This window comes from Pteronotus mesoamericanus, unplaced genomic scaffold (assembly GCF_021234165.1).
Source record: "Pteronotus mesoamericanus isolate MK-2021 breed Mesoamerican mustached bat unplaced genomic scaffold, CSHL_Meso_final scaffold_137, whole genome shotgun sequence".
NCBI lineage: Eukaryota > Metazoa > Chordata > Mammalia > Chiroptera > Mormoopidae > Pteronotus > Pteronotus mesoamericanus.
This window is the reverse complement of record NW_026555306.1, coordinates 3,711,690-3,780,330: the sequence shown is the minus strand read 5'-3', so window position 1 is coordinate 3,780,330 and position 68,641 is coordinate 3,711,690. Positions and strand designations below refer to the sequence as shown.

The 68,641-nt window shown below is 54.2% G+C and overlaps 3 protein-coding genes and 1 non-coding gene across 6 annotated transcripts; 2 read left to right on the top strand and 2 right to left on the bottom strand.

Annotated features, from left to right (window-relative positions):
* The first annotated feature begins 14,863 nt into the window (after window positions 1–14,863).
* On the top strand, window positions 14,864–27,294 carry SLC1A5 (solute carrier family 1 member 5). Its single transcript, XM_054588643.1, has 8 exons — window positions 14,864–16,087; window positions 18,753–18,795; window positions 19,211–19,261; window positions 20,166–20,332; window positions 23,425–23,658; window positions 24,414–24,608; window positions 24,754–24,885; window positions 26,440–27,294. Exons 1-8 carry the CDS (start codon window positions 15,528–15,530, stop codon window positions 26,672–26,674), a joined length of 1,617 nt encoding a protein of 538 aa, XP_054444618.1. The 5' UTR covers window positions 14,864–15,527; the 3' UTR covers window positions 26,675–27,294.
* On the bottom strand, window positions 21,099–21,205 carry LOC129082996 (U6 spliceosomal RNA). The gene has a single exon (XR_008530459.1). It is a non-coding gene; the product is annotated as a U6 spliceosomal RNA (small nuclear RNA).
* A 4,979-nt stretch (window positions 27,295–32,273) lies between the features above and the next one.
* FKRP (fukutin related protein) lies at window positions 32,274–41,541 on the bottom strand. The gene is made up of 3 exons (XM_054588642.1): window positions 41,509–41,541; window positions 39,876–39,936; window positions 32,274–35,931 (listed from the first exon to the last, which is right to left on the bottom strand). Exon 3 carries the CDS (start codon window positions 35,891–35,893, stop codon window positions 34,406–34,408), a length of 1,488 nt encoding a protein of 495 aa, XP_054444617.1. The 5' UTR covers window positions 35,894–35,931; window positions 39,876–39,936; window positions 41,509–41,541; the 3' UTR covers window positions 32,274–34,405.
* Window positions 41,130–67,590, top strand: STRN4 (striatin 4). 3 transcript variants are annotated; one of them, XM_054588640.1, is made up of 18 exons: window positions 41,130–41,440; window positions 48,879–48,982; window positions 49,515–49,588; window positions 50,723–50,801; window positions 53,053–53,250; window positions 55,440–55,581; window positions 58,939–59,098; window positions 59,695–59,808; window positions 60,153–60,247; window positions 61,731–61,906; window positions 62,005–62,052; window positions 62,437–62,558; window positions 63,632–63,802; window positions 63,914–64,054; window positions 64,495–64,593; window positions 64,756–64,842; window positions 66,199–66,421; window positions 66,655–67,590. In XM_054588640.1, exons 1-17 carry the CDS (start codon window positions 41,159–41,161, stop codon window positions 66,366–66,368), a joined length of 2,262 nt encoding a protein of 753 aa, XP_054444615.1. In that variant the 5' UTR covers window positions 41,130–41,158; the 3' UTR covers window positions 66,369–66,421; window positions 66,655–67,590. The 3 variants fall into 3 exon arrangements, with proteins under 3 accessions (XP_054444615.1, XP_054444614.1, XP_054444616.1); XM_054588639.1 differs by having other exon boundaries at window positions 60,132–60,247; XM_054588641.1 differs by lacking the exon at window positions 41,130–41,440 and adding an exon at window positions 47,645–48,038 and having other exon boundaries at window positions 60,132–60,247.
* Window positions 67,591–68,641: the final 1,051 nt, after the last annotated feature.

Below are 68,641 nucleotides of genomic sequence, written 5' to 3'. Positions count from 1 at the left end.
CAGTCCACTCCCGGGTCACTGCCGAGCCCTACATGTGGCCCAGGCTCACCGTTCTGTGTCCCTGTTCCCCACAGCAGCTGGAGGTGGTACTTTTTATAGAACAGCTCAAAAAGGTTAATAGGTAATTAAGGGCTCCGGGCACAGATTTCTAAAGGTACAGGGGAGGGCACAGCGAATGGCTCCCTTTCTCCCCTCCCCTTGGGGCCCCTCTCGGGAGGCACTGGAGCTGCCACCGTCTTGGGTTTTCTCCCAGAGACAGTCTATTCCGTGTGAGCACAGATGGTGAAGCCCTACTCAAGTTACGGAGATGATTCTGCACCTTATTTTTAAACTTCAGTGTATACAGACATACCTCAGAAATGCAGCAGCTTCAGTTCCAGACCACCACAATAAAACGAATCAAAATCTTTTTGCTGGTGGAGGGCCATTCCTTCAATTTGTAAAAGTTACAACATCCGTGAAGCGCAATAATGCAAAGCTCAATAAGAGGATGTATGCCCGGCCCTGACCGGCATGACTCGCTGGATTGGGCATCGTCCCGCAAAGCAAAGCATCGCTGGTTTGATTCCTGGTCAGGGCACGTGCCTGGGTTGCAGGCCGGGTCCCCAGTTGGGGTTGCATGTGAGAGACGACCAATCAATATTTCTCTTACATCGATGTTTCTCTCCTTCTCTTCTCCCCTCCCTTCTCTTCTCTCTAAAAATTAATAAATAAAATCTAAAAAAATAAAGAAGAGGTACGCCCATATTTATTTAGTCAATACATATTTATTGAGCACACACTCCAGCGGGGCACTGTTCTAGGCACTGGGGATACAGCAGAGGAAAAACAGACAAAACTCCCTGCCTCCTGGAGCTGACGTTCTAGCGGGGGAGACAGACAGAAGAGAAATAAAACAACAGGCACATTTCAACATGAGGTAGAAGGTCAGATGGCACCGTGAGGGCTAGTGATCAAACATAAGCAGGCCGAGAGGCCGGAGTCTTGGGGAGGGCAGGGTTCTATGTTTTTACAGGCTGGTCAGAGACGACCGTGAGGAAGCGGCCCATTTGAGCAAAGTCCTGAGAGCGGTAAGGAGGAGTCATGTGGGAACCTGGGGGTAAAGGAGGGCACAGCAAGGGGAAAAGTCCTGAGGTAGGAGCGAGTCTAATGTATTCCAGACCCAGGACAGAGAGCGTGAGGCTAGAGGGGGTGAGGGAGGGGAGGGTGGGGGTAGACACAACCCTGTGGAGCCTTGTCCAGAAGTCCGCTTTGGCTTTCTCACCTTGGATATGTCCCAATGGTGTTCTGGGGCTGGCTTGTAACAGTCTGTGAGAGCCACTTGTTAAACTTTCTGGAATTTTGCAAGCCAGTTGTCGCACATAGCCATTGGTAAAAATTAAATTATGCAAGCTTACACTAAAATAAATTCTATTAAACAGAACGATAGTATGTGGTCACAGTAAATCACTTCCTCCAGAGGCTATTTATATAATTTCTGTCTACATGGTAGAAATGGTACATAACGGAGGGCTTTTGCCAATCTCTTTCAAACTCTGCATTCAGTGATGTCATGCTGGTAGCCATGGTGGGTCCTGACCGGTGTGGCTCAGTTGGTTGGGCATCGTTCCACAAAGCGAAAGGTTGCCGGTTCAATTCTTGGTCAGGGCACATGCCTGGGTTGCAGGTTTGGTCGCCAGTCAGGGCATGTTCCTGAGGCAACCAACTGATGCTTCTCTCTCATATCGATGTTTCTCTCCCTCTCTTTCTCCTTCTCTTCCCCTCTCTCTAAAAATAAATAAATAAAAATTTTAAAAAAGCAGCCAGGGTGGGAGTATTTACACCACGGGCATTGGCAAACACTATCAATGAACACCATTTCCTCCCCCAGAGAGCCAGTGGTTAAATATTTACCAGCACACCACTGCAATACACAGAGATTTAGCTCATTCTTTTGTAAAGCTGTATAGCATTCCAATGCATGGATGAGCCATAGGATATTTTGCTGGTGTTAAATAGAAGACCATATACCCAAAACAGTGCCTAGTGCTAAAACTCATGGTACCAAACCTAGATTTAATACCTGACCTAATATCTGTTTCAGTCTCTCCCAGAAACATAATCTTAACCAATCTGGAATTTTCTGGTCAATGTGGGCCCTCTCTCCATCTCCTCTCTCCCATAGAAAGAAGAGGCAATTTGTGTGATAAAAGCCCTAATTATTCCCTGCCCCCAAATATGTCCTGGTCTAAAAATAATTCTTTTTTCCCTTTTGGTAATAGTTTCCTTGCCCTGCCCTGCTTCCTATAAAGATCTGCCCTTCTAGTTGCCCAATTTGTGCGTTGCTTAATAAAACCAATCAGATCTTCAAATGCACTCTGTTGAGTTTCATTCTTTAACACCTGTCTCCTCCTGATGAGTGTTTAGCTTGTTTCCAGTCTTTTACCAACACAAACAGTGCTTTGGTGATTTTGTCCTTGTGAATAAACGCCACAAACAGAAGTTCTGTGTCAAAGGACATGGGAGTTCTAACATGAGCGCCTGCCTGTTGCCTCACGCCTCATGCTTTGTCCTGGAGGAGGACCATTTCCACGGCCCCCCAGCCAACGGGTCAGGGTGCAGAGGCCTCCTTGGAAGGCGCAAGCTTGATTGTGTCACTCTGCTGCTTAAACCCTTTCGTGGCCCCTGCTGCTCCCGGACGGACGAAGCCTTTGGATCCTTCCAAAGCTTAAGCCCTGCATAAGGGGGGGCTTGTCCCTTTGTTCTGCAACCAGAAAGCTGCACCATGACCCCCCAGGACCCCTCATGAATTCCACAGTACAGCCACCTCAATAATCTGCTGCGTGTTCCCCACGATGGGCCGTGTTCCCACCTACTCCCACTTGCTCGTGCCGCTTCCCTCTCCGGGAGGGAGCTGACTTCTCAGTGCACTTTTACCAGGTTTATTCCCACTCCACCCCTCCAGCCCCTTTCTGCCTCAAGAGACTGAAAGCCTCACTGTAACTGTCTTCAGAAAAATCAGGAATTGATTGGCTCACCTGAGTGAGAAGTCGCCAAGTTGCCTGGCTTCGGGCGTAGCTGGCTCTAACGGTTTTAAGTAACGCATGCAGCGAGGCTTGGCCTATCAGTGTGTTGTCTTGCACACTGGCCCCCTTTTGCAGCCCCTTCCAGTCAGGGGAAGAATCACGTCCCCTGCACATGAAAGTCACGTGCAAGAATCAACCAATGGCCCTGTCTGGTGGGGCTTAGTTGATTGGACGGTGGTCCATACCCCGAAAAGTTGTCGGTTTGATCCCTGGTCAGGGCACATGCCTAGGTTTCAGGTTCGATTCCCAGTTGGGGCGTGTGTGGGAGGCAACCTTTCGATGTTTCTCACTTACATCAATGTTTCTCTCCCTCTCTCTAAAAAAGAAATAAATAAAAACCTTTTTAAAAATTAACCAAAGACTGCATAAATAAGTCGAACGACAGATTGGTGTCTCTCCCCTACTTCTTCTCTCTCTAAAATCAATGAAAAAATGGTCAACATCATGGGATGCATATTTTACCACAGTAAAATATAAGGAGGCTGAAGATGCTAAAAATAATAATGAAGTAAAATAAAAATAGAAAGAAGAAAGAAAAACACCCTGGCAGGCCAGGTCACCTCTCTGTACCTCTGCTTACAGGAGCGTAAAAAGGATGACAACAGGGCCCCTCACCGTCGCTGAGAGGTTCGCATGGGTTAACGCGTGTATAGAGCTCAGAGCGGCACCCGGAGTACGGTAGCTCTTCAGTAGGCATTTGTTACTGTTATTAAATTAAAAGTATTGAGCGATTGCTAAGTGAAAGATACCAGACGCAAAAAGTCGCTGACCTAGCCCAGTCGGGCTGCTTTAACAAAACACCATAGAATGGGGGCTTGGAAGCAACAGAAATTTACTGCTCGCAGGTCTGGAAACTGGAAGTCGAAGATCAGGCAGAAACCGACGTGGTCAGGCGAGGGTTCTCTTCTGCATCGCAGACTCACATGGCAGAGGGGGTGAGGGATCTTTCCGGAGCTTCTTTCTAAGGGTACAAATCCCATTCAGGAGAGCTTCACCCTCATGACCTAAGCACCTCCCAAAGGTCCCACCTCCGAATAACTTCATCTTAGGGGGTAGGCTTCAACATACGAATTTGGCGGGGGCGGGGGGCAGGCACAAACATTCAGACCATCATTTATAGAAAATGTCCAGAATAGGCAAATCCACGGAGTCAGAAAGCAGATTAGCGGTTACCAGGTCCTGGGGGCAGGGGAGCGGGAGTGACTGCTTAGGGGGTACGCGGGTTCCTTCTGGGGTGAGGAAAATGATTTGGAACCAGGTGACGGTTGCACAACATCATGAATGGACTAAATGCCACTGAACTGTATGCTTTGAAGTGGTTAATTTTTACGTTATGCAGATTGTACCTCAAAATTTATTTAATTGGTACTTAAAAAAAATTTGGAATATATCTTTTTTAATAACATACTTACTGGTGTTTAGTGAGAGAGAGAAACAGCGATTTGTTGTTCCACCTATCTATGCATTCATTGGTCAATTCTTGTATGTGCTGTGACTGAGGATCGAACCCGCAACCTTGGCATAGGGGGATGATGCTCTAACCAGCTGAGGTACCCAGCCAGGGATAGGCGGAATGTATCTTGATGTCCTTGTTGGGCTGTGAAGTCTGTGGCTTTGTTGTTCTGCATGCTTTGTGCCCGTGCCCCTTCCACGTCTGATACCTCAGCGCCGCCCGGGGGCTTAGCTGGTTCCATGCACCGCTTCTCCCCTGGCTCTTTCAATCATTTGCTGTGGGACTTTGGGACTCAGTTTCCTCGTCTGTACTAGAAAGGGATCGGGTCCATTGGCTTCTACCTTGTCCTCATATTTCATGAGCCAGCTTTAGTCGAGTTCAAGGGGCAGCCCCCTCGCCCTACCCTTCCGCCCCGACATGCTCACCCTTCCCCAGTTCTGAAAGGCCTTTACCCGCGGCCTGTTAATCAGCACTCAGTCTGCCCCTCATCTCAGGTTGAAGTGCAAATTCTAACACCTCTCCGGGCCAGACGCCAGCCCCCGCTTCCCTTAAAAAGCAGGCAAGCTGTTCTTTGGACCTTTTGCCTGGGTCCCAGCTGGCTGCACACAGTGAGGAGAATTACCCTGTACTCAAGGACTCCTGTAGCCCCAGGGGGCCGGAGGTAGCAGTGTCCCAGACACATAATGTCCTGGCTCTCCAGGCCATCCGCCCTCAGAGATGACGCCCACGGAGTCCCATGAAGGGGCCGTGTAGCTACCGACTTTTTGAAATTGGCTCCTGGCAGGGCCACGTTCCTTCAGAGCCCCAAGGCAGGCCTGTGTCCCCTCAGATGCCCCAGCATGTGGCCTGGCTCGCCTCTAACCAGGTCTCTTTAAAGGGAGAAGCTACTAATACACTAACAAAAGTCCTCCCCCAATATTCTGATCTTATGAAATCACCCAGGCCTATGCTAAGGACTTTCGCTGTGTGACTTTGTCGAATCCTTCCGCCACCTCAGGAGTGGATTCTACTTTCATCTTGTTTGAGAGGTGAGGACATGGGTCTCAGAGGTGGCACTGTGGCGCAAGGCCAACTAAGAGGCGGGAGGGCCCATCTCTCTGTCCCTACTCACCGTCTCTCCTGCATGCCCTTAACTAGTATCCTATCCTGCCTCCCTGGAAGCACCGAGCATCTTCGATCCAGGTCACCTCGGCCCCGGGACACCTGTGGGGTCCCCGGGCAGGGCCTGGAAATGGCTGCCTTGAACACAATTTCCTTGGCTGGATCTGCAGGGAGAGGGGAGGGCAGTGCCCGACAGCCTGTTCTGGGCCCGCAGGCGCAGAAACCCGAGTTCTGTTGGACCACAAACCGCAGGGCCCTGAGAGCGAGCAGCTGGCGGAGGCGGGGCGGAGCAGGCCAGACGAGCCAGCTCCTAAATAAATAATTGCAAAGGGTGGAAGCGACGCTCCGGGCCTGTCTGCAGTCCCTAGGCTGCAGCTTCCTGGGCAGGCTAGAGCGTGTGAAGCTCCGTTGTCTCTTCATCCTGATGGACCCAAGGGCTCTGCCTCCTTGTTCCCTTCTTTCTTCTAAGAGAGTCACCCCGCATTCCCAGAGTCCCCACTGTATGCCTGACCGGAGCAGCACGATGCGGGGCACACTACGGTGCTCCAGGCTGCCCCGACCCCCAGCTCAATGGAAGGGACAGACCCATCCTCAGTGTCCGCCCAGAGTGAACCGAGCCCAGGGGGTTGGAGGAGTCTGGAGGGACACCTGACCCAGCCTGGGGGTCTGGAGGACTTGGGGGGCCCTGAGATCTTAGTTGAGTGAAGAGAAAAGTGTATGAGGAAAAGCAGGGAGGAGTTAGGCCAGGGAAGGTCAGGACGCGGTAGACCATGTAGTGTTTTTCCAACTGTTTTGAATTTGAGACACTTGATACTCAAGGGAATGTGTATTTTACTTGTAACACATATGTGTATGTATAGGTGTTCAGTAAGTTAAATGAAAACTTCATGAAACAATACTTACTTATAGACTTCCGGCCAAGATGGAGGCGCGGGTAGATACGCTTTGTCTCCTCACACAACCAAAAGAAGGACAACGACAAATTTAAAAACAAAATATAACCAGAAATGCCAGAAAATGAAACTGTGTGGAAGTCCAACAACCAAGGAGCTAAAGGAGAAACATTCATCCAGACCAGCATGAGGGGCAGAGACGGGCAGCCCAGGTGGAGAGGACATGTGGCAAGGCGGAGCTGGAGGACGGGGCGGTCCCACATTTGTGTGCAGATAAACCGGGAGGAACAGCTGGGGAGCGAGGCAGACCACGCAACCCAGGGCTCCAGCGTGGGGGGGGGAAAGTCTCAAAACCTCTGGCTGTAAACACTTGCGGGAGTTGTGTTGGTGGGAGAAAATCCCAGCCTCACAGGAGAGTCTGTTGGAGAGACCCACGGGGTCCTAGGACATATACAAACCCACCCACCTAGGAATCAGCACTAGAAGGGCCCAATTTGCTTGCAGGTACCTGGGGAAGTGATTGGAAGCCCGTGAGAGCCGAGCAAGCAGCATTGTTCCCTCTCAGACCCCTCCCCCACACAGAGCATCACAGCACACTGACCTGGGTTGCCCTGCCCTGGGGAATATGGGAGGCTCCGCCTCTTCAAATGTAACAGGTGCACCGAGATGAAGAAATATGGCCCAAATGAGAGAACAGATCAAAGCTCCAAAAATAGAATTAAGCAATGATGAGAGAGCCAACCTATCAGATGCACAGTTCAAAACACTGGTAATCTGGCTGCTCACAGAAATGGTTGACTATGGTTGCAAAATGGGGGAAAAAGTGAAGGCTCTGCAAAGTGAAATAAAGAAAAATATACAGGGAACCGTCAGTGAAGGGAAAGAAACCAGGACTCAACAATTTGGAGCAGAAGGAGGAGATAAACATTCAACCAGAACAGAATGAAGAAAAAGGAATTCAAAAAAATGAGGAGGGCTTAGGAACCTCTGGGACAACTTTAAACATTCCAACATCTGAATCATAGGGGTGCCAGAAGGAGAAGAGAGAAAGAGCAAGAAATTGAAAACTTATTTGAAAAAATAATGAAGGAGAACTTTTCCAATCTGGCCAAGGAAATAGACTTTCAGGAGATCCAGGAAGCTCAGACTCTCAAAGAAGTTGGACCCAAGGAAGCACACACCGAGGCAAATCATAATTACATTACCTGAGATTAAAGATAAGGAGGGAATCTTAAAAGTAGCAAGAGAAAAAGAGATAGTTGCATAAAAAGAGCTCCCGTAGACTATCAGCTGATTTCTCATGAGAAACTTTACAGGCAAGAAGGGGCTGTCAAGAAATATTCAAAGTCATGAAAGGCAAGGACCGACATCCAAGATCACTCTATCCAGCAAAGCTATCATTTAGAATGAAAGGGCAGATAAAGTGCTTCCCAGACAAGGTCAAGTTAAAGGAGTTCATCATCACCAAGCCCTTATATGAAATGTTAAAGGGACTTATCTAAGAAAAAGAAGATCAAAACCTATGAACAGTAAAATGACAACAAACTCACAACTATCAACAACTGAACCTAAAACAAAACAAAAACAAACTAAGCAAATAACTAGAACAGGAAGAGAATCACAGAAATGGAGATCAGAGGGGAGGGGGAGGGTAAAATGGGGGAAAAGTTATAGGGAATAAGCAGCATAAATGGTAGGTACAAAATAGACAGGGGGAGGTTAAGAAGAGTATAGGACATGGAGAAGCCAAAGATCTTACATGGACGACCCACAGACATGAACTAAGTGGCGGGAATGCTGGTGGGAAGGAGAGTGCAGGGTGGAGGAGGATAAAGGGGAGAAAAAGAACCCGGGACAACGATAATAGCATAAGCAATAAAATATGTATTTTAAAAAATGCTTGCATAATATGCTCTGATATTTCATTTCTAAAAATTAACTGCTTGAGCTTTGCTAATTTGTTTCACGGCCTATGAATTGGCTGACACCTGAGGCTTGGAAATGTAGATGTACAGATGTATAGATAGAACGTATAGATGTATACACCGTCCTAAGAACCCCTGGATGTCAGTCAAAGAATGGAATTCGAGACACAGCAGGCGCCGTCGTCTTTAGGGCTGTTCACCAATGTGCCCATCCTCCTCTCCTTCTGGGTGTGCGGTGGGATTTTACTTCCCTCCTTTTTTTTAAAGATATAATTTATTTATTTTTAGAGAGAAGTGGTAAGAGGGAGAGAAACATTCATGGATTGCCTCTCGCAGGCCCCCACACCGGCCTGCAACCCAAGCATGTGCCCTGACCTGGAATCAAACCAGCGTCCTTTTAACCCGCAGGCTGGGGCTCAATCCACCGAGCCACACCAGCCAGGGAACTTCCCTCCTCTTTGAAGTCAGCCTTTGGAGTTCAGGAATCTGCATTTTAACACCCAAGAGGAGCTATGAGACTTGGGAAGTTGAAGAAAGAGTGACACAGGTGATAAGCTCCATGAGGTAAAATGAGTTAAAAGAATGTTTTTTAAAATTGATTTTTTTAAGAGAGAGAAAGAAACATGCATTTGTTGTTCTAGTTACTGATGCATTCACTGGTTGATTCTTGCACGTGCCCTGGCCTTGGGGCTCTAACCGGGACCTTGGTGTATGGGGACAACATTCTGAACAACTGAGCTGCTCGGCCAGGCCTGAGAATGGTTTTAACTTTAGCCCTTTTATTTGTATCTACCTGATCTGGCTCCAGCCCATTGCTGCAGCCTCATTTCTCAGCAATTTCCATTGCTACCAAATGAAACAATTCTTGGTTTCCTAAATTTCCTCAATTTCTCACCTCTAGGTCTTTGTCCTTGCTGCATCCTCTGCCTGTACCCTTTTCCTTCTCCCTTCACTGGCCAGACCTGACATCCTTCAAAAATTCAGCTCCGTTGCCCCCTCCTCCAGGAAGCCCTCCCTGATCCCACTTCCCTGGCTGAGCATCCCCCTGGGCTCCTCCATCCCAGCCCTGCTCAGTGTCTCCCCCACTGGAGTATGACCCCAGGGGGACTGGAGCTAGGCCCACCTCAGCCGCAGGGCTGGACACCCAGTGGGTGCTCAGAAAGTTTGCTTATCTGAGGGGGCAGGAGAGGCTGTACCCTCTGGAGGTGGCTGAAGCCCTCCCACTGCCAGATACCCGGTCCTCTCAGGAAGACACCGCTTGGAACAACACTCACTTCATAAGTGGCAAACTGAGGCGGGGTAAGCGCCTCACTGCTCTGTGAGACCCAGACTGCCGACTGCTCAGCCCAGCCTCCTCCTGACCTCTCTCACTTTTTCCGTGCAGCCCCCAGCCTCGACGTCCCCCCCGCCCCCTGCCACAAATGATGAAATCTGTATCTGGGTAGGAGGTTTTGCTGAGTGGAAAGAAAGCTGGCCAAGACCAGTTTCAGTATGTTTTCCTCTCCGAGCCTGGGGAGGCCGGGGGTGGGACTCCCCTGGCCAATCCTGGACCAGACCTTCCGATCTTCCCCTCTTGGCCTGGACCCACCCCCACACTCCTGGAAGATTCTGGGATCCTGGGGTTACTGAGTCCTGCAGCCTTCTCCCTCCCTCTTGCCCCCTGTCCGGCGGCCCTGTGCTTGGAGTCACTAGGCTAAGCCTGGCCTACCCGCATGTTGCCTGGCTGGCCTTGATTGCTAGCAGAGCTTCCAGAAGTTTTCCCCACACCCAGGCGGGCCACCTGCTCCTCTGGCACCTGGAGCCCAGCGGCCCGGTCTGGACCCCACCCGGGGGTTCTTAGGCTCCCTTTGCCAAGGGGTTCTCAGGGCCTGAACACTTCTGGGCAGACGCTCTGCTCTGTGAGTCTGTGTCTGAAGCAATGCATGAAAGGGGCCATTAAAAAAAAAAAAAAGATTTTATTTATTTTTATTTTTAGACAGAAGGGAAAGGAGGGAGGAAGGGAAGGAGAGAAACAGCAATGTGTGGTTGCCTCTCACGTGCCCCCTGCTGGGGACCTGGCCTGCAACCCAGGCATGGGCCCTGACTGGGAATCAAACTGGCAACCCTTTGGTTTGCAGGCCGGCACTCAGTCCACTAAGCCATGCCAGCCAGGGCTATTTACTTATTTTAGAGAGAGAGGAAGTGGGGGAGAAAGAGAGGGAAAGAAACATCAATGTGAGAGAGAAACATCAATAGGTTGCCACTCATTCATGTCCCAACCAAAGACTGAACCCACAACCCAGGCACGCACCCTGAGTGGGATTCGAACTGGCGACCTTTCTCTGTGCAGGACAACACCCAACCAACTGACCCACACCAGTCAGGGCTCCCTTTAATATTTCTTGACCACCTGATTTATTACTGTCTCAGTCTATTTGACATCTCTCAGCATTCTGTTTTGTGGATGTGGTTTGGTGAACTATTGAAGGAATGTATTACTGAATTGACAGATGCCTGGTTGAGGAGTTTGGACTTGACCCTGAGGGAACCCAGTGGGGCCACTGGGGGTGGGGGTGGGGTGACTCGGTTAGATTTGTGCTTGGGAAACTTCTGGGCTCTTCTAACTTTGTGGCTTTGCATATACTGTTCCCTTTGTCTGGAATTCTCCTCCCCTATGCTTAGGCCAACTCCTTCCTATCCCATCTGTGATGCCTCCTCCTCCAGGGAGCCCTTCCTGATCTCCTTGCTGGGTCAAGCACCCCTTCTGAGTTGCCCCATCCCACGCTTGCATCATCAATGTCTGGAGATGGGTCTGTGTCCCCCTCCGGACTGTGATTCTTTCAAGGACGGGGCAGGGACTATCTTGTTCATCGCTGGATACTTGGTACCACGCATCACAGGGCCCAACAATGTGCTCAGAATAAATGATGGGCCCTTGAAGGGAATGTCTCTGCTTGGGGGGCAGCCCGGGGCAGGGGTATCAGCCCCTAGGGTGTCCTCTAGGGGCTGAGGGCACAGGCCGGGGTCAGAGATACCTGAGTTCAAATGCCCTGCCCAGAGAGGGGGTTTGGGCCACAAGGAGCCTCATTAATCTATTTGCATCTAAATTAGTGAACCCGGAGAGTGACTTCGGAAGGATTACTGGGGACATGATGAGGGCTGTCCTGTTGCTGCCTCTGGGCTTTGCGCCTGCTCTTCTCTTCCTCCAGCTTGTTCTTCCATATTGTCCTGGTGGGCTCCTTCTTGTCCCTCAGGTGTCATTGCACCTCGCCCATGGTGACCACTCCCTTCTCTGCCTTCAATGCTTTAGCGTCTTCAGCTCCCTCCCCACCTGACATCCAAGTTGATTTCCTTGTCTCTCCTCACTAGAAAGTGGCAAAAAGCTTTGCCTGTTTTTAATTTCTAATTTCTTTCTTGCTGCCGAATCCTCAACACCTTGAACTGCACTTGGCTCTTAGTAAGGGCTCAAGGACTATTTGTCGAATGAATAGAGTGCCCGGGAATTGTCCCCTTGTGTTTTGTATGGAGGGTCTCTGTGTGCACGATCGAATTTATGCTCATGTTGACTCTAGGACAAATGAGGAGACTGCTGCCAGGATTCGCAACCATGGCTGCATAGGTTTAGGGCCCACACTGTCAGCGTCTAGCTCAGAACCGAGCTCACTGGCATTTAATGCAAGTTTGTTGAATGAATACGATGTTAGACTGGAAGGGTGGAATGGGAGACAGGGAAGTACGTGGTGTTGAGGCTGGAAGGATTTGGGAGGGGAGTGCGTCCGAGAGACACAGGAAGGAGGCCCACAAGGCCACATGTGCCTGAGCGGTGGGTCCTTGGGACCCTGGGTAAATCCTCAGCTCGGCCTGGCCCCATTGCTTCACATCCTGCAGGATGTCACCACAGGCTCTCGAAGATTCTTCCCAAGCAGGTCTAAGTCTAGGGACCAGCAGGGAGAGCCTACCACCAGGGCCCAGCAGCGTATGGAGCCAGTCTTGGTCCAAACCATGTTTTTCAAGAATAATGACAATAGCCGTGACTGGTGTGGCTCCATTTGCGTCATCCCGCAAAGCAAATGTCACCTGTTTGATTTCCAGTCAGGGCGCATGCCTAAGTTGTGGGTTCAGTCCCCGGTCTCGTACCAGAGGCAAATCGATGTTTCTCTCTCACATCAATGTTTCTCTCTTTCTCTTTCTCCCTCCCTCCCCTTCCCTCTTCTCTAAAAATAAATAAATTAAAAAATAATGACAACAATAGTAGTGTAAGGCAACTTTATTAAGATTTAACCTGTGCCCTGTCTAAATGTTTTGAACATCGCATTTGATCCTCATAACACCCAAGGAGGTATCCTCTATTATTGTTCTTCCCATTGCACAGATATGGAGACTGAGGCTCATAGAGGTTTTGACTTCCTCCTGTAGCCCCACATCTGCTATGGGAGGAAGCTTTGAGGTTCTAGCTACCGATAGGCTTTGAGCAAGTGTGAAACCCTGAAATGTTACCAGAGGATGGGACGGGTGGGGAAGGAGTCAGGATTTCAGCGCGGCCTGGAGGAGCAGGGAGCCATGGCAGGTTTGGTGGCCTGCCACAATGAAAGCCAAACTTGTGAGGCAGGTACTGTTGCAAAAGGGAAGAGATTTATTCAGGTGCCCCAGGACCTGGATAAAGGGTGGACTCCCATCTCAAAGACCATCCCCCTTCCCGCTCAAGCCTGCAGTTCTTATCAGGATAGGGACGGCAGGGCTTTTTTCCTCTCCAACTATCTTGCTAGCTTTTGGAGCACAGAGGGGCCTATCCATTCATCTTTCTAGCTTCGGGAATTTGCAGTGTAAGAACCTCCCCCAGCCTCCATCTTGGCCAATGGGGAGACTCGCACTGCTCCACTAACTATCTACAGGTAACAGGTTCTCTGGAAATGACCCAAATAACCACCAGGAAGGATTTAGGGATGCGGCAGAGCAGATATCATTAGGGCCTTGGGGGCGGGGGCGGCATTCAGCTCCCAGCCTCCTCATGTGTGGCCTCAAAGCGAGTGACTTCCTCTGGCCACAAACCCCAGCCAGTCTTGCCCATCTGGAGAATGGGTGTAAGTAGGACCAACCTCACCAATGAGTTATGAAGATCCCGGGGAAGTCACACATGTGCATTTTCTGAAAAGCAGTGAATGCCTTAAGACTTGTACATCTTGTTGTATATAAATTTTACCTAAAAAGAAAAAAAAGGACTGCAAGGAAATATTAAACTCTAGCTGAGAAATGCACACTGAGGGGTTTAGAGGGAAAGTGCACTGATATCCACAACTCACTTTGTCAAGTTTAAAAAATGAAAAGGAAGGTGAATGGATGAATGGTTAGAGAGAGATAAATGGTTAGAAATATGATATAGAAGTATGGTAAAATATTGTAGGCCCTGGGTGCTGGGCATATGGGGTTCACTGCAAAATCCTTTAAGCTTTTGTAATTTTGAAAATTTTCATAATAAAATATGGGGGGGGAATATTTGGTGAAAACATTCGTGAAAGCATTAGCATGCACAGTCATGAAATTGAAATATAACTTTTAATGGATGAACTGCAAATTATGTACCTAGGAGAAAATCGATTACAATCCTAATATATAACTGTCATTAATTGATAACTGCGGGGCTCTGAACTTGGAACATTTGTAAAATTATTCACGTTATTAAATAAATAACTCCATCTTATTTAAATCTTACACCACTTGTGTGAGGGATCTGAATTTTACATTCGAGGAATTGAAGTTCAGAGAGGCGACAAAAGACAGTGTTTATAGCGGGGTAGCTCAGCTGGTTAGAGTATTGTCCCGACATGCCAAAGATGTGAGTTCAATCCCCGGGGTCAAGGCACTTATAAGAATCAACCAATGAATACATGGAACTGATGTTTTTCTCTTGCTCTCTCTCTAAAATCCATAAATAAAAAATGTTTAAAAAGGCAGAATTTTGGACGAAGAAGTTGTTTCAGGCAGAGTTGCTTTACAAATGAGCCACAAACGGATCACTTGCACTTAATTTTTTCAATTTATTGGTTTTAGAACGAGAGAGGAAGAGAGGGCGAGAGAAACACCGATTTGTTATTCCTTTTTTTATGCATTCATTGATTCTTGTATGTGTCCTGACCGGAGATTGAACCCGCAACCTTGGCATAGCGGGACAATGTCCTAACTGAATGAACTACCCGGCCAGGGCCTCACCGGTACTTTTTAGAGACCCTCGCCCGCCCCTGGGAACTGCGGAGGCTTAGCTGCCCCAACCCGCAGCCCACTTTCTTCGGCGGGAAAAAGCGTTCGCCCAACGCCACGCCTCTTCAGACCCCGTCCATACCCAGGCCCCACCCCTGGAAGACGCAAAGTTACTCGGCCTTGTTAGGAGACTGGGCTGAACCGTGCCCCGGGCTAGTTCTCCCGAGAGAGACCTTGATTGCACTGCCGCCAATCGGCGCCCTCCGTCGTCTCGTTACGCCTCGCTGCGGGCTCCACCCCGGCAGCTCCCGCCAGCGTGCTTAAGAGTCACTCTGCGCGCAGGGGAAGATACCTCTGGGCTGACAGCTGTTACGTCCTGGGGTCCCGGACCTACGCCTTCCGCGCCCGGTGGTCTGGACCTCCCCTCTCGGACCCAAGAACCTGGTTCCCTTCTTCCTGGAGCTCCGTTTCCGGCCCCCAGACTCAGGCTCCCGAGTTCTCCGTTCCCAGGACCCAGGCGCCTACTCCAGTTCCCAGCCTCCCGGATCCAGGCGTCCGGGATCTGCCCCACCAGGACCTCGCCTCTTGCAGACCGCGGCCGCGTGGGCGACATCAGCCTTCCGGAGCCAGGAACCCCAGGTCCCAGCTTGAGAAAACTCCTGTGTTCCCACTCCCGGGGCCAAGAAACCCAGGGGCTCCGAACTCTCAGCTTTCGGGCGCCGGACACAACCTGGAAGAGCAGAGGAGCCCCGGCGCCCAGCTTACGGATCTCAGACACTCCCGCTTTCAAGAGCAAGGAACCCTCAGAGTTCCAACTTCCAGGCTGTTACTCAACTCTCAGTTCTAGGCAACGTCCTAGGAAGGAGCCCCAAGCGCTTCCAGCTTCCAGGCTCTAAGGAACCCCGGGGCGTTCATCATGGTGGCCGATCCCCCTAAGGGAGACTCCAAGTGGCCGGGGGCGGCGGAGCACACTGCTCACGGTGTCCCGGCACTGGTCCCCACCGAGGACCCAGGCGCGGCAGGACGCAGCTCGTGCAACTCCCCGCAAAAGGTGCGCCGCTGCCTTTGCGCCAACCTGTTGGTGCTGCTGACGGTGGCGGCCGTCGTGGCGGGAGTGGCGTTGGGCCTGGGGATGTCTGGAGCCGGCGGGGCGAAAGCGCTGGGCCACGCGCGTATGGCGGCCTTTGCCTTCCCCGGTGAGCTGCTGCTGCGCATGCTGCGGATGATCATCTTGCCGCTGGTGGTGTGCAGCCTGATTGGCGGCGCCGCCAGCCTGGACCCGAGCGCTCTCGGCCGCCTGGGCGCCTGGGCGATGCTCTTTTTCCTGGTCACCACACTGATAGCGTCCGCGATCGGCGTGGGCTTGGCGCTGGCTTTGCAGCCCGGCGCCGCCATCGAGGCCTCGGTCAGTGTCACCGGCCCGAAGGAAAACGTCCCCAACAAGGAGGTGCTGGATTCTTTCCTGGATCTTGTGAGGTCAGTCCTCCTGCTCGCCGGTGGAGGGAAGTGGGAGAAGAGCGTACTTCAGCCACTCGGGGTGGGGAATGGTGCCAGGAATGGCGGGAGTGGCCACGTGGACAGGAAGCGGGGAATTTGGGTCCTCCAGAACCAGGACATCCCCAGGGCCGCAGGAAGACTCTTGCAGGGCTGTCCAACCCGCGCGGCCCTGGACGGCAATGCGGGCGGCCCAACACAAAATCTTAGATTTACTTAAAGCCTTTTTCTCGCTTGTCAGTTTTCGTTAGTGTTTGTGTATTTATGTGTGGCCCAAGACATTTCTTCTCCCAGTACTTACAGCCCAGAGACGCCAAAAGGTTGGACACGCCCTAGGGGATGGTGAGAGCAGCTCTGGTCCCCCAAGGGTCAGGGTTCAGAGGGTGAGGATAGACTCTGGGGAAGGAGGCTTCTAAGTGTGGGGCCTGGGGACGTCAGGGGGCCCTGCATAAGGGTGATAAGCAAGGAAGTCTTACAGAGTGAGGAGAAAGGAATGTTCGTGGGGTTCCCTCACAGGGACTCTCCTGTCAGGGGAGGGGACCCCAAGGTTTCCCAGGGGGATCTTTTGGTGGCCCAGGGCCCCAGGGTGGGGCTTCAGTTAAAGGTTTGAGTCTAGGGCCTGGAAGGCGGGTTTGCGAGCCGAGTGAACCCCACCAGGCCCTCTTCCAAGTCCCAGGACGCCGCATGCCGTGGGCTGCCTGGGTTTTCTCAGCCTCCCTCCCTCCCACTTCAGTGGGGCCCTGGTGCTTCCCCGCAGGTGTTCCTGTTAAGTCCTCTCAGTTTCAGCCAGTTTCGTTCCATTTCCTCCCTCCGTGCTCCGCCCCGACCAGGCTGCCTAGAAAGGGGGCAGATTCTTTTCCTTCTGGCCTCTGCTTCCCATCCCCCTGCCCCCAAGAAAGGCTCTCCCCTCTTTTAAGGAGGACAGACTGTTGGATCCACGTGGCCTTGCCTTTGGGGCCGGCTGATTCAGTGTTGTAGCGTTGGTTGGGGACTTCCTAGAAGTGGAGGGAAATGATGAGTCACGGAACTGGTTTCCCCCAGCATCTTGGGGCCTCAGTGCTGCCTGAAATGGGAAACCACCCAGAAGTTGCAGTGGGTGGGCACCTTCTGGCGGGGGAAGATTAGCTGGGTCAGATGAGCTGCGTCCCAGCCCAGCCCTGGCTGGCCTGGGCGGGCACAGGCTAACCTGCCGCAGGCTGTTTATGTTTGTGCGGGCTTCCCTCAAGGTGCCAACGCCGATGGAATTCACACGGGGCCGGCCGGCCACTCCCTGACTTAGCTGAAGCATCTCAAGCCACACAAACTTTATAACCAACTGACAGGCACAGACACTCAGCCACGGCTGTGGCATTGCACACTGGCCAATGGGCTGGCACCAACTGTGACACACGCAAACCCACTGGATCCTAACACCCCTTTAGCCCAAACATACATACTCACAGCAAACATACATGACACACAGCAACAGTATCTCACATGTCTGAACACTAACCCTCACTCCAACCAGATAGCAACACGTGACAAACTGGATATAGACCTACAGCAACAGCCTCACACCCTTGTCACTGGGGAGAAGGATGTTAGAACCGTACAGCCAGGTTGGTAGGTTCAAATCCCAGCCCTGCCACTTCTTAGCCAGGCAAGTTTCTTCATCTTTTTGTGCCTCACTTTACAGAAAGTTTCCTTTTCTGTAAAGTCCCCGAGGGCTGTTGTGAGTTGATGTAAAGCGCTTATGACAGCGCCCATAGCTACGTTCCGTATTTTCGTCTCACCCTGAGACAGAAGGTCGATGTCTGGCTCCCCAATACACTCTGTGGGTTTCCCTCACACTGCTGCCCACTGAGTCCCACTTGGACACTATCACAAAAGTAGCCATGTAAACACAGATGCGCATTCAGGACGCACACAGCTGTCTCTCGTCTCCCTCCTTCCCCACCTCTTCCCAACACCCACATCTTCCCCGCCCACCAGCCAGCCCCCAGGGCCAGCATGCCCTTTCTTTACTCAGCCCTCCCTTCCCCACCCACTAAGAGGAAGTGGCTGATGCAAGAAGTCCTGTGTGTGAAGTTTGTTTCTAGGGGTGGAGCTGAGGGCCCAGGTGACCCTGCCCCAGCCTGCCTTGGGAAGCTGGCAGTACTCATCCTCATCTGCAATCTTTTCTTTTCTTTTCTCTAAAGATTTTATTTATTTTTAAGAGAAAGAGGGGAAGTGAAGGAGAAAGAGAGGGAGAGAAACATCGGTGTATGGCTGCCTCTTGCACGCCCCCAATCAGGGGCCCATCCCGCAACCCAGTCATGTGCCCTGACCGGGAATCGAACTGACGACCCTTCTGTTTGCAGGCCAACACTCAATCCACTAAACCACCCCAGCCAGGGCTCATCTGCAATCTTTTCAATCCTTTGGGGCCAGGACGCCAACCCACTGAGGCCCTAGGAGACCAGCTCAGACTCCTCACACCCCGAAAATGTGTGCAGGCCAGTCCAACTCTGCCTGACCAAACCTGGCTGAGGCACGGGTGGGGGCCATATTTGGGTGCAGATGGGGCCTCCAAGGTTCCCCCCACCCCAGGATACCAACCCACATCAGAGACACCCCCTGATCTTTACCTGTGGTGCCTAACAACCACCCTCCATATCTGTCTCTGCAGAAATATCTTCCCCTCCAACCTGGTGTCTGCAACCTTCCGCTCAGTGAGTCCTCAGGGGTATCCCCAGGGGTGGGGGGTGGGCAGAGGGCAAGACGGCCAGTGGCAGCCCCTTGGTGCCTGATTTTGGACACAACTGTCCACATAGTTACAGGCGGCATTGCAGGGTTGTTGGGTAACCTCTGAAACCCATCCCACCTCACCCACAACTGAGAATATGGGTTCCCAGTCACTGCAGGCTTCTAGTTCTAGCTGGGTGATGCTGAGCAACTGCCTTTACCTCTCTGAACCTCGATTTCTGCCTCTGGAAAACAAGGGGTGAATAGCCCTGTCATAGTGGGGTTGGTGGTGGGGTGAATTGGGATTATGTGTACCGGCGCGTTCAGGGCGGCCTTTGAGCACTGTGCGTGCCTGTCTGGGGTGGGCCTACTGACACAGACTCTTCCTAACCCCGCTTGCAGTACACTACCATCTACAAGGAGATGGAGCTTCTCAACGGAACCTGGGTGATGGTGAGAGCGGGAGATGGAGGGGGGACCCCACTTCTTGGCCCACTGTTGTGGTCGTTCCGCTTTGTTCCCGCCCCAGCCTCTGTTTGCCCACTGGGCCTTCTGACGTGTGGTGTGCAACTTGTTTGAAACTCGGTGCGGCCCCTGCCCAATTTCTGTCTCTTTTGCCCTTCTCGAATCTCCATGTTGACCCCTCTTCTCCCTCCCTGCTGCCCACTCTGGTCCAGGCTCCTCTTGGCCCCCTACCCTACGTCGACCTGGCTTCCCCGCTGACCTGCCCCAGGCCTGGCAGCGGGAGCGGTCTTTCCAAAGCACAAACATGACCCTGCTTCGACCCTGCTCGAAGCCCCGACGTGCCCCGTAGTGTGTGTCCTCAGAAGGAAGCCCGGCTCCTTGCCACAGCCCACAGGACCCTGCATGGTTGGACCCCCACCTCACTGCCTCCCAGTCTCATCTTGCGATTCCGCCCCGCTCATCCTCCACCCCCTCAGCCACAGTGGATTTCTTTCTGCTCTTGGAATGCCTACATTGCTCTCAGTTCTAGGCTACTGCAAATTACTTCCTCTCTCTAGAACCTTCTACCACCCCACTTACTTCATTTACCCTTCCTGTTCTCCAGATCTCAGCCCCTTCCTCCAGGAAGCCCTACCTGATTACTCACACCCCTGAGCTGGCACCCCCTCCTCGGTTCCTACACTCCTCTTCAACCCTCCCACTCCAATTTCACCCCTGCTCACCCTGGGTGGTCCCTAGCCATAGGTCTATTTCCCCTGGACTTGGACAGTGAGCCTTGGGAGGGAGGGGCCTGAGTTGATTTGCCACAACGCTGCCCAGGATAGGTCCTCAGTGACTGCACACTGACTGAGCACCAACCGCCCTGCTGTCCCTACCTGTGCCTTGCCCAAAGGTGCCTGTGGAGGGTGAGGTGGAGAGCATGAACATCCTGGGCCTGGTGGTGTTTGCCATCGTCTTTGGCTTGGCCCTGCGGAAGCTGGGGCCAGAGGGAGAGCCGCTCATCCGCTTCTTCAACTCCTTCAACGATGCCACCATGGTGCTGGTCTCCTGGATCATGTGGTAGGTGGGAGGCGGGGGGAGGTTCTGGGGATGTGGGAGGGGGCGACCGTTCATCTGCTTCTTAGAGCCATATGGCCTGGATTCAAATCCAGCATCGACCGTTCCCTGGCTGTGTGACTTTGGGCAAGTGACTCGCCCTCTCTGTGCCTCATTTCCTCATCTCTAAAATGAGGACAGTGCTGCATTCCATGGAAGCTTAGACTGATGCTCGCACCTTTTTTTTTTGGTACCTTCCTGATCTTACTGGAAGGCGACAAAAAGAGCCAGGCTGCAGCCACAGCCTGCTAACACATCGCAGTTTTAGAGATTCGAAAGTAACCAGACGTTCGCCTTTGGATCAATGATCTAAAATTGTACCTGCTTTACAGGGTTATCATGAAGATGAAAGAACGAACTGGGGTAATAAGTAAAGAAAACACTTAAAAAGTGCTTTAAACGCCTGGCATCTTCCGAGCTTAGTTCACTTAATATCAGCTAAGACTATTGCCATTATGAACATGGTGAAGTGACCTTAGTTAATGAGAAAAAACACGTGCAGAGGCCTCTGGCTTCCAAGCTTGTCCCCTGTCCAGTCTCACATTGATTCTCAGGCCCCACCCTGGATCTAGAAGGTCAGAAATCAGGAGTGGGGCCAGGGTTGCTACCTCTTTCACAAACCCCAACACCCTCACCCATCCTGGTTCCAGTGCAGCCTGCAGCTAAGAAGCTGCTGTGTAGGAATCAGATGCATTTTTTAAAAAAATTTTATTTTTTATTTTTATATTTTTAAAATGTGGAACGCTTCACCAATTTGCATGTCATCCTTGTGCACGAGTCATGCTCATCTTCTCTGTATTGTTCCAATTTTAGTACATGTGCTGCCGAAGCGAGCACTAAAGATTTTATTTATGTATTTTTAGAGGAGGGGATGGGAGAGAGAAAGAGAGGGAGAGGAACACCCATGTGAAAGAGAAACATCCATCCGTTGCTTCATACGTGCCCCAACCAGGGACCAAACCGGCAACGCAGGCATGTCGTGCCCTGACCAGGGATCAAACGCATGGCCTTTTGCCCTGCGGGATGACACTCCAACCGAGTCACCTCGGTCAGGGTGGAATCAGGTCCATCTTGACTAATGAACATGCTTTGCTGGAGGGGCAGGTGATACATGGGTAAGAGCAGGCTTGGCAGTTGGGTGACGTGGGTTCCCATCCCGGCACAGCCACTTCCTAGCTTTGCCCTATGACAAGTTACTTAATCCCTCTGTGCCTCAGTTTCCCTATCTGGAAAATGGGGTTGATCAGACCAGGAACAAATGAGGTAACACGTGTAAAGTGTTTGGGAGAGTGCCTGACCTATAGCAGGCTTACAGAAAAAAGTATTAGCTAATATTTATTTTAGTATATCCCACTGGCCAGGACATGGTCATTTGGGCAAACTCAGGGGCACAGGGGGCCAGGAAATGTTGCCTTTCCTACTAAACAGGAAAGGGGTTTCTGCGACAATAGGTCACAATGGTCAAGCAGTTGCAGATGCAGTCTTGGGTGGCCTCCTGGCTGGGAGGCAGAAACACCCTGGGGTCATCGCTCCAGGAGAGGGTGCTAAAGTTTATAGATGAATTATTAAAAAAGCTTTCACCTCATGTCAGTTGGCATCTCATTTCTTCCTCCCAACATCCTTAGGAGGTTGGGAGCATTAATGGCCCCTGCTTTACAGACCTATTACATTTTGTTAATTCAAAATGTAATTCAAAATGTAACACATCGCAGAGGTGGGAGCTCCTTCCACCTCCTTTCTGGGTATTTTACCCATGTCTGCTGACCCTGTTCCCTCAGGACGGGACCCGCCCTGGGGCAGCACCCCTAAGCTGGTGCTCGGGCCAGTAGCTGTAAGAGACTGGAAATAGGAGCTCCCTTGTGATGAAGATTCAATCCCCCTCAGGGGCTCAGCACATCATATATATATTTTTTTAATTTTGAAGTATTTTTAAGGCCTGGCTGCTGTGGCTCAGTGGATTGAGCACCAGTCTGTGAACCAAAGGGTTGCTGGTTCGATTCCCAGTCAGGGCACAGGCCTGGGTTGTGGGCCAGGCCCCCAGCAGAAGGCGTGCAAGAGGCAACCACACATTGATGTTTCCTTCCCTCCTCCCTCCCTTCCCTTTTCTCTAAAAATAAATACAATCTTTAAAAAACAAACAAACCAGTAAACAACAAACCACCTTTAGCCCTGGCTGGCGTGGCTCAGTGGACCGAGTGCTGGCCTGCAAACCAAAGGGTTGCCAGTTTGATTCCCAGTCAGGGCATGTGCCAGGGTTGTGGGCTGGTTCCCCAGTCGGGGGCTTGTGAGAGGCAACCACACATTGATGTTTCTCTCCCTCTCTTTCTCCCTTCCCCCCTCTCTAAAAATAAATAAATAAAATCTTTTTTAAAAAAGAATGTATTATTTAAAAAACCTTTATTAAAAATAATTTTAAAAGGATTTTATTTATTTTTAGAGAAAGGGGAAGGGAAGGGGAGAAAGGGAAGGAAACGCCCATGGGAGAAAGAGACATCCATCTGCTGCCTCTTGCACATGCCCAGCTGGGGCCTGGTCCACAACCCCGGCACATGCCCTGACTGGGAATTGAACTGTGACCTTTTGGTTCACAGGCCGGTGTTCAGCCCACTGAGCCACACCAGTCAGGGCTCAGGACATCATAAATGCGTCATGCCTCAGAGCTATTATTAAGACCTGAGCCATGTCTCTTTATTTTTCCTGATGTGGTGAGAGGATACATTGCTTTAAGTCATCTGCTATAACAAAAGAGCCCAGAAAATGCAAGTGACCCATGCGTGGTGCATGTGTCTTCCTCAGTCCTGTGTTAAGTCCAAATCTGGTTGGTGACTCTACTCCAAGGGGCGCTGGAAGCACCCAGGCTTCTTTTATCTCTGGCTCTACTATCTGCAAGGGGAGAGAGCAGCAGGAGGGCAGAAGAGGTGCCAGATTTCTGCACCCATTGCCCTGGGCGCCTCCTGATTTCGCAGGAAGCTGTGGTCGGGCTGTGTGCAGACCTTACCGCCTGGCCCTGGGTGAGCACGTGGCCAGCGGCTGCCATCTGTCTCCTGGGTAATTAGGTATGCCCCTTTGGGTATCTTGTTCCTGGTGGCTGGCAAGATCATGGAGATGGAGAACGTGGGGACCCTCTTCGCCAGTCTCGGCAAATACATCCTGTGCTGTCTGCTGGGCCACGCCATCCACGGGCTCCTGGTGCTGCCCCTCATCTACTTCCTCATCACTCGCAAGAACCCCTACCGCTTCCTCTGGGGCATCTTGACAGCACTGGTCACCGCCTTCGGGACCTCCTCCAGGTATGACCTGGGGGCAGACCAGGGTGGGGTTTTTAAATTATAAGGGACCTGGCGTGGGCATCCCACGTCTGAAGACCCCTGAACTTTGGGGACATTGGATCTGGGTACAGGGGTCATACTCTCCCAAGTTTCTCATAAGGTCCTGGATCTACCCACCATCCATCATCCAGTCCTCCCTAAAATTAGGGAAACTACTGCCTTGGAGATTGCTTCCTCCCCGCCAAGGCCTGGCCCCGGGGACTCGTGTTCCACACGGGATCCAACCTCTGGGAGCTCCTTCCACCTCCTTTCTGGGTATTTTACCCATCTCTGCTGACCCTGTTCCCTCAGGACGGGACCCGCCCTGGGGCAGCACCCCCAAGAGTTTAGCTGGGGTCTATTACTGGTGGAGATAGCAGGAGGTGTGGGTCGGTGAGCTCTCAGACATTATAGAATTTAGGTATGAATTTTTGTGTGTGTTTTGAGTAGCAGGCTGTCCAGGAGCCTAAGTATTGGAATGATTGCAGTCTGCTGGATCCCTCGTACCTTCTGGCTCGGGGGAGAGAAGGGCATGGATTACTGGGAGGGCTGTGGGTGGAGGCCTGCGGACCAGTGGTGGTGGTGGTGGTGGGGGAGATGGTGTGGTCCGAGCTGGTGCTCCTGCCAGGAAGGCGGGGCTGTGTGGGCAGGGGTGTGGGCGTGGCTTGGCTGGTGGGAGGGTGGGGCCGGGCCTGGGCAGGCTGGGTGAGCTCACTCAGGTCTGTGGTCCCTGGCAGCTCTGCTACATTACCGCTGATGATGAAGTGCGTGGAAGAAAAGAACGGCATCTCTAAGCACATCAGCCGCTTCATCCTGCCCATCGGTGCCACTGTCAACATGGATGGTGCTGCCCTCTTCCAGTGTGTGGCTGCGGTGTTCCTTGCACAGCTCTACAGGGAATCCTTGGACTTCGTGAAGATTATCACGATCCTGTGAGTGCGGGCTGGCTGTGGCTAGGACCCCTGACCCAGCTGACCCTTCCCCTGAGAACGGACACAGGCGGGGGTGGGGGAACAGGGCCGTGTTGTAGCTTCTCCCACGCCGAGGCCTTCCCTGGTCGCCCTTCTCCTCCGCCAGGGTCACGGCCACGGCCTCCAGCATCGGCGCCGCGGGCATCCCTGCTGGAGGTGTCCTCACGCTGGCCATCATTCTCGAGGCCGTCAACCTGCCGGTTGACATCTCCTTGATCCTGGCCGTGGACTGGCTAGTGTGAGTGTGGGTTTGGGGCTTCAGGGGGAGGTGGCTTCGGGGGCACTCCCGGGAACAGCGATGATCCAGAGGGCCACTGAGCGTCCCTGGGCCGAGGAGGAGAGGGAGGCAGGGAGGCGGGGAGGCGGTGGGATGGGACCCCGAGCGTTCCAGGGGACGGGAAGGGAGGGATCTTGGGGCTTCTAAGAAGAACCCTAGAAAGGTCGTGTGCCACAGTGGGTCACAGCAGGCAGGCTGCTGGTGTCCAAACCCCAGGGCACCATTGCTAGCTAGTGTGCCCTTGGGCAAGTATTTCCTCTCTGTCTCAGTGTCTCCATCTGTAAAACAGAGAGAGTAGTGTTTCCTTGACATTAGATGACTTAGTACATGCAACTCCCTTAGAGAAGCCTCTACTAAGTAGTACATGCTGTATACATAACTGTTAGTTATCACGATTAAGTTATTATGAGCATGAAAGATTGGAAACAGATTGGTTTCAAGTGAAATATAGAGTTACCGTATGTCTTAGCAATATCACTCCTAGGTTTATACCCAAGAGAACTGAAAACGTATCCATGAAAACTGGTACACAGATGTTCATAGGATATTATTCTATTAATCACTATTCATAATAGTGGACAGGTAGAAATATCCCGAGTGTCCATCAGCTGATGAGTAGGTAAACAGAATGTCACCTGTCCATACAATGGACTCTAGAGTGAAGCGCTGATAGAGATATGTTACCACGGGGATGCACCTTGAAGACCTGATGCTGCGTGAAGAAGCCAGACACAGAGGACACTGTACTGTGTGATGCCATTTCTATGAAATGCCCAGAGCAGGCAAATCTATATAGGTTCATGGCTGCCTGGGGCTGGGGGCTGGGGGTTCATGGGGGATAGCCGCTCAATGGGTGTGGGGCTCTCCTTTTGGAACGATAAGAATGTTCTGGAATTAACTAGTGCTGATGGTTGCACAACTCTGACTATACTAAAAACCACTGGATTGTATGCTTTTAAAGGGCGAATTTTGTGGTGTGTGAATTGTCGCTTCATTTTCTAAAATGTCACATCTACACACTCACGTACACAGAAAGCTTAAAGCGGAAAGAAGACCCTTAGGAGTCTAGGGAGGAGAAAGGCCTGAGGAGACCTCAGGGTTTCAGGGGGAGGAGGAGCGTTGGACGGTCTTCTGGGGCCCCAAGAAAAGGACGGGGTGAGGTTCCAAAAGGGACAAGTCTTGTGTTATGTTGGGGGAAGGATCACTGGAGTCCAGAGCAGGGGGAGAAGGAAATCTGTGGGGCTCAAAGGCAGAGGAAATATGGTGGGACGTGTCCAGGTTCCAGGGGAAAAAAGGGAGGTAGGGGCCCCTGGGGTTCCAGATGAAGAGACCTTTGAGGCTCTAGGAGGAAGGGATATTGGCATCCTGGGAGGATGGAGGGGCGACCTTCTGGGTTGTAGAACAGGGTTCTGTGCAGGAGGGAGTGATGGGGCTCCTGACTCCAGGGGCAAGGGGGTGGGGTGGGCCTTGACCCCTCCCCTCCTATTCATTTCCCCATCACCTCCCCCGCTACAGGGACCGGTCCTGTACCATCATCAATGTGGAAGGTGACGCCTTCGGGGCGGGACTCCTCCAACATTATGTAGATCGGACAGAGTCTAAGAGCTCAGTGCCTGAGTTGATCCACGTGAAGAGCGAGACGCCCATGGACCCGCGGCCAGTCCCCGCTGAGGAGGGGAACCCCCTCCTCAGACGCTGCCCAGGAGCTGCTGTGAAAGCTGACACCTTCGAGAAGGAATCAGTAATGTAAGCGCCAGGAGGATCTTCACTTTGGACATTAGGATCACAAGGGAGAGCTAAACAGACAAACCCGGGGCTCTGGGGGCCCTGCCCACACACTCCAGGGAGCCACGGGCCCCAGACTCCCTCCCCAGCCCCAGATCTTGGAGGCTTCACTGCTGGGATATATGTGTATGTGGGTGTGAGTGTCCCCAAATCCCTTGCCCCGACTCCGGGCTAGATGGAGAAACAGAAAGATGGAGAAGTAGTACCCTCTATACCTCATCCTGGAAGCCTGCCGGCCTCCCGTTTCAGGGCACAGGGCACAGGTCACCGTGTGGAACCCTGCCCTTTTTGATAGGAAGGATGTTCTGACATGTGCTAGCTCCTTTGCAGGTTATTGGTGGCTGTAGCGTGCGTGTGAGTGTGTGTGTGTGTGTGTGTGTGTGTGTGTGCGCGCGCTGTGACTGCAGTACACCCTCCCCCCGTCCCAGGAACTCTGGGTAGGGGGAGACTGAGAACAAACGCTGCTGTCACTCCAGAGGACATTTTTTAGCGATAAAATTGTCAGGGATATTGAATCAGATGTTTTTAAGAATTTGACTAAAAGCACTAGCCACTCAGAAATAAACCAAAAACAAACAGGATAAATTGCACTGCGTAGAAATGTCTGTTTGTCCCTCAATACCCTGGGCAACCACCACAAGATGCCACTGCCCATGCCTACCAGGATGGTGACAAACAAAAGCAACACCACATGCTGACGGGGATGCGCTGACAGGGATGTGCCGCAGCTGGACAGAGCCCATGCATTTCTGGAGGCGATGAAGCATGGTCTAGTCACTCTTGAAAATGGCTAGGCACGGCCCTGGCTGGGTAGCTCAGTTGATTAGAGCATCCTCCACAGACACCAAGGTTGCTGGTTCAATCCCCAGTCAGGGCATATACAAGAGTCAGCCAATGAGTGTGTAAATAAGTGTAACAACAAAGCGAGGTTCCTTTCTCTCTCTCTCTCTCTCTCTCTCTCTCTCTCTCTCGAATCAAAGAGAATAGCTAGGCAGTCATATCAACCTAAAGTACACACTTTACATACTTACCACACAGCTCAGGAACTCCACTCCTAGGAATTTATCCAAGAGACATGAAAACTGTTCACCCAAAAAGCAGTTCACAACGTTTATAGCTGCTGTCTATACAATTGCCAAAATCCAGAGGTCCCTTGAACAACCTAGTACAATTACTCATGCGATCCAATGCTACTGGGCAAGAAAAAGCAAGTATTAACAGTTGACCCTTGAACCACATGAGTTTGAACTGTGAAGATTCACTTATATGTGGATTTGTTTTTCCAATAAATACCTGCACTGTTTCGATCTGGTTGGGGGCCGCGGGGTGGAGGGCCTGCTGTGCGCACTGAGCTCGGCCGGATTACATAGGGGACCCGAGCGTCTGGGGTTGGAGTAGCGACAGGGCGCCTGGAACCAGTCCACGGCGGCTGCTGAGACACAAACTTAAGTTTGGGGGGAGTCAAAAGTCATATGTAGATTTTTTGACTGGGGGGGTCAGGACCTCTAATCCCCCTACCCTGTGTTATTCAAGGATCAACTGTACTGAACTTGGAGGCATCTCACAGGTAATACTTTGAGTGAAAGAGGCCAGAAACAGTACATACTGTAGAGCTCCATATATAGGAAGGCCTAGGCCAGGCTAAGCAGGTTTATGGTGAGAGAAATCAGAACAGCGGGTAGCCTATTGGGGTGCTTATGTACTGGGAGGGGGCACAGGGGAACTTCTGTTGAGACAGCAAATGTTCCGTGTCTTGATATGGGTGATGCTTACACAGATGCAAACATCTGGAAAAATTAGTTAACCCGTACACTTAAGCTGTGTGCATTTTACCCTACGTATATTCTCTTCCGGTTAAACATGTACAGCTCGTAAGAAACTCCATGGTAGCCGCCGGCAGCAGAATGCAGGTACCCTCGGTATCTGAACTCTCACTGCAAATAGTCCCCATAAGCCCCTGTTCTTTTTTTTCCCTTTTAACCCAAAATTTGCTATTTGAATCAAAAACCTGCTGTGCAACTATTTTAAGTCCCATGCGAGTCTAGGATGTGGATGATACCAGTTGTGGCTTGCGCATTCTAACAGGATCCTGGCTTGCTTGCTACTGGAGCATGTTAGGTGTTGCTGATGTTACCTCCCCAGGTCCCTGTGCAGACTTCTGCCGGGTGCCTGGAGGCTCCTCCAGTCTGGGTGCGATAGGTAGTATCTTGATTACCTTCGGCATCTTTTTTTTTTTTTTTCAGTTAAGTTACCGTCAAGACTGTTGCAGTGTGGAAATATAACTCCTATCTGATTCTGTGCAAACTTGTGTTTTGCATACAAATATAGTCAACTAATGAGTTCATTAAGTGTCGAATAGTTAAGTAATTGCTTTGGTTTTTTCCCCCAATGCTTTCTATTATGACAAAATCCTTGGTGGGTGGTTACAGAGGTGTTTAAGAGTGTCTTAATGATATCTGGGGAAATCGGTGAAGTTTTTGAAGGGAGCTCGGAGTCAATGCATTATTATCCTTGCTTAAAATCATTGTTTACCCCCAAATTTTCTAATTAATGCTTTTTTTTTTGCATATACTATCTTCATATACAGTATGTGTATGTACAAAGAATATGTAACTGGGCCAAGTTCCATCGAACAGTGCTTTAGCCACTTTTTTGTTCCATTTTTTTTACTGAGCACATGCCACTAATTTGCCTAAAATGCTGATCTAGGCCATATAGAACGACTGGAACCATCTCAAGCCTACTGGGTGCGGACAGGCGCTTAGGCGACTCGCAGACCTGGTCGCCCCTGGGATGTGCGTGGCAGGAGGGAGCAGCCTGAGGCCCGTTCACTGCCATAGGCCCAGCGCACAGCATAGAACCTGGCGCATAGTGGGCACTCAATAGATTGGGCTTCAGTTAGAGCTGCCCAGCTATAACAGGCTGGTTCAGATCCCTCTCCTGCTACGTGCCAACTCTGTAACCTGCGGCAAGCACTGCCGAGTTTCACTCGGCTTGGCAATGGCTGTTATGCCCCACCTGAAGGTGAAGGTTACGAAAGAATGAAAAGCACCTGGGCAGCTAGTCCCACGGCCGGGCTGCCACCCGCTCCTTTCCTCCACTGCTCCACCCTCTCACTGTTGGGACAGCCCTCCTGCTCCTTCTACAGAGCCTGGCCTGGGAGAGAGGGCTCAGGCTGGCCCTGGATTGAACTGGGGACCTGGGTTCTAGGCTCAGGGTGCCAGCCTAGGATGGGGGTGGGGGGGTGGGGTCGGCAAGCAAGCACAAGGAAATGACTCAGCCTTGTTGCTCCTGGTGACAATATTTCTAGGCCTGTTGGATTCTCACACCTGCTTTTTGCAAGTCAACCTTATTGAAATATAAACTACACACAGGCCCTGGCTGGTGTGGCTCAGTGGACTGAGTGCTGGCCTGGGAATCAAACAGTCACTGGTTCGATTCCCAGTCAGGGCACATGCCTGGGTTGTGGGCCCAGTAGGGGGGCAGGCGAGAGGCAACCATACATTGATGTTTCTCTCCCTCTCTTTCTCCTTCCCTTCCCCTCTCTCTAAAAATAAATATTTAAAAAAATTAACTATGCACAGTAAACCGAATCCATTAAAACAAACAAGTGGATGAGTTTTGACAGATGCATCATTTGTGAAAATCCACCACCACCAAGACACACGCCGTCCCCACCGCCCCACGTTTCCTCGGGCCCCTTTGCAGGCTTCCCTCCCTCCACCCCCAGGCCCAGGCAACGCTGCTCTGCCGCGGGTCGCTAAGGACTAGGACTTCACATCAGTGGAATCACGGTAGGTAGCTTTTTGCATCTGTTGTCTGTTACTTAGCATGATGCTTTTGGGAGTTAGTTGTTTTTGCATGGGATCCACAGTGCATTCCTCTTTCCCCTCTATTTTAATCACTGAGGCATATTCCGTTGTCTGGATGTACCCACCTGTTAATGGTGGTTTTCAGTTTGGGGCTGTCGAGCATAAAGGTGCACTTGAACACAGGTCTTTGCTGTCCACTTTCCACAGCATATATTTTCTATGGGGCAACATACAACATATATAAAACTTGGTAAGTGCATTGTCCCATCCAGCAGCACCTGGGACATGGGCCCCCTTCCCTCCCATTGTGTCCCGTGTTAATCCTGTGGCTACTAGGTCAAGAGAAGGTCCAGGGGACCCCAGAGAGAGCCAGGAGGGCAATAATAGGGGACTTGTGGCGGTGACCATCTTGCCAATGGATTAATAATCCATAACTTAGTGTTTTTGTGTCTCAACCCCCTGCATTGGCTACACCAGAGCATGTGTTGGCTTGAATGTTGGCTCTGGGAAAGTCCTCTTGGCTCCCCTGAAATAAACTTCACAGGTAATATAACCCAACTGCATGGGATTTTAAAAGCAATTGCTAGCTCTGGCCGGTGTGGCTCAGTGGACTGAGTGCCGGCCTGCAAACCTGAAGGTCGCTGGTTCGATTCCCAGTCGGGGCACATGCCTGTGAAGGCCAGGTCCCCCACTGGGGGCGTATAAGAGACAACCTTCTCTCCCACATTGGTATTTCTCTCCCCATCTTTCTCTCTCCCTTCCCCTCTTTCTAAATAAATAAAACCTTAAAAAAGAAAACAATCATTATATTGTCCTAATTGCAATAAAAAGGAGAAGTAAAAGGACAGTTATTTATAACCTGCATATCACTATGGGAGTGTGTGGGGCCATCTCCCCAGATCTGAGGGAGGCAGCCCATGTTTACACCTGTAATGTAGGTCGCTCCTGGCAAGGCTGCAAACGTGGTATTGGTGTCTAATTACTGAAAGCCAGGTGGAATGTGATTTTCTCAACTTATTGACACTCTTCGGCCAAGTTTAGAACAAAACACGATACAAGCTTCCCTCATTTTACATGGAAGTTGCGCTTCCTGGAAAATTCGTAACTTATTAAAACCTTACAAAAAGGACTTTGTGTTTGCATGAAAAGAGAGTTAGGTTCTGGGCTTGCATAATTCTTAACCAGGTTTTTCCAAGGAAGGCTAAAATTTACTTAGTATGAACGAGTATGGATGTGCTGGTTAAAATATTGAAATACCTCTGTTCTGGCTGACTAATAGTATGAGAACAATTGAGAAAGCAGTGAGATTTAATAATACAAATAGTAATATAAGCTCATTAGTTCAAGCCAGTTGCTGTCATGGGTTTTCTATCCCATCATTACGTAGTTCATAATAAAGATATTGACTATGCAAAACTATCAGATGATATAAGGGTTAGGAAAGTTTTTCTGTTTTTGGTTTTTCAATTTTTTTAATATTTTATTCTCAGGGCTAGAAAAATTTTTAATGTAAGTGCTGTTAGTTCAGAAACAGCAATGAGAGTAAAAAAACACCAAAACACTACAGTTGATACCAAGAAATTCTTTATCTATTGAAATCTTAAGTCACCTAATGATTCAAAATTTTATGGGAAGTTGCTAGAAGCATTTAAAGTGGTTCCCTTATCAAATCACAGCTAAGGCAAAATATATACATATATGTACATATATATATGAAATGTTATCTTATGTATATACATATATAGATGCGTCAATTGAGAAATCACACCAATTTCTAAATGAAATTAAATCATTAAATAATTTAAGAATGAGTTGAGGTTTAACTTATGTTCTTGGCAAATAACTTAAAGAATTATCAATCTATAGATAGATCATTTTCATTATGCTGAGAATTAAAAAGAAACATTAAAAATTTCAGATGCACATATTGATTTATATATTACTTTGTATTGCCACACCAATTGCAAAATATTTTGAACATCATCTGCACTTCACGAATGTCCAGGGGGACATCTGAGGATGGTATGTGACAAGGGACACTACTGTGTGAAATGCCCATGTAAGTAAGACATCCTCCATCCATGGGCCATGCCTTCCAAGAACCAAGAGCACCTCCTAACCACAAGCGATGGCCCAAATCATCACCATGCTTCCAGAAGGCTAGACAGATGGGAACCCAACAACCTCTCTGCAATCTAGTTGTGCTTTAAGAACAGAGGCTGCATTATAAGTCAGGCTTTGGACATCTAAGCCTCAGGAGATTGGGTCAAATTTGTACTTGCCTTTTCTTGCTGGTCCTTCTATAAGGGCTTCACACGTCAATCCCCCCCCACCTAATCTATAGGCTCAGAGGGACAGTGACTTGCCTAAGGTTCCAAAGAAACTAGGTGGCCAAGCCAGAATCCAGCGCAGCCCGTTCACCACCACAGTCCCTCAGAGCACCCCTGTGGGGCGGGCGCGCCCAGTGCCCCCGTTTCCCAGGTGCGAAGCACAAGTACAGAGAGGCAGAGGCGCCAGGGCCTGGCTCATGGGGGCAGAAAGCGGCAGCACTGGGGTGTGAACCCAGGTCTCCCACTTCAGAGCCTGTGGTTTCAAAAACCAGGTGCACACACCCGGAGGGTGTGTGTGACAAGCTGTTGGCATGAGGCAAGTACACAAAACTTCTGTATTGATTTTTAACTTAAAAGTGAAATAATTTAAGCCTTATTACTCATACAGAATGACAGTAGTACCTGTATATAATTGATAAATACACATATTGGGGTAATGCCCAAACAGGATTTATTCTTAGGTGCATGATCACACACACACACACACACACACACAAAGGCAGCCATTGCCTTCTGTGCTCAGTGACAAGAGACCCTCTGGGGCACCAGAGCTGGAGGGGGCACCCGGGGCCTCGTCAGTGTGGGCTCCCGACGGACAGCCTGGGTTCAGTTTCCCCCTCGGCCACTTCCTAAGCTGTCTGGCCTTGGGCAAGTGACTTTACCATTCTGGCCTCATTCTCCTCACCTGTAAATAGAAATAATAGCAGCTCTCATATGGGAGGTGGAGGAGAAGGACAGATCAGCAAATCTGCGTGAAACACTGGGGACAATGCCTGGGACACGGTAAGTGCTCAGTACTTGTCAGCAGCAATTACTGTTGACCCCACTGTGCAAGCAGGGAAACCGGTGCGGAGAGCTAAAATAATGAGGTAACAGTTAAAAGGGAGGGGGCCTGGATCCCGAACCCTGCTCTCAACTACAGCTGCACCTCAGAGCTCTGAGTCTGTTTCCTCCTCCGCAACATGGGGCTAACGGCAGCATGCACCACACAGGGCTCTCCCAGGAGGGAAGGAGGTCGCATTCTGGAAGAGGGAGAGATAGTTATCCTGTCCCGCCAGGCACAGGGGCTTAGAGAGAAGACCAAAGGCTCAAGAGACAAAAAAAAGTTATGGAACAGAAGTCCTGGGCTTCCTGTCCCCTTGGCCCCATTGTAGGGTGAAGGCGCCCTCTAGTGGTAGAAGCAACCCCCGCAGCCAAGGGTCGCAGGGGCTCCTTCTGTGCGGGATACCGAGGGCACTCACTGGATCCCGGTGGGAACCGAGGAATGGAGAAAACAAACCGGGAAGCTCGCTCAGGGCCCTGTAACTAGTTAAATGGTGGAGCCCGGGCTTGAAACGCGACAGTTTGGCCTCAGAGCCTACACTCTTTCTCCTCCTCTTTCCAAAACTCTGTCCCAGCCCAAGGTTCCTGGAAATCTTGGGCAGGGCACGACTTGGCTGTCCCGGTCTGCACTGGGCCCTGCAGGGCAGCTTGGCGTTCCTGGCCCCTTACCAAATGCCAGTGACACCAAAACAAAGGACAGTTCCTCTGACCCCAGGCGCGGGAGTCAGGGCTTCAGCCACTTCCTGTGAAACTCAGGAGGGCCGGGTTGGGGTACTCAGGGTTCTCGATGACCCCGGGGCCAAACTTGAGCTCCAGAAAGCGGCGGTAGTTGTTAGGCGCCAGTGCCATGAAGCCGGCGAAGGGCAGGGGCACGAGGGGCTGAAGGAAATGTTCGGGGAACTCAACATCCTGCCGGTGATCCAGCCACGTGTCCTTGGTCATGACCCCATTACGGGGGTAGAAGGGCCACAGGTCCACGTGCAAGTGGTTGCTCTCACTGTACTGCACGCGGAAGAAATCGCCCTCTATGGCCTTCTCCCACACAAAGCCGCGCTCATCCACCACTGAGCCAGCATCGGCCCCCCGTAGCTGCTCGCAATTGGCCACGTCCTCCAAGTAGATGCCCAGGTCCACGTCGTAGTCCCACGGGATGATATCCCCGTGGCGGGCAGCCCCGAGCAGGGAGCCGCCCTCCAGCCAGTAGCGCACTCCGGCTGCCTCCAGGACGCCCACCACGTAGCGGGCTGTCTCGCGCAGCGCGCGCAGGCAGCATGGGGGTGTCCAGCGCCCCTCATATAGATAGGCAGGTGTGTCGCCCACCACGGTCCCGAAGCAGCGAGGGGTCTCTTTGCTGCAACCAAACCACTCCAGGCGCCCGCCCTCCCTACTCACTAGGCGGATGCCCAGCGCCCGCAGCAGCGCAGCCTGCCGTGTGCGTCCTTCGCGCTCCGCCTTCCAGCGCGCATGGGCGGTGGTCAGTGGGGGCTGGTGCGCCACAGGGAAGGTGAAGTCCAACAGTTGCACTGCCCAGCCACGCAGGGCCGTCTGCAGGAAGAGGCTGGTGCCTACCGGCCGGGCCAGGGGCGCCGAGAGGTTGAAGAGGTCTCTCGCGCGCAGGAGCACCACAGCGTCCCCTTCCAAGGCGTCGCAGCGCTGTGGGGAGAGGGCCGGGCCGTACCGCGCTGTCCACTCCCGCAGGCTGACATTCAGGGCCAGGCACCGGGCAGGGTTGGCTGAGGCAACGGGGGCGGCCACCAGGCGTGCGCCTCCCGCCCGGAGCACTTCTACCATGCGCTCCAGCTGGCCTGGTGCCTCAGCCCGCGCCCCGTCCGGCACCAGGGCCACGTACTCAGTGGCTACATAGGTCTCGGGGCGCGAGGCCGCAGCGGGCTGGTCCAGGGCGGGCTGGAGCAGTGCCAGGCGAACATTGGGGACGCGGGGCAGGGCCAGGGGCGGGTAGGGGAGTACGTCGGCTGCCACCACCACCGGCTGGGCTGGGTCCTGCTGCAAGAAAGAGTCCACCAGCTCGGGCACCGCATTGTCAAAGGCCTCGAACTCCCGCACCAGGACGGTGACATGAGGGCCGGCGGCAGATCCGCGGCGGGGGCCCCGGGCCCGGGCGTTCCTGGGCTGTTGCTGTAGCCACGAGACGTAGAAGAGGACCAGGAGGTTGACGGTAATGGCGGCTGCCAGGGCCGCCTGGCAGCGGGTGAGCCGCATGGGGCCGAAGTCAGGCCCTAACTGGGCCTCCGGACACCCTGGGGAGGCGGGAAGGAAAGCGGAGGGAGGCTGGAGCTGGTCGTTAGCAACCCCTCCAGCCCATCCTCGGCCTTGCCCTTCTCTCCCAGCTGTTTCCCTCTTTGGTTTCAGCTCTGACTTTCCCTCCTCCAGGAAGCCCTTCCTGACCTCCCAGGCTGGGGCATGCACCCCATTCTGGACTCCTTCAGTGCCCGTTCCCCCCCACTTCCCCACCCTAGCCCCACCAGTCTCCATTATTACTGTGTAGGGATCTGTCTTGTCCTCCCATTTGTGAGACCCATGAGGAGCCTATCTCGGTCACTGCTGGGTCCCCAAGGCCACTCAGCACAGACTCAGGTACTCATCAGGGACTCAGTGAGTTTTTACCATGTTCAATCCTGTCCTTCTATTCATTGTCAACTTCTCATCCGGTTATAAATGCCCAGGACCCCATTCCAAGCCCAACTTGCACCTTCTGCCCCACCACCCCTCCCTCCGGGACGCCACCCGACCTCTCTCTGGCCCCTTCCACAGCATGCCCCTGACTTGGCCCCCAGACCCCTCCCCCGCTGCACCCGCCTCACTTCCTCAAATTCTGTGTCATCCTGCTGTCTCGTTCCTGATTGTTTTGGTTTTACAAGAAAAGTTAGAAATGCTTTCTTAAATCAGAATTACCCCAATTTTTATTTTGGCTGCTAGTTTTTTGTTTGGTAAATGGAAACAGGAAGTAGAGCGGTGGCCGCCAGGGGCTGTGAGGAGGGGGAAACGGGGAGTCATTTAATGGGTTTAGAGTGGCAATTTTGCAAGATGAAAAAATTCTGGAGATTGTTTGCATAAAATGTGAATAATTCTTAATGCTACTAAACTATACACTTAAACTTGTGAAGATGATAAATTTTGTTACATGAGTTTTATCGCAATAAGTATTTCGTTGTTGTTGTTTTAAGTGGAACGGGCTGCATTGAAAGAGGCTGCTAGGACTCTCCCCACAAAGTCATCAGCCACACTCCTAAGCAACCCCCAGATGGCGCTGTCTCCCTGTCCCCAGTGCAGCTAGAAAATTTGGCTGGTCTCCAGCCCCGGAGGTGTAACTAACTCTCTGGCTTCCGAGCAGAAATTCAAAAAAGTTCCCCATGGATTTTCATAGGTTTCCGCTCCTCCCCGGGAGGGGGACATCAGACACCCAGCCAAACTTCCTAGCTCCGACATACTTCTGGGCCTCCTTCCCCATTTCTCCAGCCTCCCCGCTCTGCCTGGGTCCATCCAAGCCTGCCCTAGTCTCCTAACCAGGTCCACCTCTGTGGCAGCCAGAGGGGTCTTCATACAGCACAAATATGACCTCTCCCTCCCTGCTCAGGCGCTCCTCAGTGCCCTAGAGAGAGAGCTTAAGTTTCTTCCAACATCCCACAGGGCCTTGTGTGACAGGGCCCTGGCCCACCCACTGCTCCAGTCCCATCTCTGGCCATGCCTCCTCAAACCCTACGCCTAGGCCACCTTGGGCTTTTCCTCAAATAAACCGTATTTCTAGTCCTTTTCATATCCTGTTCCTTCTGCTTCGAAGAGCCTCCTCTCCAAAGTCCCTTTCCCCATGCCTGTTTTCAGCTGGAGAACTCCTGCTTATGCTTCAGGGCACCGCTCAGATGGCCCCTCCTCTAGGAAGCCCTCCCTGAACCCCAGGCTGGGTCAGAAGACCCCTCTGGACTCCCCCATCTCAGCGCTGCCCATCCCGGTTCATCACTGTCTGGGGATGGGTCTGTCTGCCCTACTAGACCCAGGAGGTAGAGGCAGGGCTGGCTCCGTTACCACTGTGTTCCTGGCGCACAGTTGGGCACTGAAAACGCACCTGGTGAAAGCAACGATGGCCAGGATCAGGGTTTCTGTGTGTCTGTAAAGCCCACTCAGACCCCCGGGGCCAAACTCCGCATTGCGGGCCGTGACTGGGGCGCTGCGCTGGTCTTCCTTTCTCCCCTTCTCTCTCCTGCCAGGAATAGCTTCCCACCCCTCTCCACCTGCCCCAGTGCTGCCTGCCCTTTTCTGACCCAACCTGGATGTCACTTAAGAATCAGAGCTGCACTTTAAGAATTTCTTAATCTTCAGAACCTTGGAATTGCTTCTGGACCTTAGATGGATCCCTCCCTCCTTCAGTCCTTCAACATCTGCTTGCTGAACTCTCCTGCAACATGTCAGGGACTGTGTTAAGTGCTTGGGGTCACAGCAGGGGACACCCAACACGCAGAGACATGCAACACTTGTGACCTCATGGAACTCATATTATTGTGGGCGGAAGAAACTCTTGGAAGCAGACTCTTCAGTCTTACACATCTTAGGATCTGAGAGTTTTGGTACACAGAAGCACGGGAGATGCTTTTACAATCTTCTAAAGATGTCATCCTCACTCCACCCTTGTCTCCTACCACCTGTTCCCCACTCAGAGCCCAGGGGGACCCTGTTAGAACTTGAATTAGATCCTGTCCTGTGTCTGCTCGAACCCTGCGGTGGCTTGAAATCACTCCAAGGAAAAGCCTTCGTGGCAGCCCACGAGGCCCCGTGGGCTCTCCCGCCCTCTTCCACTCGCTCACTCGGCTCCAGCCGCACCGGCCACCGAGTGCCATTCTTCAGATAAACCCAGGCCTCTCCTGGCCCAGCACTGGCTGTTCCCTCTGCCCGGATGCTCCTCCCTATGGCCTTCAGGTTTTTGCTCAGATGTTACCTGTCCAGTGAGCTCTTCCTTTGGCCACCCTAGTTAAAAATATCCCTGAGTTATTTTTCTCCCCTGGTGGTTACCACACAGATTTTACTTATCTTGCTTATTGTTTTGTCTGTTTCCTGGCACATAGCCAGTGCTGAATAAATGTGTGTTAATGAACGAGTGACCCCAGCTGTTCAGATAAGGTAACTGTGGCTCAGAGACTTAAGGGTGCAGGTGCCAGAACCCAGGTCGCCACCCTCCAGGCCCCGGCTCTTGCCACGCTTTGCCTGGCCGCTCTGGGCCAGGAGGTACCCAGCAGGACAGGACAGAGACTGGGTCCTCAGAGACCAGAGGGTATGCTGGATTGACGAGGAGGTGCCACCTACTGAGTGAGAGACCACAGAGGACGGAGAAAGGAATCATCTAGAACCCTGACAAAGTTCAGCCTTGGCTTCCTTCACTGTAAGGGCTCAAAACCCCTTCAGGGAGGCAAGGTGGATGAAACGATGATTTTTGAAGGTCTGAATGTTCTAGGTGCTCACAATGTGGCAGACCCTCTTCTAAGTACTTTACACATATTAACTTGTTTAATCATTTAGCTATGACTACATTTAAAAATGAAGATGAGACACAAAGAGGTGAAGTCCCTTGCTCAACGTCACACAGTTGGAAAGGGATGGACCTGGGGTTTGACCCAAGGAGCTCTCTCCAGATTTGCGCTCTAACCCAGTCAGTCAATTCTGCTGTCTCCCTCGGGCCTACCTTCCCCGAGCCTTCCCCGGCTCTAACCTGACTGGTGCTTTCAAAGCTGAATATGGCACGTTAATGAATTCAACCCACTAACTCAACAGAGCTATTTATTGAGTTTCCTCCGTGCTATTTACTGAGTGACCTTGTGTTCCAGAGGCAGGGGATGAACGAGGCAGTCCCTGCGCGGGACCTGCAGAGGCAGGAAGGCACTATACCAATGGGAAGAGAAAGCAGCAGAGGCGTGACGAGCGAAAACAGGGGCTTGTTTTAGAAAAGGTGGTCAGGGAAGGAGAAGACGAGATGAGACTTTGTCTCTCCTTGCCCCACACAACAGTGTGAGTGGATCCAGACTCCCTTGAGGCCTGGCTCACCTGGTCTGAGCCCTGACCTGGCCCGAGCCACAGCTGCCTTATCTGTAGGATGGGAATGTGACAGGTAGGGAAGATGAGACACGTGGGGAAGGCTTTGGGGACAAGGAAAGGGCAGTGTCCACATGAATGCTGGAGATGCAGAGAGACTTCTTACCTCCTACGTTGCAGGCTGGGGGAGCACCAGGGGGCAGTTTCAATCCAGCTCAGCTGCACTGCTGAGGAAGGAGAACCAGAAAACCCCAAATCAGCCAATTCTGTATAGTAGAACACAATTTCATCTTTCCTACAAAAGTGGCCATAGGGCCAGGGAATCGTTTCTCTTGAAGTCCCATAAATTCAGACATTACCTGGAGCATCTCAGGAATGGGTGGGAAGGACGTCAGTTATCACAGCAACCTATAGCCATCCCTCTCTCCTAACTGTGTCCAGGAAGGTACAGCTAGAAGTGACAGAAGCTATAACCATAACAACCACTTCCCTAGACACACTCCATGCTGAGGGACAATTCTAAACAGTCCCCTACCTTTTTGGATCTGGTTCCTATGATCACTGGTAGGGGGCGGGTAGCTGCTGTGTTACCATAGTAACCAGGACTTGGCCTTGCCTGTGTCTCACCTTCCTGGGGATGGTCAGGCCATGTAACCATAGCAACTACTCCTCAGCGGAGCATCTTCTCCTCTAAATAAAAATACCTGGTTGGTTTGGTGCGTGGACCTCCCACCATTGGAAAGGAGGGGAGATGGTTACCATGGTAATGCCAACTGGGTGGCTGGGGGGATGGGTTGGGAAAGAGGTGTTTCCCTCAATAATCAGTGTCCTTGGGGCTGGGGTTCTTTCTACCTGAGTGCTAGGTGGGGTTGCCATAGTAACCAGTGAGGGTAGAGACAAAAGGACCACCAGGGACTTAGGTTGCCTTAGTAACCTCCTCCTGGTGCAAGGGACAGGAGAGGTTTGGGGCTCCATAAACACAAAAGTGTAGGGGAGAGGAGCCTGGGGGTGTTCTAGGCTGGGGAGAGGTTACCATGGCAACGGACTTGGGCCAGGAATCAGGGAGGATGGGGCTCCGGCTGAAACCACCCCTGCTGGTCGCCCTTTATTTCAGAGTGACAGCGACGGTTGAAGAGAGTGGTATTGGGTCTGGGGCGGGTTAGAATCTTTCTTTTGGGGGCAAAGTGGGAGGAGGGCAGAAAGCTGCCCCTCCCCAACGTCCCGCTCTCCCTCTTCGGGGAGCGCGCCCCCTCCCCTTTTTTCCCCTCCCTTTCCCACCCACCCGTGCGCGCACTTTCGGGGTCGACCCGGGTGGGCGAGGCGCGCGCCCGGCCTCGTTCCCGTCACCGCCCCCCCAACCCGGCCCCCGCCGAGCACGCGCGCGGGGGGTTGGCGCGGCCGCGCAGGCGCGCGAGGCACAGCGGGCGCGCGGGCCGGCCCGGGGCCTCCATGATGGAGGAGCGAGCGGCCGCCGCCGTCGCCGCCGCTGCCTCCTCCTGCCGCCCACTTGGCTCGGGCGCGGGCCCGGGCCCGACGGGGGCGGTCCCGGTCTCTGCCCCCGCCCCCGGGCCCGGCCCGGCTGCTAAGGGAGGCGGCGGCGGGGGCAGCCCCGGGCCCACAGCGGGACCGGAGCCCCTGAGCCTGCCTGGGATCCTGCACTTTATACAGCACGAGTGGGCGCGCTTCGAGGCGGAGAAAGCTCGCTGGGAAGCCGAGCGCGCCGAGTTGCAGGTGAGCGCCGCCTCGGACCCCCGACCCCTCGACCCCCCGACCCCCCGCTCGGCCCGACCCGGCCTCACCCGCCGCCGCCGCCGCCGCCATCTTGGAGCAATGGCCGCCGGGACGGCCGGGGGGGGGGCGGGAGGGGGCCGCGACCGGCCGGGAGCTGGAGTAAGGGGCCGTCCGAAGAGGGTCCTGGGGGCACCGGGGCGTCTCGAGGCGGGCGGGGCGCCCAGGGGCGGGAGGGCCCGGCCGCGGCCGGCGGAGAGAACGGGCTCAGAGGACCAGGACCCGCTGGAAGTGGCAAGAGTGAGCGGACTGGATGGCGGATTCCCGAGAGTAGCCTGGAGGCCTGGAGGGAGCCCAGGAGAACTCAGCCGAGGGTGCTGAGAGTTGTTGGAGGGGCTTGTGTGGGACCGAGGAGAATCTCGGCGGGTGCCGAGTGACGCTCTCCCCCGTCCGACGAGACGCGGGTGGGAGGTGCAGGCTGACGAGCTATGGGGGGCAGATGGGGCGTCGGAGCTTTTCGGAGCGTGGCGCGGCGGGGTGGGGGGGAGACTTGGGACCCCCGAAGGCGAGAGCGTTCCGGCCGGGACCAGGCCTGAGTAGGGAGAGGAAGTCACTGGAGCCTGGGACACGGGGTGCATTTTGGAGTGTCTGGACGGAGGTAACTGACAGATGGCTGTGCGAGGACCCCGGGGATAACAGGAGGACCTCGAGGGGTTCCAGGATGATGGTGTGTGCCCTCCCCGCGCAGGAAGAAACTTTGGGGAGCCCTGGCATGGGCGGCTGCCGTGTTGCAGGGAAGGGGTCTCAAGGACATGCCCCAGGAGCCTGTGTGGAAGAGCTTAAGAGCAGAAACTCCAGTGTGGGGGTGTGGAGAAGAGGGGGCATGGATGTGTGTACGGCGGCAGGTGGAGAACCCTGAACTGGAGTGGGCGGGGCGGGAGCGTGTCAGGCGTGTCCAACGAGGAAGACCAGGGGACCTGGGATGGGGACAGTGAGGAGGAACCCGGAGGGTACCTGGGGGATGGCAGGGAAAGCATTTTGTACAGCAGGAAGGCATCGGAAGGAAGCATCTAAGAAGGATCGTGAGGGGACGCGGGCTTGTGAAAGTTTCTGGGAAAAAAGGATCCTATGGTTTGTGGCGTAGCTTGGAAGAGGGCTGGCTGTACCCTGAGATGATGTTTGGAAGAGCCTGAGGAGCTGGGCTGGGTTTTGTGACCTTGAGAAGTGTGGATCCATTTGCAGGGTGTCCCGAGGAGCCGGGACATCAGAATCGTGAGGGACTGAAGGGATCCAGTAACAGGCTGAGAGGAGTCTGAGGGGTCCTCGGCTGGGCTGTTATTAGCAGACATCAGTGTCTGCTTCTATGGGCCCATCTTTCTCCTTCTGATTTGCTGTTTCCTACTTAGTTAAGGTGGGGACCCAAATCAGTAACTGATTAGGATTTTGTCCGTAGGATGAGTAGGGACAGCATCCCACAATTCTTCCGCCCCACTAGGGATCTTAGCTGTTTGGGAGCTGAGGCTTGGCGTTGAAGTGGGAGGCAATCCTTACGTAAGTGCCCCTCATTTTTGCATCCCACTCTCTATTCTGTGCTCTTCCCTGGCGTACAGCTCATTTAGTTTTCCCAGTATCCCCGTTACGGAGGCAGAGCCAGTGTTACTGCTCTCACTCAGCAATAATATAGCAGCTGCTGTTTAATGAGCATGTGTTATGTATCAGGCACTGTATTAAGCACTTTCTTTATTTTTTAAAAGATTTTATTTATTTCCTTTTAGAGAGAGGGGAGGGAAGGGAGGGAGAAAGAGAGGGAGAGAAACATCGATGGAGAGAGAAACATCAATTGGTTGCCCCTTGGACTCCTCCCCCAACTGGGGACCTGGCCCACAAGCCAGGCCAGCGTCCAATCCACTGAGTCACACCAGCCAGGACCACCGTTAAGCACTTTAGCTACAGTGTATCATTTAATCCCTGCAACATCCTGGCAGAGTAAATTATATTATTCCCTCTGCGGCTTTTTAAAAAATAAATGATAATAAGAGGAAATGGAGGCTTCGAGAGGGTCACAGGCCTGGTTTGTGGTCTTTTAAGTCCACATTCTGTTCCTCTCTGCCTTCCAGTACAAATGGGTAAACTGAGGAAGCTCCGTGGCCTCCCAGGGTTATCCAAGCGGGCACAGGGGAGCTGGGCTTGAGCCTTGGCCCCTGGGACTTCATGCCAGTGCACCCCACAGCACCTTCCACACCACCTTCTCATCTTTGAGACTAGAGAGAAAAGATGTGTTTATTCCCTCACTTAGTGGCCTTTTTGGAGTTTGAGAGGAACTTGTGGGTAGCACCCAGTTAGTCTGTTCCTTTCTTGGCTCTAGCATCACTTACTTTGTACTTTTTTCTGTTACATTAGTAAAAACTCAAAGATCTTAGAAGTGTGTATACATATATGTAGAAGTGAAAGGGGAAGGGTCCCCCTTGTTCTTTTTCTACTCTTCTCCCCGACTATTATTGCTATAAGTGGAGTTCAGCTCTATATGTGTAAGGATCATTGTGTGACTTTTTTCACATACTTGTGTCTTAGTGTTCCTTTCATATCAGCACAGAGAGCTCTTATATTTGACAACTCTGATCCACCGGGTGCTTGCATCATGGCTTACTTAGTTTGACCCTGTTAATGGCCTTTGGCTTATTTCCGGTTTTTCTCCATCAGAAATGGCTGCAGTGAATGTCCATATAGCTCCACATGACTCTAAGCAGATTAGACTGGCAGAACAGTAGAATAGATGTGTTTATAAAATGGTGATTGGTTTTACCAGGTTACCCCACGTTTCCACTCCCATCAGCAGCACCTCTTTTTACACTCCTTTGATTGGGGCACTTTGCACTTACAGAAGTGTGATCTCTGTGAGATTCTTTAAGGTCCAGGCTATGCCCAGCTTTTCTGGTGAAATCTGAATATCTTTTCTCCAAATAACAGCACAGCTGCTCTTAGCACGGGACCTGCTGTGCAGTCAGGGCTCAGTAGGTGTGTGTGGAAAGGCAGAAGAGACGGCTGGTTGTGGGGTCCTACCAGGAGGCACCCACAGACTGCAGCAGGGAGGTGGTGTAGATCAGTCTGCTGTTGAGCAGGACTCTGCCAGGTTGGGGGATTCCAAGAAGTAGGTAGTGTGGTTGCCACTCTTCAGAAACTTCCAGGCTAACAGAGGAGGCTGTGTGCACAGGAGGCCACAGAGAACTCTACACGATGTGACTCTGCCGGTGGCCGTGGTGCTTCTGGAAGGGGATCTCCTTGATGGGGGACGCTCCTGGGGGAGTCTGAATTGGACGCTTAGGTAGGAGCAGCGACAGAAGCGGTGAGAGAGGTGGCAGCGGAGGAAGTGTGGAGCTGACCCGTCCCCACTTCCAGCCTCACAGGGGGCTGTGAAGGGTCCGTGGGGACTCATCCCAGAGGTTGGGAAAGCGGAGTGCGGGAGATGTGGGGCCAGAAGACCCCGCCTGTGGGCTGGTACAGAAAGGTCAGCAGAGGGACACAGAGGGGCATCGGTTCCTGGGAGGACTGAGCTGCTCCTCAGGAGGCCTTGGAGATGCCACCTGGCTGGAGAGGGAACAGCCGGAGAAGAGGCGGCAGCCATGTCTCAGAGCGGCTCTGGGCTCCTGGGCGATCCCACCGTCTGGCCGGAGGAAGTGGCAGTGGGTGGATCTGGCGAGCAGAGAACTTCCAGATCCCAGACTTACCTGCCAGCCGCGTGGCACTTGCAGAGCAGGCAGTGGTGGCTGTTGGCATTTGCTGGGTGGGAGGACTGGCCACCAGCACTTCCGCTTTCCGTGGGATTCCACCGCCTTGGGACACATCAACCACCTGTTTCTGGTTCTCTTTCCTCCTTTCTGTGCCAGGAGAGCTGGGAAGGGGACAGCAGAGCAGAGTGGGCCGACTGAGATTCTCCACTTTCTTTCCCCACAGGCAGAAGTTACTGGTGTCACCAGTCCCTCCGCATTGCCTCAAATTCTCTCATCCCTTCCCTGCCCCGGCCGGACCCTGGCCCGGGCTGGTGAGGTTTCTGGGACTGCCTCCTTCCCAGCTGGTTCTCTCGGCCTCTGGCTTTGCCATCCTACCCACCCCCCCTTCCCCAGCCATCAGGTCTCCACATTAGAGCTGAAATTACCTTTGTAACATTTTGATGTGCCCATACTGGCCTTTTCATTTTTTTAGTTTTCTTTATGATGTCTTCTATATGCTCTTTTCAACAAATTTTTATTGAATTTAGTGCAGTGACATTGGTTAATAAAATAAGACAGGTTTTAGGTATACAATTCTATAGTGCGTCGTCTTTATATTGTGTTGTGTGTTCCCCACCCCAAGTCAAGTCTCCTTCCATTTCTGCCTTTACCCTCTTCTCCCTCCCCTGCCCCCTTTCCCTGCGATGATCACCATACTGTAGTCTGTGTCTATGAGTTTTTTGCCTTTGCTTAATCCCTTCACTGTTTTAACCCAGACCCACAATCCCCTTCCCTTCTGACAGCTGTTAGTCTGATCTCTATCTTGGAGTCTATTTCTATTTTGTTTGTTGGTGTATTTTGTTCATTAGATTCCACATATAAGTGAAATCATATGGTATTTATCTTTTTCTGATTGGCTTATTTCACTTAGCATAATGCTCTCCAGGTCCATCCATGCTGTCGCAAAAGGTAAGATTTCCTTCTTTTTTTACAGCCGAGTAGCATTCCATTGTGTAAATGTACCACAGCTTTTTACCCACTCATCTACTGATGGACACTTGGGCTGCTTCCAAATCTGGGCTTTGTAAATAACGCTGCAATGAACATAGGGGTGCACATACTGGCCTTTTTAGAGTTTCTGAAGTCTGCCATGCAAGTTTCGTGTCTGTCCCCTGCCAGCAGCACACCTCACTGCCCTGGCTAACTTCTACTTAGCCTTCAAGTCATAGCTGAACTGTCACTTCTCAACTCCCAAAAGTGGACTGGGTGTCCCTCTTCCCATAATACCTTTTGTTCCCTCATGATGGCCCTAGTCACATGGTGTGTTGGTTGTCACTGCTTGTGCCTGTCCCCTATGTTGGAGAGAGGGCTCCGTGGGGACAGGAACCATTCATCTTCTTTATTCCTGCCATGCCTCACACAGTCCCTGGCCGGGCACAGCCGGTTACTGGTGCCGGATGCCTGGCGTTGGATGCCGGACGAACGCAGGCTCTGAGCAGGCTGGACTGGGGCTGGGAAGTAGAAGGCTCCCTACTGGAGCCCCGGGGGACAGGGCGGATGGTGAAGAGGTGTTGCGGGGCTTGTGTTTGCTGTTCAGCCTTTTCTTCTTCACGTCTCCCCCCACCTTCTGAAATGACTCGAGGACAGGGCAGATTTTGGTGACTTGAGAACATACACAGAGGACAAAAATTCAGACTTAAGAGATGTTGATTACAAAGAGTCCACTTGTCTGGCCTTAGGTATTTACGTGTGTGTTTGTGTGTTGGTTTAAAGTGTAGAGAGAAAAGTGCTCAGGAGGGGAAGGAAGTTCCATTCTCAGTGGATAGATGTGCCTGCATTTCTGTGGCGCACCTGGTCACGCACCTTTTAATTATTCGTAGCTTGCCCCACACCGCGATCTAGAATGTCAACCACATCTTGTTCAGTGCTGTATCTTCTGTCTGCAACTGCAACTGATGTATAGTTAGGGCCCAATAATGTTTGAGGGTAAACAAATAAATGAAGGGTACTTTTGTCATACATTAATGTATGTGTATATATTCCTTTCTGTTTTTTCAAAAGGAGACCTACCATTGCCATGATGCCTGTAGGAGAAATTCCTACAAGTAGGATAAGTTCCCATAATTCCTAGAGGTAGAACTGCTAGGACAAAAGGAATGTGCATTTAATATTTTTGTAGATCTGGCCAGATTACCCTCCAGCAAGAGTGCATCAGTTTATAACCCCAGCAAAGGGGTATGAGTTGCCAGCTCCCAGTCAGTGCCGGGCAGCACGGAGCATGTGCCTGGCTCTCTGCTCACCAGAGAGAGACCTGGGAGAGACCTGGTCCCCGGAGCAGGGCAGAGGTGATAGCAGGGCACAGGGCTGTGCTGCACGCCACGTGCTCGGGCAGGTAGGTCCTACCAGGGTGGGAGAGAGCAGTGTGGGTGGGCATCTGAGAGGCTGCCTAGAACTGGCAGTTCTGGAGCCAGGCTTTGAATATGGGCAATGCTTGCAAAAGGTGTCTGGGGTCAGACGGGGCGCTTCTGGTGGAGCCACTGCAGCCCTTTTCAGCAATCACGTGATGTGTGGGGATGGGCTCCTGTAGGTGCAGCTGCCCGTGGTGGCAGGAGGCCTGGAAGCCACAGGCATCCCTGCTGGATGTGGCGTGGGTCTCAGAGGGACCCTCGCTCCCGCAAAGAACGGGGCCCACGTCCACGTCGTGGAAGAATGGACAGAGAGAATAGAAATAATAAGAGGCAGGAGCTGGCATTTATTAGCCCTTCTTCTGTGCTAGGTCTTGGACTGAGAAGAACTTAACACATGAGGGGCAGGCACTCTTGTGAGCCCCATTTTCTAGAAGGGGAAATGGAGGCTCAGAGAAGGCCGGTGACCTGCCTAAGATCATGCCGCAAGTGAGTGGCCGAGCCAGGCCTGGGGCTCAGGCCGTCCCAGCCTAGAACAGCAGAGCACGTGGGGAGAAGCCAGGGATGGGCCCACACGCGGGGCTTTGGCACAGGGCCTCCGGAATGTGGTCAGGAGCCAGGATCCTGCCTCGCAGGCTGTTGGCCCAGTGTCTCCCGAAGACCTGTTGACAGACCAGAGCAGCCTGGGGCAGCCCATGCCAGCAGACGGTGTGGAGTGGTTGGCAGGGGCCCTGGGCCATGTCTGCAGCACGTCTCCCGCATTCTGGGCGGACTCCAGTGGATGGTTGGTCCCTATGGTGGGAGTCGGGTGGTAAAGCTTTTTCCACTGGAGCAGGAGCTGAGCTGAGCCACCCACTCTCGTCCCTGAACTCCAGAAGTAACTTCCTCCTCCTCCTCCTCCCAGAGACAGATGCTCTGGTAGAAATAGTGAGACGCTATCTCTACCAGCGGCCTAAGGGACAGCACCCACCCTTGGGTGGGGGAGGAAGAGGAGCCCAGGCTGCTATTGCCCGCCTCCCACCTTTATCCCCCAGCCTACTTCCCCGCAGAGGGCAGGGGCAGGTTAGGCCCACGCTGGCCCTGTTTTCCTGTCAGGGTTAGGGCCTCCTCTCAGCTCCCCGTTGCGGGGGACCTGGCAGGGACTCTGGAGGCCAATCCAGCATGCCCTCTCATGCTCCATTGAACCCCGGCTCGGGATCTCCACGCCCGAAGAAGTGGCTGCTGCATGTCATTGTTGGGGCAGGGGCTGGCGCTGATTGTCCCTGAGTGAGGGAGGGACACACATCAGTGAGCCTAAGGCCTGCTGTCTTCTGTTCCCTGTGCCCCCAGGCTCAGGTGGCTTTCCTCCAGGGAGAAAGGAAAGGGCAAGAGAATCTCAAGACAGACCTGGTGCGGCGGATCAAGATGTTAGAATACGCGCTGAAGCAGGAGAGGTGAGCCCTGCTGGCCGGGCCCTGCCCCCGAGAAGTCGGTCCGAAGCGGGAGGGCCGGGAGGGTCAGGAGGCCGGCCGCTCCCTTCCCCCGAGGGAGATTCACGAGCAGAGGTCCTCCTGATTCTAGGAGAGGGGTCAGGACAAGACATAGTGGATGGATTCAGGTTAGACACTAGTGACAATACTCATAATAATGGTGGCCCATTGTGTGCCAAACACCGTCTGTTCATATTGTCTCATCCCTTCCAATAGCTTAATAGGTACAGTGGGCTTCCGGAGGGTGAGGACTTCTTTAAGGACTCCTGGAGCTGGGCTAGCAACCCAGTCTGCCAGACTCCGAAGAGTGGGTTCTGCACAGCGCCATGTGTGGTGCCTCCCCCACCAGGGCTGCTTCATAATGTGGGAAGGTGGGGGGAGCTCCGCTTCAGAGGTAGGAGAGTGGAGGGGGGGGGCTGGGGATTTGGGATTCCTGAGGTGAGTGCTGTCTGACTGCCCTTCTTGCCTCTCATTTGATACTCATTTATTCTTTTAGGGCCAAATATCATAAGTTGAAGTTTGGTACAGACCCGAACCAGGGAGAGAAGAAACCAGAACTGTCAGAACAAGGTACCCACTTCCCCGCCCCGATCCTCCCCACTCGCCTCTCCCAGTACAACCGAAGGTGAGGGGGGCTGCCTCTCTTTCTTTGCTCCATGGAAGGCAGGGTTGGCCAGGTCCTGGGGACGGGTTGCCTCTCACTCTCAGTGCCTCTCCCCATAGGCTGCTCTGCTCGGTGCTGGGGACTGTGCTGGACCCCTGGGGGGACAGAGGGGGTGGGCAGTGGTAAAGAAGGCCAGCCTGCCTGCTGTCCTTCCGTGGAATAGAGACAGGCACACAAGGTCCCTTACAGTGCAGACTCCTTCACAGAGGATCAGTTCACCGGCAGAGCGGTAGGGAGGGGCTGCAGGTAGACAGAAGAGTGTGGGGCGTTAGGGAACAGGGAGTTTCTGGGTGTGACCGGAAGGAGTGGTGTGGGGCCCTGGGAGCAGGGCCCCCCCCCACCACCCCCGCCTGCAGCGGCACTGTGACCTGTCAAGGCTTCCACTGCTGGGCTGGTAGTGGCTGCTGTTCCTTGTGTCAGACTCCCCCTATGAGAATGTGAATGTGAGCTTCACCAGGGCAGGGGACAGGGATGTGCAGTAAATATTTTTTTTCATGCCTTGAAATTTATTGTCATACATTATTTTTTAATATAGTCTATTATATTGTCTTCCCATTACCATTTAGTCCCCTTATACCCTCCGCCCCAGGATGTGCACTAAATATTTAATGAATAAACAGATCTCATTTAATCCACACGACAATCCCAAGGGCTGTACGTACTGCTGTTATTAACGTTATTTCTCAGAAGAGGAAACTGAGGCTCAGATAGGTAAACTAACCAGCTCAAGTGGCAGAGCTGGACTGCCCAGCCGAGTCTGCCTATTTTCTTAGAACTGGGCTGGCTTCTGCGTAGGAAAGTAACGTAACTAGCGCTGAGCCTGGAGACAGTTTGGGGGACGGTTTTGGGAATGACCAGTCAGGAGACTAGAGATAAGGAGGGCAGAGTGGAGAGCAGATTTCAAACACTTAGGAAGTGACTCTGCAGGACCTGTGACCGTGATCAATTTGGGTTTGAGGGTGAGGAAGGTGGGGGGTGGTGATGGGTATGTGGCGGTGCCCTGGCCAAGACAGCCTGCCTTCTTCCTCTCTGCCGTCCAGTCTCCAATGGCCCTGTGGAGTCGGTCACCCTGGAGAACAGCCCGCTGGTGTGGAAGGAGGGGCGACAGCTTCTTCGACAGTGAGTGTACAGAGGGACAAAGGCGGGGAGTAGGGGACAAGGGACATGCCTGGCTTGGGAGATAAGCTTGAAGGCTTCACAGCCCTTCCTGTCCCCAGTGGGGACCCTGAACTATCAAGATCCCTGCTGGCCACAGCTGAGCTGGGCTGTCACCATGTGGGTGGAGCCCCACCTGGAGAGGGGGCGAGAAGATTCCGTGCAGGAGGCAGATGAGAGAGACCCCCACTCTCGGAAAGCAACCCCAAATGCCTGTTGCTTTTCTTTTCCCAAGGATAATGTTAAATTATTATTATTTTTTTTACTACCAGAGAGATTTGTGTGTTAGAAAATTTGGGAAATAAAGGAAACACAAAAAGAATAGAAATCACTCATAATTCTTCATGGTTATGTTTTTGTGTTTGTGTGTTAGTGTTTTATAAACAGGAGCTTCCCTTTTGCAGTGTTTTGTAATACATTGCTTTCACTAAGCGTTGTGAACATCTTTCCATATAAATTAGGTACGGTGCATTGTTGGAAGAACTGTGTAGTAGTTTGTGACATGAGTGACCATTAACTTTCCATAGCCAGTCCCTTCTTGTGTATTTTGTTGAAGTTGTTTTTATAGACAGTGTGACAAACATCAGGAAGTTATTTGGTCATATCTTTGATTTTCTTAAGCTAACATCTGGAAGTGCAATTGTGAACTTAAAGTGTGTGCAAACAATAACAAAATAATTGTAATAAGCTACATTTGCCAACTACCTAGTATGTGCCCGACACTGTGCTGAACAGCTGGCACACATCACTTCCTCACACAAATCCCCAGGTGGTGTAACTGCTTGTTCCCCTCGTGTTCCCAGATGAGAACCCAAGGTGTAGAGAGGGCACTGTTCGCATAAGGTCATACAGCTAATAGCGGAGGGTCTGAGGGGTAATCTTGGGCAGTCCGCCCCCAGAGCCCAGTTCTTCGCCCCCGCGCCTCCCTCCTCCTGCTTGGTGGGGAGGGGCATCTCGGACACACGCAGCGCACTGACGGCAAGTCCTAACATGCGAGGGGCAGGGCCCCAAAGGGACAGGGTCATGGTACACAAAAGGCTTTCAGGGACCTTCCTGAGGACCAGCAGGGGACTCTTGTCTCGCATTTTTTGAAGCCATTGATACCCATTATTGATTTCTCCCCCCCTCCCTTTTTCTGCTTTTAGACCAGTCCCAGTTGGCTTCAATTTCTTTCTTTATTTTTATTCTTATTTTTTTACTTTTAGAGAGAAGGGAAGGGAGGGAGAACGAGAGGGGGAGAAACATCACTGTGCGAGTGATACATTGATCTGTTGCCTCTCGCACGCCCCCAACTATGGACCTGGCCCACAGCCCAGGCATGTGCTCTGACCGGCAGCCTTTTGGTTTGCAAGCTGGCGCTTAATCCACTGAGCAACACTGAAGCCGGGGCTGGCTTCAATTATTTAAATTGCAGCAGTAATAAATGCTTATTTGTAGAAGTGAATAGGGTAAGTTACAAAAGTTCCTAGCCCAGGCTAGGTAGCTCAGTTAGTTGGAGCATTGTCCTAATACACCAAGGTTGTAGGTTTGATCCCCTGGTAGGGCACATACAAGAATCAACCAGTAAATGTATCAATAAGTGGACAACAGATCGAAGTTTCTCTCTCTCTTGCACGCTCTTTTCCCCTCCTCTCCTTCTCTCTAAAATTGATCAAATTTTTTTTAAGTAAAAGTTCCTCTGAAATTCCTAGTCCCGTTCTCCAGAGGTCACTGACTGCTTGCTGTTAAGTTTAGTCTGTGTCTGTCTCGACCTTGGGGGGCATTCTGCATGCGTGCGTGCGTGTTCTGTACTCACTCATGAACACTTTTTTAAACACTTGAATTGTATGTAACACGTAACTTGCCATTTTTGTTAAGCCATTTGTTGTGGCCGTCTTTCCTTACTGTTCTCCCTCGTGTAGTGTCTGCCTAATGTCCCCATCAGTGATTTGCTTCCACAGTCCTTGTCAGTGGACGTGGAGCTGGGCCCCTGTGTTTGGTCTCCCTCACAGCACCGCGGTGAGCGTCAGTGTGGCAGCACTGGGTGTAAAGCCTGCCACTGGCAATAGTCTTGAAAGTGAAACAGCGGGGACCGGACATGCTTGTTTGAAATGTTGGTGCACAGCCGTAAGCTGCTCCTCCAGAAAGGAGGTCCGCTGTGCTGTCCTTCGTGTAAGACCGCAGTATATAAAGAAGCCCCAGCATGTCTGACCCTCCCTGGTTCTGGTCCCTGCAGGTACCTGGAGGAGGTGGGCTACACGGACACCATCCTGGACATGCGGTCCAAGCGTGTTCGATCCCTGCTGGGACGCTCGTTGGAGCTCAATGGGGCCGCGGAGCCCAGTGAAGGGGGCCCCAGGGCCACACTAGGCCCTGGGGGGCTCAGCGGTGGGGAGTCGCTTCTGGTGAAACAGATCGAAGAGCAGATCAAGAGGTGAGCCCTTGGGCCTGGCAGGTCCCTCTCTCTGTGCGTCCTCCCTCCTGGTGAAGGCCAGTGTCAGAAAAGTTAGTATTCCAGGGCTCTGCTGGCCACTTCCCTCCTGTAGCACTTGGTGGGCTCATGTGGTTCAGAACCTGCTGTCCCTTGCTTGTGGGATCCCCGATTCTGCCCTGGGCCCTATGTACACACTCTCCTTTGGCCTTGCCGTGGTGCTGATAATGCAGCACGGCTCACCCCCAGCCTGGGCCCTCTCCGCAGGTGCAGCTGGTACACCCCTTAGTGGACGTCGGGCCCACGGCCACATGCCAGGACCCGGTGGGGGACAGAACACACAGTCACTGCTCTTGAGGAGCTCTTACTTGTTCCTTCTCTCATTTGTAATTGTTATTCATCAGAATAAATCATGTGATGTTTGGTGATGTTAGGTGCTGTGAAGAAAAGGAAAGGCAATATAAGAAAGAGGGATGGGAAGAATAGCAGCACTTTGGATGAGATGGGCAGGCAGGACCTTTTTGTGGAGGTGACGGTTGGGCAGAGGAGTGTGGGAAATGGAGGGTGGGCCATACAGGTAGCTGGAGAACGGATGTTCTGGGCGGAGAGAACAGCAAGGGTAGAGGTTCCAAGATGGAGGAGACTGGGCTTGTTCGGGATGCAGCAGAAAGGCTGGCAAGGCTGCAGTGGGCTGAGCACATGGGGCCTGTGGTCTGTGGTGAGGCTGAAATCTCAGGAGTCAGATCAAACAGGGCCTCACAGGCTGTGGTAAGTTTTAGATTCTACTCTGGGGTTGTGGAAAGCCAGCGGTTTCCAGCAGGGATGTGATGTCACCTGACACATGAGGACTGCTTCAAGAAGGCATGGCTGGAGGAGGACAGGAATGTGGGGAGACCTTGGGAGATGCCTGAGGCGAGAGATGGGGGGGTGTTAGGTGGAGATGTGAGAGGCAGTCAGCTTCTCTTTGGATTTTTAGGGTGAGTTGGTGCAATCTAAAAGTTTGTATGTGGAGGGAGGGGAAAGAAACTGGGGCTGACTGCAGGATGAGTCTGTGCACCTGGGAGCAGCATCCACTGGGATGGGGAGAGCGAGGCGTGACCCACCGAGGGGCTATTCAGGATGAGTGGGGCTCGAGGTGCCCGGTGACCCCCAGTGCAGGTGCTGAGCAGCCGGCCTGGAGCTGGGCTAGGGCACTTGATTGCTAAACTCATCCCTAGTTCACCAGCACACCTTGGGTATTAAAAGTCACAGGACTTCGCAGTCTCTGGAGGAGAGAGTGTAGATGGCATGCACAGAGACGAGGTCCAAGGGCTGAGGCTAGAGAATGAAGTGGAGGGAGGGACAGTGGCAAAGGAGGCTGAGTGAGACAGCCAGTGTTGTTGGAGGAAACTCTGAGATGGCATCCCAGCAGCTGAGCGCAGAGATATTCTGCTGGGCAGCTGTGTGTGGGGAGGCCAGGGAAGTGAGTGACTTGGCTGCCTGGAAGCAGCTCTCACCACTGGGCAGTAACCACGTACTTGGGCAGTTGTAGGAACTCTCTAGAGCATCAGTCTAGTGGCCAAATAAAGAAGGATGTTTGTATTTCTCGGAATTCCACCCCCTTTCTACTCTGGTGTCAGGTTTGGCAAATCCCTCCTTTGTTACAACTTGGCATTCGGCTGGAGGCACTACTAGGAGGTGGAACCAGGAGTGCCACCGTCCATGAGGAGAGTGCAGGTCTGGCTGTGGCCCTGCTGGCTGTAGGGCCCGGACATTGGTAGTGACCAGTTCCTCTTTCCCCTGGGGTGCATCTCTGTCACTCACCTGGCCTGCACTTGTGGTTTGCCCAGGCCGAGGAAACGGGGGCTGCTGAGTCTGGCATTTTCTCATCTAGCACTCCTGACTCAAAGCATGTAAGAGACATGTGGTGAGGGTTGGGGGCTAGTCCTATAGAACTCAGAGTGAGAGCCCAGTGAGAAGGTGGGCCCAGTCTGTAGTCCATGTGGGGCTTTGAGTTAGGGTGAGTGTCTTTTAAGCAGGTGCTGGGGTTGAAACCCTGTGTGTGATCACAGTCAAGACTCCTCTGGGATCAGTGTGGGCTCTGCCCTCCTGAGACATGGGTCCAGGCTTTGTCCACCAAGCCTCGGTGCCCTCTCATTTGAGTTTTGTCACATGGCAGAACTAATACCCCCTGTATCCCCTGTTGCGGGTAGGAATGCAGCAGGCAAAGACGGGAAAGAGCGCTTGGGCGGCTCAGTGCTGGAGCAGATCCCCTTCCTGCAGAACTGTGAGGATGAAGACAGCGACGAGGACGATGAGCTGGATAGTGTGCAGCACAAAAAGCAGCGTGTGAAGGTGAGCGCAGCAGCCAAAAGGAAGTGCTCCTCAAAGAGGACCCCCTGGCTTTGTGAACGAGGACAGGGGACCCCTGGGGGGCTCTTGGGACTACCCTTGTGGTCTGTGTGTGGCCTGACCACACCCCAGGGTCCCCGTCTCCTTGCCTCAGTAACCTGCAGAGGCACCAGATCTTAACTGCCAGGGCCTGCCTCTGCCCCACCTGCACCCCTGTTCTCTCTGTCCGTCCTTCTTCAGCTCGAGAGGTCTTTCCTGAACTCTCCGGACCAGGGCAGCTCCCAGTGCCCTCTGACTGCTCTCTGCTCCAGGCTAGCCTGATCACAGTCACAATCAGATAGTTTTTTGGTGTGACCCTGTCTGTGTGTCTCCCCCAGGAAACTGTGAGCTCCATGAGGCGGGTCCGCTGGCCTTTTCACTGTTCTCTTCCCAGCACCCTGAATGAATGTGGTTGGGCCCAGGGTTCAGCCTGGGGCCAGGTTGGGGTGTTCTGTGGGAACCTGCAGAGGATGCATGTGTCCAGTCTGCTGCTGTCAGGATCCAGTTCCAGAGACATTGCCCACAGGGCAGGGTTCACATGCCCTCAGCTTGACCTTAAGAAATGGCTCCCACCATGTTTTTACCCTGGCGACATCACTGTCCTTAGGCATGGCATAGCCTCACCTGTCCAGTAAGCATCAGTTTGGGCCTTAGTGCACCAGCTGTGTGCTGGCAGCAGGGGTAGTTCCTACATGGAGGGGATTGTGGCCTGTGTTGGGCTTATAAGAAGCCACGTGCAGAGGAACGTGCCACAGTGGAGTCAGGGACACATGCCTATGAAGTGGTGGGGCGGCTTTTCATTCACCTGGCTTCCCATCAGAACCCTTTCTTCTTTAGGCTCACCTCAGATACCCCCTCCTCCAGGGAGCCTTCCCTGACTCACCTTTGCTCCCCTTTCCTCCACAGGCTTAGGAGCCTCTTGGAGGCTCCCCTCTCCTTACCTGGACTACTCTGGACCCTCCCTACCTGGTGTTGGCTCTGTATCCCTCCACACCCATCCTTATGAGGGGCTATGTCTGTCCTGTCCACGACTCCCAGTGTCTCCAGTGTGGTTCATCTCAGGGCCCCACCTAGACTAGGTGCTCAATTGAACGCATTGAGTGAAAGGCAGTCCCCGGAGCCACTTACAGAGGTCGGGCTTACAGAAGAACCAGCATGTCTCTGAGCATGGGCTGCCCAGTACTGTGCCCTGGTCCAGAATGCCTGGTCCCTCCTGCCCCCACTAGGGCTGTCACCACTGTGCAAGTCTTACCTCGGCCTCCTCTGGACAGCCTTCCCACTCCTCTCTGCTCCTCCCGTCAGAAATGACTGCTGACTTCTTTCATATTCCCTCAGGCCTTTGCATCTGTCCCTGCCTCTGTCCCATGTGCCCTATGGGTGGCTTACTGTGTAGGGGTTTCATGCCTTCCCATGCCCCTGTCTCCGCACAGCAGACCTTCAGTGACCAGACTGTGATTTGAAAGACCTAGCGTGACCCCCGGAACGGCTGCCGGCCTGCCTGTGTAACTTCGGGCATCTGATTCTCTTTGTCCTAACTTCAGTTTTAGGGGCTCATGGTGCCTGTGTCTGGGTTGTTGAGGATTGCACTAAAATGAGGTCGTGCATAGAAAGCCCTTGGCTGCTCAGTGGCTGCCATGTCGAGTGGCGGCAGAGTGGCACTCAGAGCGAGAGGCAGCATGGGCCCTTCAGAGCGCCAGTGTGGAGCCCCGCCCCGCCATTGCCTCCCTGGGCTGTGTAAGAGTTGACCCGGGGTCTCCTGGAAAGGAAGAGGAAGGCGCTTCTGTGCCATCCCTCTGGTCCTCTCCCAGAGGCCGGAAGCTGGCCCCTCAAGGGTGCCGGAAGGGTGCTGCCTCCAAGTCTACAGTCCACACCAGCCTGCGGCGCGAGCCTGTGGGGGACCGGTCAGCCACGCCCTTGAGGAGTTCGCAGTCTGAGCAAGGCTGGCCCTGTGGGTGCCCAGGGCACAGTGCAGGCAGGAACCACCCAAGAAGGAGAAGGTTCCCTGGGAGAGGTGGTGGTAGAGCCTGGTGGTTGTCAGAACCCCAGCGCTGGGTGTTCTTAACACACTGCCCCTTACCCGCTGGTCGCCATCTTGTTTCCTCCCAGTGCTGTGTGTTCTTAACCGATGCGGAGCAGCGGGGAGAGAGAACCCTGGTGGTGGCATGTGCCCCTAAGCCAGCACTTACAGTTAGCGGGGCTCCGCAGTCAGAACTGTCTTTGAGAGTTCTGCAGCCTCCCTTAGGCCTTCGGTGCAGCGTTTGTGGTTCGGAGTGCGGAGCCCTTGGGTGGCACTTTGTCGTGATGAGAGAGTAGAGAGTCATATGCAAGATGTCATTTCATAAGGCTGTGTCTAAAAGTTGTCCACATGGGGAGACGTGCAGGTGCCATGCTGCTCTTGAACATGTGTCTGGGATGGGGTCCAGGCTTGTAAATTGAGGAAAATGGATAATTTGGTTCCTACCCCGGTGTCAGGCCAACTTTGGGAAATTTAGGAAACTCAGTATGCACTTGTCCAGCATTCTGCTCTCAGAGTGGAGGAATTGTGTTGTTTTCTCTCATTCTAAAAGTAGTGTGTGCTGGTTATATAAGAAAATAAAAATTCAGCCAATCTAGAACATTCTCAGGAAGCCTTGGAGAACCCCAAGAAAGCTTACAGCCCAGAGCTGTCTTGTGTATAAGGCTTGGAGCTGGTGACCTGGGGCAAGGAGCTTTGCCTTGCTCATCCTCATTTTCTCCTTGTGTAATAATGAAATAGCAATTACAATAACTATATGGGTTGTGGAGTCATAGATGTAAGTCTTAACTTGGTGCACTGAAAAAGCAGAGGCCAGCCCGGTTTTTGATGAGGGTTTGTTATTCTTACATCCATGGGTGTGTCCTCACTTTAATTTTGCACCTCCATGGATACACTGAGACACAAACACGTCGCCCCTCTCCCCTGAAGCAGTTGTCATAGGAACTTTTCTTCATGGGAAATACTGCGCTGGAGGCAGGGATTAGAGGAGCAGGAACAGCCTGGGCCCGAGCGAGCGGAAAGCCAGGAGGAGGGGCTGTTCCCAGAGGGATCACAGCTGGAGGTGGAGGAGGGAGGGGAGGTCTCCAAAGGCAGGCGGGGGCGCTGGCCCCATGGGCTCTAGAAGGGAGCAGCCTCTGAGGGCTCCCAGCAGGGGGAGCACTGCCGCCAAAGTAGGGCTTGGTGGAGGGAGCCAGCGGCACCAGCCGTTGCAGACTGGGAACCTCAGCTGCTCTGTTCCCCGGGATGCAGTGGGCTTGGGCTCTGGCACGAGCTCCCTAACCTGTCCACTTTCCTCCACACCCCAGCTGCCAGCCAAGGCCCTGGTGCCTGAAATGGAGGATGAGGACGAGGAGGACGACTCAGAGGATGCCATCAATGAGTTCGATTTTCTGGGCTCAGGAGAGGACGGCGAGGGCTCTCCGGACCCCCGGCGATGCGCTGGAGAGGGGCCCCACCATGAGCTGGGTGAGTGGAGGGTTCCTGCCAGCCCTCCTCAGCGAGGGTGGTAGGGGCACACACGGCCACCTGCAGCTGCTTCCTGCCCCAGGGTCTCCACCGGACGGACACACTTCCTGAGCGGCGGTGGCCAGGGGGGAGCAGGAGGCCCATGCCACGGTAGCCAGGCCCGCACCCCTTCCCTGGAAAATCCCCATGGGGACGCAGGCAGGACCAGCTCTTCCTGAAGCAGGGCCACCAGCCTTCTGCGCACATGTGTCCAGTTCTTGGCGGACCTCAGGGAGGAAACAGGATGGGGACCAGCGGGGGAGGGGCAGCCGGAGCAGTGCTGCATCTTCCTCCTGTTCTGTGACGCTGAGCTGAGGCCCTGGGGGTCATGGAACATGGCCGGAGACTGAGGCCCCTGCCAGGGCAGGCCACCGAGGCTCCCAGCGCAGTATCTCTCCTCTAGCCATCCCCCACCCCACCCTGAGCCGCAGTGCACCCTGGGGCCAGGGCCTCCCAGCCTCCACACAGGAGAGGCTTCCTGTGGCGGGGAAGGGGTCACCTGTGTGCGGCTCGATCGAACTGGTGGGTGACTCCCGCCCGGTGCCTCCGCCCTGCAGAAAGCCGGCGGGTCAAGCTCCAGGGCATTTTGGCTGACCTTCGGGATGTGGACGGGCTGCCCCCCAAAGTGACTGGTCCACCTCCTGGCACACCCCAGCCCCGGCCACACGAAGGTAAGAGGCCCTTCTCCCCCGACACCCATCAGAGGGAGGCTGCAGAGCTAAAGCCCAGGGCTTCTTTGTCCTCAGGGTCTTGGCCCAGCCCCTAGTCTGCAGACTCCCTGTCCCAAAAGTTCGTCTGTCTGTCTCTGTTTCCCCCTCTTTTTGTCTGTCCTGCCCCGTCTGTCTCTCCCTGTCTCTTTCTTTCCAGCTGTGATTCTTGATCTTGTCCTCTCCCTGTCTCTCTCTCTCACACCTCATCTCTCTCTCTCTGCCTCTCTCTGTCTTTCTCTCTCTCCCGACCCCTCTCTACCCCCTCCCTCCCCTCCCCCCACCAGGTTCCTTTGGCTTCTCCTCAGACGTTTTCATCATGGACACTATCGGGGGCGGGGAGGTGAGCCTGGGGGACTTGGCAGATCTCACCGTCACCAATGACAACGACCTCAGCTGTGACGTAAGTTCTCGGGGTGCCCACCCCCCACCACCCTCGCTGGGCGTCATGCACAGTGCCGGCACCTGCTGAGCACTGACTGCACGCGCGGCCTGTGCTTAGCCCTGACATGTGAGGGCTGTGTGGGCTCATTCAGCAGCTCACGCTGAGGGGTGCCGAGGCAGACAGGTTAGGGGGCTTGACAGGCCCCGCCCCGCCGTTGCAGAGCCTAGAAGACCCTGGAGCCTGTGTTGATCATGCTGGTAGGCTCCTAGACTCCTTCTCCAGGGGACGCTGCCTCCCACCCTGGCTTGCTTAGGTGCCCCTCAAGTCCAGGACCCACTGCTGCTGGGTGAGGTGGGGACCGAAGCCAAATCCAGCGTCAGAGGAGGGAGGGGCCCTGGGCTGGCAGCGGTGCGGGTAAGATGGCCTGCAGAAAGCTGGAACTGACTGGGCTTTGAAGGGAAGGCGGGCTCCCTGCAACAGCCAAAAAGTCAAGCCGGCCTGGTGCGCATGGGGGCTGGTGGGGCGGTTAGGCTGCAGTGAGAGGAAACCTTGGGGCCGGCGTGCACAGCCTGAGGTCCGTGGGCAGGCCCCTGGCCATCTGAGAATGCCTGGGTCAGGTGCGTGTGCATTTCCCTGCGCACGTGGCAGAGCCTTTCCCGGAGATTTTAGCGGGATCTTGGGTGGTCAGTGCCCCAGTCCCAGCGAAGGCAGGGGTGCTGCTGTGGGGGGCTGGGAAGGGAGGCCAGAGCTGGAGTTTGAATAGGGGAGCTGGTCCGAGTGTGACGCCCCGCCTCGCCCCCGCTCCTGGGGAGTGAATGAGGGCATCAGCACACAAGGCAGGCCATCTGGCCCTAAAGAATATAACAGAAGTGGCATTTGGGGCAGGGCACCAAGGCTCACCTGACAGTTTGCGTTGTCCCCCAAGGTCCCTCTGCCACCGCCATTCCCCAGGGCATGTGCAGTGTCCCTGGGGTTTTGCTCCCTGGTCTCTCTCCATTGTGTCTGCTTGTCCCCGTTTTCATGCTCCAGCCACTCTCCCCTGGCTTTCTGTGCCCAGGCTTCCTCTTGGGCTCTGCATCCATCCTTGCTGCCTCCTGCCTCGGGGACTTTGCACATGCAGTTTTCTTCCTTTTCTCCTTACCTGGTGAAGTCCTGCCGCTTTTGTCACTTGCTCAGAAAGCCTGTTGACCCCCTGCACCTCCCGGGTGCGGGCGCCGCCTCCTGGTGCATTTGTAATTCATGGCACTCCCTGTGCATGAGGGGGACGACCTGAGCATCTCCCCCCGTCACAGGCCCCTCTGGACTGGGAAGAACTTGCCAAGTGAGGGGGTGCTGCCAGGCCAGGAGGAAGCGGGGAGCAGCTGGGGCTGGAGGCCGGTCTGGGGGTGCTGCACGTGCGCCTGGGTGGCAGAGGGGCCCGTCATTGGAGTCCTCAGTGTCCGTGCCTGCACGACTGCCAGGGTCAGGAGAAGGCACTGAGGCCACTCCCCCCCGTCCCCAGCTATCTGACAGCAAAGATGCCTTTAAGAAGACCTGGAACCCCAAATTCACTCTCCGCTCACACTACGATGGCATCCGCTCCCTGGCTTTCCACCACAGCCAGTCGGCTTTGCTCACCGCGTCCGAGGACGGCACACTCAAGCTCTGGAACCTGCAGAAGGCCGTCACAGCCAAGAAGTGAGGGCACAGCCCAAGGGCGGAGGACTGGGGCAGGGGCACCTGGGCCCAGGGGATGGGGTGACAAGGGGCCCTCAGTGACATCTGTCTCCCCACAGGAATGCTGCACTAGATGTGGAACCTATCCATGCCTTCCGGGCTCACAGGTAGGGAAGATAGTGCCACCACAGGCAGGCTGGCCCCCACCTCGCACTGATTGCCACCCCTGGGGGCCTGCGGAGGGAAGCAGGACAGCGGGAGCTCCAAGTCCCTGTGCCTGTGCGCACCTCACCCCTAGTGCTCCGCAGACACGGTCGGCGCCCCAATATCTGGTTCTCGGCACAGCCTTCGGAGGGGGAAGCAGACACGGGTGAGGGAAGGCGGAGGCAGGCAACATGCCCGGGGCACAACAGGAGCCCCAGAGGCTGGATCACTCTGGCCACCCTTGAAAAATGCTAGCAGAGAAAGAGCTCCAAGGTCCCGGGAGAGAGGCTGGGGAGGGGTGAACACTGAGCTTTTTGTTGCCCCCCCGCCCCCTTTGTGTCCTCCAGGGGCCCCGTGTTGGCAGTAGCCATGGGCAGCAACAGTGAATACTGTTACAGTGGTGGGGCAGATGCCCGCATCCACAGCTGGAAGATTCCCGACCTCAACATGGACCCCTACGATGGCTACGGTGAGACAGCTCCCTTGCCCTGCCTCCTTCTCCCCCACCCTTTGTCCGCTGGGGCCTCTTCGTTCCCTCAGCACAAACAGATGGCCTCCGCCCCTGCCCCACACTGCGGGTACTGGGGGGCGGATGACAGGGCTGCTCAGCCTGGTGAAGTGTGGAACAGCGTGGCTCAGCATGTGCTGGAGGGTTGGACAGGACGGTTGAGCTAACTCAGAATTGGCCTGGGGGCCAGGGCCAGTCCATGGGGCAGCTTGGGGGCCCCGGCGGCCTCCCCATGCGACCCAGCAGGGAGCCAGGGAGGAGGGCAGGTGAGGGGGCAGTTAGCCAGGCCAGCGTGCAGAGAGGCTGTGCTTCATCCTCGGGGTGCCTCTGGAAGTTAGGTAGAGGGGGACCTCTGTTCGGTGTCTGTCCCTTCTCTCTGACACCTCTTTTGATCACGCACTTGGCCCTGTGCACCGTCCTGTAGTGGCAGAGCGTAGAGGCCTGTGTCTCCCTCAAAGAACATATGCCATTTTCCCAGGCGCAGCCTCACCCTGGGAAAGACCAGGGGTCAGTCGCTGGCAGCACATGCTCTGGGCCAAACGAGCTGCCACCCAGGGGGCATCAGCAGGGCCCAACCAGAGCCCTCTGCGTGAACTCGAGTAGCCAGGAAGGCAGTAGTGGGGATGACCGGGGGCTTAGAGAGGTTGGGCAAGGCTGATGTGCGGGGCAGGAAACACTGTAGGGGTCCAGGCTTCGAAGAGGGGCCTCGGGCCCGAGTCACTGTTGTTCCTTCTTCCCTTAACTCAGCTTTAAAAAGTAGGTATTGAGTGCCCACTTCGTGCCAGTCACTATTGTGCGTCCCCGGGGGTCGTCCCTGTCCTCTGGAGCTTCCATGCTGGGCTGCCTTAGAGCCCTGAATCTTCCCAGGAGAGCCAGGGGTCGGAGCGTGAGCCGCCACCAGGGCGCGTTGCAGTGGGGATGGGTCCGAGGGCATGACGGCTGAGGGTGGCCGCGTGGCAGAGCTCCTGCTCTGGACGGTCCACGATGGGCTGGTGGCCCTGACGCAGTCCATCTCCTCCCTTCGGTGGGTCCAGACCCGAGCGTGCTGAGCCACGTCCTGGAGGGCCATGGGGACGCCGTGTGGGGCCTGGCCTTCAGTCCCACCTCCCAGCGCCTGGCCTCCTGTTCCGCCGACGGCACCATCCGGATCTGGGACCCCAGCAGCAGCAGCCCAACCTGCCTCTGTACCTTCCCCGCAGCCAGCGGTGAGTTGAGGGACATGGGGTCAGTGGGGACCCTGTGAGGAGGCGACACCTGCCCCTCAGCCCTGGGCCCAGATCTGTCCGTGAGGCAGCGTTCCCTCGCCCCCGCCACAGATCACAGGATCCCCACCTCAGTGGCCTTCACCAGCACCGAGCCTGCCCACGTCGTGGCCTCCTTCCGCTCTGGCGACACCATCCTGTATGACCTGGAAGCTGGCAGTGCCCTCCTCACGCTGGAGTCCCAGGGGAGCAGCGGTAAGAGGGCCCCAGGGCTGCTATCTGAATGCCTCCAAGGCCCCCAGTTCTGTGGCTTTGGTGACTCGGGTCTCCATCTGTTGCAGTGGCTCCCCACCCCCTTGGGGAGCTCTGAGATGAGGTCCCAGCCACTGCCCGAACTGACAGCCCAGGGTGTTGGGAGGGCTGAGGAGGGAGTGTCAGGGACTTGCCCGTTGGCCCACGTGGCAGCGCGGACAGGCCCTCTCAGCCTCCACCGCCCTCCCTGCACTCCCCAGGGCAGGCCCCAGTGCCCAGTGTGCAGATGGGACACTGGCCCAGGGAGAGGTGCGGCCGGGTGCCCTGCCCTCCTGTTCATCTAGGCAGAGATGGGGGTGTGGGGGCAGGGTCCTCCTCTTGCTTTTGTCCTGGTCTCCAGATTTCCCCCTCATGTCCCCTCCTCTCCTGGCTTTTCTTTCCAGGCCCAACCCAGATCAACCAGGTGGTGAGTCACCCAAACCAGCCCCTCACCATCACCGCCCATGACGACAGAGGCATCCGCTTCCTGGACAACCGGACAGGTGAGGCCCTGCCTTCCTGGCTCCCCAGCTCCCTGTGCCTGTGGGAGGCGGGGCGGGCCAGCCTCATGCACAGAAACCCTGGTGTCCACCCTGGAGGCTCTAGGCGCCCTTCGCAGGCAAGGCGCAGAGTGGGACAGTAACCTGCCGCCCCTCTGCCCTCAGGGAAATGCGTGCACTCCATGGTTGCCCACCTGGACGCGGTTACCTGCCTGGCCGTGGACCCCAATGGCGTGTTCTTGATGTCGGGAAGTAAGTTGGGACCCTTGTGGCTGCTAAGTAACAAGGGCACGTGCCTCCCCGGCAGGCCTGGGCCTTGGTCCCGAAGCCTTGCTCTGCAGGGGCGCTGCGCAGGGAACCTCTCAGTGGCAGGAAGAGAGGTGGTCACAATGGCCACAGCAAAGCCCTGTGCACTCAGAGCTCCCCACAGGCACTTGCCTGCATCATTTCATTTAATCTGACTAACCCTGCAAGGGCGGCACGCTCGTCCCCGTTGCACAGATGTGGAGGCTCCTGTGACGGGCACAGCCCAGTGGGCTGCAGGCATTGAAGTTTGGGTCTTTTGACTCAGTCCCCACAAGCTTTTTTAGTCTTTGTTGCCGCCCTCCTCCTGGTGGTGGAGGGCACTGAGGCCCTGTGACTGCGGCTGTGCCCTGAAGGGATGGGTGGGACTCAGGCCGAGGGAGCAGGGGCTGAAGCTCCCCTGGGGAGCTGAGCTGGGTGTGTGCTATCGGAGCTGAGCGGCCTCAGCCGCAGGGCAGGGGCTGCCGCTTGCTTCTGGGGCACAGCCTGGGATCTGTGTGGGGTGTGAGTGAGCCAGCGAGCCAGTGTGCAGAGGTGTGGGGGGAGGGGGGTGAATGGGCCGCTGTGGACCCATGCTTTCCTGCGCTCCATCTGCCCGTGACGGCAGCAGTTGTCTCTGAAGAGATGGGTGAGAGCGTGGTCAGTGAGAGAGGTAGCCCTGGTGGGGAGGGTTCAGTACAGGCCCTGGTTCCTCCAAAAGGGACAGAGAGAGAGCCCGCCTCCTCTGCAGCCACCTGATCCTTCTAACGCCCACGTCAGGCCATCTCCCTCCAGTGGCTCATGGCCCCCAAGGCCCGGCCCATTCTGCTCCCAGCTCTCTGACCTCCTCCACCTCTGCTCAGGCTGATGCTGCACCCCCGCCCCACTCCTGTCCGTGCTCATGCCCCGCCCCACTCCTGTCCGTAGCTGTCCCCACTGCGGAAGGCTCTTCTCCCTGACTCCCCCATTGGCCATTCTGTCCTGACACTTGCCGAGGAGCATGACCACCTGGCATTGTTTCCTCTGTTTGCTTGTTTACTGGCTCTCCCATACCGGAGAGTTGGCTCGCAGGGGCCGGAGACTTGCCTGTTTTGTTCACTGTACCCCCAGGGCCCAGCACATAGCAGTTGTTCAGTGAATACTGGTGACTAGATGGATGGATGGCAGGCCAGGGTGTCAGGAGGTGACTGGGCAGAGGTGGCGGGAGGAGGATTGAGCCCCGGCCCGACTCTGAGGCCTTGGGGGAGGCCCGCTGGGTCGGGTCTGGGGGAGGAGCTGGCTGCTGCTGCTCGGTGACACGTGCGCTCTGCCCCCACGCCCGCGCAGGCCACGACTGCTCCCTGCGTCTGTGGAGCCTGGACAACAAGACATGCGTGCAGGAGATCACCGCCCACCGCAAGAAGCACGAGGAGGCCATCCATGCTGTCGCCTGCCACCCCAGCAAGGCCCTCATCGCCAGCGCGGGCGCCGATGCCCTGGCCAAGGTCTTTGTATGATGCCCGCCTGGCCCCACCCTGGCCGGGAGCAGGGCTGGGCGGGTGGGACTGAGGTGAGGAGCTGGACTAAGAGGGAGGCTTGGCCCAGGAGGGCAGAAACCCCTGTGTCCTCGCCTACAGGGGCCCTCAAACATGCCCCTTTGCCTGGTCCTCCTAGGGCGGCAATGTCCGCAGTCGCCGTGGGGGCACCAGAGGAGAGGCTGAGGCCTACAGGGACCCAGAACTGCCTTAACTCTTGTGCCCTGGAGGTCATGGTTCAGTCTCCCCTCCCTCCTGTCTCCCACAGGTGACTCAGCCTCAGTCTGGGGTCCCAGCCTCATCCTGCCTGCCTCAAGCCTGGTGGTGCTAAAGGCCCTTTCCCCAGGCGGCCCTCCCCATGGGCTGCCCTTCCCCGGCACTGGCCTGGGGATTTGCCGCCTTCAGGAATCACCATCCAAGGTGGTCACTGGGAGTTTCATCTCTGCTCCGACACGCGCTCCGGGCCTCCCGGCTGCCTTCAGAGCAGCACAGCCAGGGCTGGGCATCCTTGTGGATCAGCTTTTCCAGGATGCCAGAAGGTGCCAGGTTCTCTCTTTGAACCCCCATCCCTCCCCTCCCTCCTTCCGGACCAGGGTGGGAGCTGTGCTGGGAGGAACCCAGGCACCCCTGCTGTGGGTCCGCCGGGCTGCCTTGGAGCCAGCTGGCCCCAGCCTGTCCTCTGTGGGAGTGCTGGGCCTGGGCCACCCCGGGAGCACACCCAGTCCACCACCCTCCCCTCCAGTTCCTGCAACACAGCTCTCCAGACACCCCCCAGCGCCTCCGGGGCCAGTAAAGTGCCTCGGAACAGGCGATGCCCTTTGGGGAGGCGCCCGCCCCTACCTCCCTCAACGCCCCCCAAGGCAGCGCCCCACCCCCAGCAGGGGTCACCCTTGGGGAGAGGTGGCCTGCCCTTGCCCCCCTCCCTGGGGCATGGGGGTGGAGTGGGGTCCCCAGGGTCCCCCATATCACCCTGTATATCTGTATAAATAAGTGGGATTTTAATGAACCTCCCCCGCCCCCATGTCGTTATCACTGTGTGATAGTCTGTCAGTCTCCTCTCCTGGCCCTCCGCTCTCTCCCTCTATTTATTTCACTCTTTTTTTGGGTTCCACCCTGAGCCCTTGGGCCCCCTTCCAGATTCCTGTTTATAAGACCTACCCCCTCTTGTCCTGGACTCGTATGTGAAACTTGCCTCAATAAACCCTTTGGAGTAAGATGGGTGGCAGTGCTGACTGTGGAGGGGACTGGGGACTTTGGGGGAGGAGTAACTGGCTCTGTCTGGGGTGAGCGGAGCTTGGAGAGAGGGGATATGATGACAGGTTGGGGTTTTGTGGTAGGGCTGCGGCGGGGGGGGGGGGTGCAGCACAGAAGGGGCCCGGAGCCTGGGCGGGGCGTGGGTGGAGAGTGGGTGGAGAGACGGAAGTCGGGGCACAGGACCGAATCTCCCTGTGCCCCTCCTTTTTGTCCCTGAGTGCTCTCTCCCCAGGGGCCACAGCAGCAGCAGGCTCAGCGTCCTACAGGCAGATGATAAGTGTCACTGTAGCTTGAGACTCCTCAAGGCCCTCACCCCACCTCCCTTCCCCATGTGTGGACTCGCCCCCTTTCCTCCTCATCCCACGCCTGGGCTGACAGCAGGAAGGGAGAGCCTAGGAGCTGCCCGCGCAGAACACCTCCACCTGCTGGGAGATGGGAGGGCCCAGATGAGTCCCTTCAAGGTGGTCGCATCACAGCATTCAGCTGTACACTTCGCAGGGACCAGACCCCTGTCAACACATGCCATTTCACTGGGTCCTCACAACCTCCAAGAGCAGGGAGCGTTATGAATGCCTTAGAGAGAGGGCAGGGGCGGGGGCCCTCAAAGGGCTGGTTCAGGGGCTCATTCAAGGCCTCCGGCAGGTTATCAGAATTTGTATCCTATCCTTTGTCACCCTCTGCTTGCTCAGTCTACTACCTACCAGCAAAGTGTCCTTGGGCAAGTCCCAGCACCCCCTGGGTTGTCGAGGGCTGCATTCCGATGCCCAGAATAGGGCCTATAGCCCCCTGAACACTTGAGGATGAAATCCTACAAACTGCACACTGGGGACATGTTAGCATTTCAAGAAAAAAGGGTGCAGGTGGGCAGCTGGCCATCAGGTGACACTGACAGGAGCCCTGCTGTGGGCTCCATGTGGCCTCCCCCCTCATCCCTCTGAGCTCGAAACAGCTTCCCCAGGTGGTGGTTTGGGTTTTCACTCCAGCCTCAGACTTCCGTCCCC

Excerpts from the sequence above, each read along its gene's own strand:
- STRN4 (XM_054588639.1), top strand. The coding sequence starts at position 41,159 with ATGATGGAGGAGCGAGCGGCCGCCGCCGTCGCCGCCGCTGCCTCCTCC. Across the intron at positions 49,589-50,722 it reads ACCAGAACTGTCAGAACAAG|TCTCCAATGGCCCTGTGGAG; the intron begins GTACCCACTTCC and ends TCTGCCGTCCAG. Across the intron at positions 64,594-64,755 it reads CTTCCTGGACAACCGGACAG|GGAAATGCGTGCACTCCATG; the intron begins GTGAGGCCCTGC and ends CTCTGCCCTCAG.
- SLC1A5 (XM_054588643.1), top strand. The coding sequence starts at position 15,528 with ATGGTGGCCGATCCCCCTAAGGGAGACTCCAAGTGGCCGGGGGCGGCG. Across the intron at positions 16,088-18,752 it reads TCTTTCCTGGATCTTGTGAG|AAATATCTTCCCCTCCAACC; the intron begins GTCAGTCCTCCT and ends CTGTCTCTGCAG. Across the intron at positions 24,886-26,439 it reads CTGGCCGTGGACTGGCTAGT|GGACCGGTCCTGTACCATCA; the intron begins GTGAGTGTGGGT and ends CCCCCGCTACAG.
- FKRP (XM_054588642.1), bottom strand. The coding sequence starts at position 35,893 with ATGCGGCTCACCCGCTGCCAGGCGGCCCTGGCAGCCGCCATTACCGTC.